The sequence below is a fragment of the Lolium rigidum genome, chromosome 7, assembly GCF_022539505.1.
Source record: "Lolium rigidum isolate FL_2022 chromosome 7, APGP_CSIRO_Lrig_0.1, whole genome shotgun sequence".
Taxonomy (NCBI): domain Eukaryota; kingdom Viridiplantae; phylum Streptophyta; class Magnoliopsida; order Poales; family Poaceae; genus Lolium; species Lolium rigidum.
Genome location: NC_061514.1, coordinates 39141204 through 39213292, shown reverse-complemented (window position 1 = coordinate 39213292; position 72089 = coordinate 39141204). Strand labels below are relative to the sequence as shown.

The 72089-nt window shown below is 43.7% G+C and overlaps 1 protein-coding gene and 1 long non-coding RNA gene across 3 annotated transcripts; one reads left to right on the top strand and one right to left on the bottom strand.

The window, feature by feature from the left end:
- Positions 1-19116: 19116 nt before the first annotated feature.
- On the bottom strand, positions 19117-37244 carry LOC124677428. The gene is made up of 4 exons (XR_006994052.1): positions 36961-37244; positions 36831-36881; positions 36318-36505; positions 19117-20073 (listed from the first exon to the last, which is right to left on the bottom strand). It is a non-coding gene; the product is annotated as an uncharacterized LOC124677428 (long non-coding RNA).
- Positions 37245-42965: 5721 nt separating this feature from the next.
- Positions 42966-45284, top strand: LOC124677188 (G-type lectin S-receptor-like serine/threonine-protein kinase SD2-5). 2 transcript variants are annotated; one of them, XM_047213187.1, is made up of 3 exons: positions 42966-43077; positions 43774-43838; positions 43939-45284. In XM_047213187.1, the coding sequence occupies exons 2-3, from the start codon at positions 43811-43813 to the stop codon at positions 45279-45281; spliced, it is 1371 nt and encodes a 456-aa protein (XP_047069143.1). In that variant the 5' UTR covers positions 42966-43077; positions 43774-43810; the 3' UTR covers positions 45282-45284. The 2 variants fall into 2 exon arrangements, with proteins under 2 accessions (XP_047069143.1, XP_047069142.1); XM_047213186.1 differs by lacking the exon at positions 42966-43077 and having other exon boundaries at positions 43620-43838.
- Positions 45285-72089: the final 26805 nt, after the last annotated feature.

Sequence of the window (72089 nt, the reverse complement as noted above, 5' to 3'; positions counted from 1 at the left end):
GCTGGATATGGAAAAGTAAGGTGGTGCTAAGGATAAAGGTTTTTGCTTGGCTACTGATAAGTGATAGATTGAATACAAGGGATATGCTGAGGAGAAGGAATTGGCATGTCACTAATGACTATACTTGTGTTCTGTGTCATGCTAATCAAACCAAAGATTGGATCCATTTGTTTTTTGATTGTAATTTCAGCAGACGTATATGGACATATCTACAAGTGGAATGGACTCAAGCAGACACCATTGAAGGCATGTTTTATCAAGCCAAGAAAGAGTTTGCCAAGCCTTTCTTTGCTGAAGTGGTTATTCTAGCTTGCTGGCATATTTGGAAGCAAAGGAACAACAAAATCTTTGAACATACTAGACCTTCTTTTGGATCATGGAAGGCATAGTTTGTACATGAAGCCTCTTTGCATGTGCATAGAGTCAAGGATAAACACTCTGATTCTTTCAAAATATGGATTGACTCTCTGATGTAATTTTTTTCTTTTCTTTTGTTGTAAATATTTCTGGGTGTACAGTTTATAAGCTTTAATAAAATACTGTGGGGGTTTTGCCCTACAGTTCTTGGTCAAAAAAAAATTATAGTATACAAAGTAACAAATGTTGATAAATGTTACAGATGCTACATCGTTGATTTTGTACCCCCTGGCTGTCTTATATTTATTTTGTAACCTGGATAGTGTAAAATGATACTGAACAAAAATTGCAGCAACAAACAGATGCAGATGCATCACTTATAGCTTGTGAAAACAACATAATAAATATGAGTTTGCAGCAACAAATTAATCCCAGTCAGGAACATACACTACTGCAGAATAGGCCTCTAGTGACAGGCATAAAAGGCATGTTAGTGACAGGCAAAGCGCCTGTCACTAATGACTAGTCACTGGTATCATGTTACTAGTGACCGGCAATGTGCCTGTCACTAGTGTGTGCATACTAATGACAGGCAAAAAGAGATGCCTGTCACTAGTGTGTGCATACTAATGGAAGGCCTCCCATGAGGTTTAGTAGTGACCGGCTCATTATCCATTATGCTGCATGTCACTGGTTCGAAATTCCATTATAAAAAAATAAATGCTTTTTCACGAATATTCCAGAAAGCAAAATAAGACATTATACAAAATAAAATGTATTTTCCACAAATATTTCAAATTGCACAACTGGCAATGATACGTTCACATCACCCAATATGACATAACATTTGCACAGAATTTGCAATCTATCTCATGAAGCTATTCATGTACATGCTCTCCATGAACTCAATCTAATCAAGCTTTGGAATGCATCCGCTGCTATCCAAGGAAGAAATAGGATTCAGAGGCTTGTCTTGGTGTTGATATCTTTTGTTCCTTGTTCATTCGATACAGATGGTTTGTTCAATATGGTAGGAGCTGGTCGAGCATAGCCTCGCACTCCCCCACAAGCTGGCAGGTCAGTGTTCAAGAAAGGTTGAAGCATAACATTTTGAATGAAGAGGAGACGGATAAGGACCCCAGTTCTCTTGTCATACTTTTTGAGAATCTTGACCAAATCTGTAATAGCAAAAGGGAACATAAGCATCGCAGATAATGAAAAAAAAAGAATTAATTGGAGCTCTATAATATCTTAGACAGGGTATAGCGACACATGAGCATACCTAACGAGAACAGTACAAGGATATAATTGGGGATCCGTAATATATGCAACAATGCACCTTTTTTCTATAAAGTGCAGCAATGCACCTACAAAAAAAGCAACCCCACAGAAGTTATGAAGTTACCACACAACACTGCCCCTCTGTATGGATTTTTTTCAAAACATCTGCCCCTCTGTATGGATAGCCCAATCCACTAGCGAACCAGCAAACACCAAGCAGACCTGATTCGGAGCGAGCGACCAACGATCGAACTGGTACTGGGTATTGAGATGAAAACCCAAGAGGCCGGACAAGATGCGCTCTGCATCCTTGATTATTTTTCTAAGAAAAATGCCGCTGGTAGCTAGGTAGCTTGGCTAGTCAGTTTTGGAGGGTCTTGTATCCTTCCTAGTTTAGCACATGTAATTTCTTTCTTTCCTCAATTCTTAGTTACCAGTTCAATAGCATGATTCTTCACTAAAATTATGTCGATATTCTAAGTTAGTCAACAAAAAGATTTGGTGCAGCTAAAAATGAAGTGCTGTTTTTAGTTTGGCCCGCCCAGATATTTTGTAGATCCACCACTGCCAGACAGTATACACTTTGGCCTATAAATTCAGAGATGTTCATTTAATTAAGTTTACTATGAAAAAAATGGCATCAACTTGGTCATATGGTTCTTTATTTACTGAGAAAGATAACTACTCTAGGCTACTACAATATAATGATTCTAGGCGACTACAGTAGATATAATAATGCAAACAAATGATATGTACACAGAAAGATAACTACTCTAGGCTACTACTCAGTGAATCCACACATATTTATATGAAGCAACAAGTCAAGGAAATAATCGATCACCTTCCCAAACTTCTCCATGTGCTTGGCCTGCAGCGAGATGGCCACCGACAGGCTGGAGAGAAGCAGGTAATATGCATCATCGGTAAAAAAAATTCAAACGCTTGCAGCACATATATAGAACCAGAAGAAAATGCCTAACCAGCAGCAGTTCGGAACAGCTGCCTCCATCGACTATTTCAGTGCTAGTCTAAACTACTTATAAAAGCAAGAACTTGGCAGAAACAAGTGATCTCAGCCGTTAATTCTTGAGCATCGATCAGTCCGCACCGCTACAGTGACGAGCACCTCAGCCTAACTCATCTTTTGTGCAGACTATTGCAGTGGGCTACTTGAAAAATGAGCAGCAAATTTGGCAGCCCATGATAGCGACATACTTTTTTTTACTGGACATGAATGAGGTATAAAAACTAGTATCAACAATGACACAAACTAATTACTGCATTCTTTTTGTATATTAAATAGTAGTGTGTTTGTGTAAAAATGTTATATACTGAAATCTAATAGTCAGTTAATCTTAATGGTGCCCATACAGTGAATGCATTGTGTCTGAATGTGGTTACATTACAGTCTGTAGTGTATGAATTAATTGCATTGCTAGCAGTATTGCATAAAAGAGCAAAATTTTGTGTAGTTGTTTTTCTGTAACCTGTAATCCATGTCTTCTTTTCTTTGCACCAAAAACTAAACAATTCCTTGTTTCTGAAATTTGCAAGAGCGCACACAGTGTACATGTGTCCTTTGTTTTTGAATCTGGGATTTGGCTGTTAATTTCGAAGAGTGTAGACGAGTAAGTCAGAAAGGTAACACCTTACAAGAAATTAGTCGTGCCTATTGGGACTTGCTCATGAGGATTACCATTTTTTACTTCGATATCAGGCTATTAGATATTATTCAGCATTTAGCTGTGTGTCTTCACTCTGAAATTTAGTAGGATGGTTAGCTTTTATCACAGCGAACTGGTGCTTCATTGGTCTCTGGTTCTTCCTTGTTTAGAGTTTTTTCAATTCATGTTAGGAGTAGAAGATAATATATTGCAGATTGGTATACAGCAGGTCCATTGACACCTACATTTTGGAAACAAGCTGAAGTAGTTCTAGTGGGAATTTAACAGAATCAAAGGCTGGCCAGCTTGCAAAGATACAGACGCAGGATAGTTTGCATGTCGAGCACGTACAGAAAATTCAGTAAGAGCACCACAATAATAAAGTTGTCCATTGGTACCTACATAGAGGAATGGAAGTGGTGCAGGGTCGGATACCTTCAGAGGTCGTCTGGCTTCGAGGAGCAGTGGTGCAGGGCGACGGCGTCCTCGATTCAGGCAGAGGCGTCCTCGCATTGGGTGAACGGGCGGCGCGACATTGCAGATGCAGGGCGGCGCGACATTGCAGATGTAGGGCGGCGTCCTAGGGCGGCGGCGTTGGGGATGCAAGGCCGCGCCTGGCTTAGGGCGCCGGTCGCGTAGGGGGAGGGCGTCCACGCATCGGGCGATGGCGCTGGAGTGGGCTGGCGGCGCGGCGGTGTTGGAGGGGGCTGGCGGCGCTGCCTTCAGACGGGGCTGGCGGATGCGGTTGGGAATTTGGAGGGCTGCGGTTGGGGATCGTACATGGAGTGCTCGTTCCACGAATCCACGATGCAGGGAAGAGGCCCAGCTAGCTAACACACGGAGAGCCATCCCATATACGACGCGCGTGGGCCGGATCGGCCCAGAAATAAGAAGCAGCGGGTGGAGTCTAAAAAGCATTTCCGCTAGATTGCTAGTGACAGGCTCTTTTGTGGGCCTGTCACTAGCAAATTTTTAGTCCCAGCCCGCCTCCAAAAAAAAACTCAGTGACATCATTTTTTATACGCCTGTCACTGGTATTTTGTACTAGTGACAGGCTTATATGTGCCTGTCACTGGTATACTTATTAGTGACATGCATAATTTTGCTTGTCACTGATCACCTGGAGGCTATAAGCCTTTCTGCAGTAGTGATACTATATTTGTCATACTGGGGACACAAAAAGGGAGCATTTGAATTGACAGGTGAATGAAAACCTCTTGATGGTTCAAGCATTGAAGCATTTTACTACATCATAGTAGAAAATGGAAAAGCTCAACCTAATTGCTTGCAGCATGCATGTTGAAAAATAAAGGTGAGGTAACATTTGGTTTGAAGCAAAACTTGTTTATTACATTGTCAGGGAGATAAACTTGTTGTGTGAAGCAACACTTAAAATGACGGAAGTGCATGTACCACAGGTAAATTGACAGCAAAAATATATGAGCATGGTAGCAAAGTGGGTTATGTATTTACAGCAAACAAAATCAACTTATGTAGCAAGTAAAAAGAAAATGATACTGGAAAAGACCATAAAACATGAGAATACTTGTCATACTTAAACCCAAAACATCATCCATATTCTAGAGCCAACATTAAACTTATGTCTGGTAGATTGTACTGAGAAAACATAAAAGAACTGATCATTCAACTAACAGGTCCAACATATAAAACCATCACCAGAAGCCTAGTTCTACTCCATGTTCCAGTACATGGTTACAGTTACAAAAGGCAGCAACACCATGTGTTTTGAACAAAAAGCTAAACTATCCCTGCTGCAAATCCTCGTTCATTATCGAGTCGACATCATCACTCACTGGTTATCCACTGTTGTCGATTAGGCTTGCTGCGAGCAACCTTCGAAAATCTGGAACTACATCATTCTCGAAATTTGGCATGACTTTCCCATTGAAGTGCTCCATGTAAAGAATGAAGTAGAATCCACAGTCATACCTGCATCAACCAAAAAATGGTGAAAACAAAGCAAAAAGAGGAAGGAAGCAGAGAAAGATTATGAAAGTATCATTTAATTGTCAAAAAACAGTGAAGCAAACTTACAAAGTGTCTTGCTGCGGATGGTCAGGTGTGATTTCCTTGAATTTCCCAAAGTCAACCCATGAAACTTTGGACTCGTTTGCAGTCCGGACGAAGTTGGAGAACTTTGGAAAAAACAAACAGCATGGGATAGTAAGGACAAAAATAGTTGAAGCAAAACATTAAGAAAAAGGTGGGAATTGCTACCAAGTTGTTTGCTGCTTTTGCTAAGGTGCTCACACCATTCTCTGGCATCATTGAATCAAAAATTTGAAATTGCTTGCACAACAAGTTGATGCAGCATACAATCCAGTGATTGGCTTGTACAATGGGCAAGTAAAGCTACATACAAACAAAGAGATAATTTAAGAACGAAGAAGTTATACAAGCATGAGAAACCTTGAAATTGCTCACAAAAACAAGAACACACACGAAAACTCACCATGTCATCTTTCAGAACTTTGAATTTGCTACATGCAATTTTGAACTCTTTCATGACAGAGGCAGGGTCAAAAGTAGAGGTTTCTACAGCAAGCTTTTCCTGTATGTTTGGAAAACAATAAAAGATGATGAAGCAAGTGATAACATGGGACAAGTTTGGAAGAGAAAAATGCAATAAATTACTCACCGCAAAGTACGGAGAGAAAGCATATCTCTTGTGATTTCGGGGATTCTTCTCAGCACTTGCTTTTGCTGCATGATTGAACTTCTCTGTCCAAACTGCCATCACAACGTTGCTCAAATATTGGCGTGGACGAAGAGCTCCAATGAAGGACTTGTATGAGCAAAAGAATCGACCAATCTTCAGAAACTCTTTGCTGCAGCAATGGAAAACCAACAAATACTTTTATTTTAAAAATGAAGGAAAAAGGGTAAGATGAAACACAAAACCCATGCAGCAAAAAAGCAAACAAAATGACACGGAGGACTCACGACACTTCATTCTTCTTCTTCCTCTTGAATTTCCGTCCATGTGAAACATATTTGTCGTACTTACGCACAACATCTTGAGAGACCTTAATCTTCTTTAGCTTCGGAGGTGAGAGTTCACCCTTGGCAGCCCTCTTGTACCTAGTTTTCTTTTCAACAGTTTTAGCACTAGTACTAGCATCTTTGGTGCCAACATCTGAAGCAGAAAAACACAGAGAAACCATTTTATGCTACGAAAAAGCAAGTGAGTACTAAGGAAACTAAGACTGAAGCAAAAAAGTAATAATAAAAAAAAGCTAATGAAAACATATAAAAGAAGGAATGTAGCAACAATTATTATGTAATGTAGCCAAAACAGTATACATAATGTAGCAGCCAAAAAATGAAAATACAGCAAATGGAGTACTAAGCTCAAGGACTACCAGAAGGAGAAGGGCTTCTTTCAGCCACAAGAACAGTTGAACTGAAATTTAAAGGAATACCAGCAATCAGACTTAGTTTGCCATCGGCAGCAACAAGTCTAGCTCTCTTAATAACTGTAACATCTGCACCTAATAAAACTTTTAAAACTTAGTAAACATGAGCAATGAAAGATGAAAAAAACTTGATCACGCAAAAATGACCTGTGTTTGTAGGATGCTGCGGTGAGACGTTCTCGCCCAAGTGATCTTCAGCATCCCTGGATGGTATGGGTGGTGTTGTAGCCTCCATAGCTTTAGGCTGCTCAGAAGCTAGTAAAAAATAAAAAAGAACAGATAGTTAGACGAAACTGAAAAAACTACAATTACAACACAAAAAATAATGAACAGAGACAACAAAAGAAGAACATGCATGTGTCGTCTAGCTTCACTACAGAAGGAACATCAGCAGGCGGAGTAATTTCTTCTGCAGGAATAGTAATTTGATGTTCAGACACAACAACTTCATCTGGATCCTGGGAGAATAGATCCATAGATGGAGGGTCAGGGGCTCTATTCCAAGCTTCTACAGATATACCCTCCGGTATACGAGCAAATGGTGAGTTTATAGGTGACCTCACAGGGCTGTCAATAGCAACCTGTTCACCAGCAACATCTCCACCCGTAGAAGAATCCAACAGAACAGCTGATTGGGGCATATCCACGACGAGTGTGCATGGGTCCATGTCAGTAGCACTTGCTTCGACAACAAAATCGTTGTTGTCTGTTTCTTCAGAATCAGCCGCCGAGATTTCTTCATCGGCATGATTGGCAGTACCTTCATCATCATGTCCGTCAGCACCGTCCATATTTTCATCTTCAACTCCACCTCCGGTTGGGAAATGCACACTAGGACCATCACCTTCTTTCTTTGCTGCATCTATGTCAATAAGCAAAGCTGCCATGCGCTGCGAATGCATTTGCTTCAAACCAACACCAAAATTCTTGAGAGTGGTGTCAACATCACGACCATAAATAGACCTGTGTTTCTCATACAGATGCTTGTACGCAGCTGGAACCTGTTGACAGATACATAACACATACATCAGGAAGAAATGGAGGTGATACAGCTAATAAAATACTAATGAAGCAGTATAAAAGAGCAATTGTTGCATTCATTATAAAAACTGGGGATTTTGAGATGAAAACATGGTAGCACATACCATTAACTGTAGTAGCAACATTGTTAAAATAAAGTAGCAAAAATATAAACCATGTTAGCAAAAAGCATTGGTTTGCTACATAAATGCTAATGAAGCTGGGGTTTTCAGATGATACCATGGTAGCACATAACAGTAACTATAGTAGCAACATTGTTAAATGTAAAGTAGCAAGACAATATAAAAAATGCAACAATTACATGAAAAATAATAGAGGAAAAAGGCTGAAAACCATGTACTATACCTCAAGATCCTGACTAGTAGGAAACACAAGCCATTCATTGAGCGACGCAGACGGGTTCACTTCGGATTCTTCAACGAGCTGCTCAACGAGCTCCTCAACATGATGACGGTTGGAAAAAGCAGCAACTCCATAAGGAGTGTTTGACAGTTCAAGAAACTACACAACAAAAAAGAGAAGAAAATAAGGATCTTATAGAAAAAACTACAAAAAAACCAAGCGGTGCATCAACCTCACGTATATGCTTATGAGTAACTCACCGGACGCCTTCCAAAAACAGTCTTATTATTCAGGATCTTCCTATCAGCATCATTTTGTACAACAAACTTGAAATCACTACTGGTCACAAAACATACTCTAGGAATTGAGTAGTTAATGACATGTTGGTTTGGTGGAAAATCCAGGTGATCCATGTAGACAACCTGTCAAAGAAAGGATGGAAGCATAAACAAATCAGTTACGGTAGCGAAGATTTAAACATGAAAAATAGCAAAAAACCAAAAAAACAAAAGAGAGCATGGGGTAAAGTTCAACAACGTACAGCTAGAAGGGCTTCCAGTGATCCAAAACTCATGTTTCCTAGCATTTCCTGGTACCACTACCTCTGTTGTCTTGCTATTATTTTTGTAACCTCCTGCATTGCTAACTCAAGCAAGTGTTCATCCCATGCAAACTCGTGAGTCCTCCGAGGGTCCAACATACAGTCCAAATAGTCAAGGCTAAGCAGATTTGCGCTAACCAGGGTCAATAAGCGTAGCCAAACATAGAAGATCCCATGTTTTGATAATGGTAGGGTCATCCGTAACATCACAAGCCTTGAGCAATTTAACAGCATGATGGATGAAAGGTCTTGATTGTCCTTCTTCTATGTACATCTGCCGCAGCTCAGGATGCTCACCTTTCTTCTGAACAACAAGTCTGTCGCCGCATCGAATTCCAAAAACTTTCCTCACCATATCTTTTGTGAAAACTATCCTCTTCTTGTGGAACTTGAACTCCCGCAAACCAGGGCTAGTATGAGAGGCAACAAAGTCTATTAGAGCATTAGGAATGTTGAATGGAGATACATTCAACAATGCTCTAAATGCACTCTGCTCTTCAATAATACGTCTCTTGGGACCATGGAGATCTGCAGCAAGAGCATGCAGACGCTTTGCAGCAAAACGATCCTTGGAAACCCAATGACCAATCCCATCTTCAAAATGAAGAACACAAAAAAAATCAAAAGAAAAACATTTAAATGATAACGCAGCAATTCATGTACATAGATGATAAACAAAACTTAAAATCACAATGGCCTATGTAGCAAACTAATAAAGCAAAAGACAAATGAAGCACAAGCATACAACAAAATCATCACCGGCGTAGCACAACCATGAACATTTGCATGCAAGCTGGATAGCAATTATCACAGAGAATGTAGCAAAAATATAAAGGATTTACAATATAATTAGAATATAGCTAATTTTATGAACCTATACATCAATAGCAAGCACACAGGGTAGCAATAGAAACGTATATCCCCCTAGAAATACACAGGGTAGCTCATAGGGTACAAAATCCACATGAAAAACGCCTAGATATCCTAGTATAAAATCCACACGACAACGAGCTCGAACTTACAGCCATGATTGCAGAGGCAGAAATTCCTCGGAACGACTCGAATCGAAGGCCGGCGACGATTCCCTTGAAGAAGTCCTAGAAAATGAAGGGGAAAAGTGAGGATTCAACGGGTACGAAACAATTACTTGGACAAAAACGTGTTTTAATCGCGCGGGAAGCAACACTGGAGGCGCACATCAAAGCAAATCATCGGCGGTGCCCGGATTTGCAACGCCACCGCGGAGTTCTAGGCGGCGGAAAAAAACCTAGGGTTGGGGGAAGAGCAGCAGAGGAGGAAGTCCTAGACGAGGAAGAGGTAGGCAATTCACCGGAGGAAGCGGAGGAGCGCGTCGTCTTCTCCGGTGGCAGGAACCGTCGGCGGCGCGCGGATTCGCTCCGCCGTCGCCAACCTCTCCACCACGAAGCCCACGAGCCCCAGACACGAACCGCCGTCTCGACCAGGTGCTGGGTGGGATGCAGCAAATGCGGGATAGGAGCAATGCCCTGTCCGCGAGTGGGTGACATGGCGCAATATCAGCTGACGATGGAAGTCCCATTGGACGACGCTCCACCAGGAGGTTACGACGCGCGCGTCCCCGGGGGAATAGGATCATTTTCCTTAACAAATAGTCATCACGTAAATAATTACATCCGAAATTAACATGCTGATCACACGTGGAAGAAAAAATATCCACAGATCAAAATCCGCGTTTGCCTGCCTAATCCGCGTTTGCCTGCCTAATCACTATGGACACCAACCAAGAGCGTAGCAACTAATATTTCAAAAGGAAAAAAAAAAAGAGCGTAGCAACTAAACATGATCACGCACATCTAACAGCCGCCGCAACCGCCCCCGCCGCCACAGCCTCCGCCGCCACCGCACCCGCCGCCGCCACCTCCGCACGCGGACGCCGCGGAGCTCATCATCATGGTCGTCGCCCCGCCGAGAACCATTCCCGTCGCCAAGTCGTTGTTGGATGCTTGGGTCGTGCTCTTCCCGGCGCTAGTCGCCGAGTACTTAGGTGCCGCCGTGTACCCCTGGCCGCCGTAGTACTGCACGCTCTTGGCGCTGCTCTTCTTCTTGCCCTTGGCCCCCTTGGCGCACCCTAACGCGGCGATGGCGGCCACGGCCACGACCGCGACGGCGAAGAGCACGATCAGAGCTGGGCTCCCCTGCAACGCGTGGACGCCGGCGGCGTGCGCGGTCTGGGCATCGAGCCTCACCATTGCTTCGAAACCTCTCTCTGTGCCGATAAGGGAATCTTGCTGGCTAAACGACGAATTCGAGTTTTCGATCGAGGGTTTTCCTGTTCGATCTCACGCAATTATGAGTTGACGAGGACGAGAGGGGAGTGTGTGTATTTGTATGCGCAAGTTTGGAATCCGGGTAGGAAACGAGAACACGACGACCTGCCTCGGCTGGATTCGATCTTGCCGTGGACTCTGGAGGTTGTTCGTCAACACAATCCAAACCGGCCTACGGAAGGTCTCTCTTCGCCCTCCGTCAACACAACGTCGTCCTGTCCACTCTGAAACTGCCATAATGTTGTTCATGGGACACTAGCTGAGATCTGAATTCGTGGCTCTTCTACTCGCACCTTGTTTTTTCAGTGGTGACTTGGAAAGACTGAACACATTCAAAACTCAAAGCCATGCTGGATTTCATGTTGGCGAACAAGTTTAGATGTACAGGCTGAACATACCGATCAATCACATGGTAGTAATAGTAGAATAAAGTGTAAAAATATAATATCCACAGCATTGATTCTTCAACTGCCTAGTTACCTACTGCGACACACCAACCCAATGAGGACAATCAGCACTATCGATGCATGGACCACGTCAACCGCCGCAGCCACCTCCGCACCCGCCGCCGCACCCACCGCCGCAACCTCCGCCGCTCAGCGCCGAGCCGACGATGACGCCTGTGGCCAGACCCGCCGCGCCACCCATCGCGAGCCCAGCACCGGCGCCAAGGCCGCTGCGCCCCTGCTTCTGCTGCTGCTGCGGCGGGTACGCGTAGCCCGGGGGCGGCGGGTAGCCGTAGCCCTGGGGCGGCTGCTGGGCCGGGTAGCCGTACGCGCCGGCGGGAGGCGGCGGTGGCTGGCCCTGGCCGTAGTAGTAGACGCCGTTGTTCTGCTGCCGGCGCTGCTTCTTCATCCCGTCGGCGCAGCCGAAGGCGGCCACGGCGGCAACCGCCACCGTGGCCACGACCGCCAAGGCCAGCAGCAAGGCGGGGCTCCCCACCACGTCGTCGACCGCCGTGGCGTGGTCGACACCCAGGACGCCTAGCCTCACCATTTCCCCTGGCTGCTCTTTACCGGAGCACGGAGCAAGAAAACGAGAATGATGAGTGAAACTGTGGGAGGAGGTTGCGAGGCGGGGAGATAAGCACCGGCCGGGGTTTTCCCAAGTCAAAGTCTTTCGCTAGGATAAAAGAATACTAGGCGTGAGAGCGATCAGGGGAAGGTATCTTGCAAACCTACGCGCAGAGCCTACAATTTCGGCGACTTTCAGGCCGCGAGGAATTTTCCTTGCGGATCGATCCTCTCGATCGCTTTCGAGAATTCGAGGGCAATTGTAACGGTGACGACGAAATTTCAGGGAAGAATTCGCATCTGATCACACCAGCGTATATATAGCCTATCGCGGATAATGATTCTAATAACCCTAATAAAATCGTTTCAGATATGGAGATAATTTATGCATCCTGATCTGGAATCTTATTTAGAATATTCCTGATTTCGTGCCGTTTCCGCAGACGGATATACTAAGTCGCCTCTGCTGTCATTGCTAATTTAAACCCTAAATCCAAATTCCTGTGCAATCTGCGACGTTATGTTCGATGTGACCACCACCGTGGACGATGTACACGACGGAATATGTTTCCACGTCTTTCCAAAAGAGAAACAGCACCGGCCGGACTATGCCCACGCGGCCTCTACGTACCTTGCAGCACTAGATTGGTGAGTAGTACGTAGCACGCTACTAGGTAGGTTCTCATCAACATTAATGGTCGACTGTAGCATGTGGTATCTGATTCCTCAAAAATGTATACATGGATGGTGACAGGAGATATTTTCGGCATGCAACCAATTGCCCTTAAATTCTTGAAAGGCAATATCGTACCATTGCAGAAGATGCCAACTTCAGAAAGAGAGTTTATGCTGAATCATATTGGGAGAGAGGCAGTTATGATTACACATGTGCATACACTGAGCGTTGCCGGAGGACGCAAATATGCAAATTGTACATATTTACAGCATCTTCACCCGGAAGCCTTATAGCACCATCAATAGTAACTTCGGGACCGGCGGTAAAATTAGGCTCACACCGGCGTGCTCAATAAAGCACCAGCGCCGTTTCGAGCCTAATAAAACCGCCAGCAACCGCATGTCAGCCCTTCGCGCGGGGTGACGAATGTGCACGTCGGCGCATCGCGCCACGTAGGAAAATGCCCACATACTAGCCATGTCAGCGACTCAAATGCGATGTCTCGTATGCTTTGCCGCCGGTTGCCGATGAAGTCAACGGTTCTCCATGCGCAGACGTCGCTGTAAATGTGATGCCTCATATGCTATGTCGCATGTTATCGACGAAGCAACCGGTTCTCCACGCGCATATGCCGCCATAAATGCGATGCCTCGGATTCTCAAAAGGCGAGTTGGCTCCGCCTATTTATGCCGCACTAGCCTCTCCTCTCCACCAACGACTAGCCCCTCCGCCGTAGTTTTCTTTTTTTTGCTAGTTTTTCCATATTTCTGGGTCAACTTTTTAAAAAAATTCAAATTTTGAACATTTTACATTTTTGAACAATTCTTAATTTTGAAATTTTTGAAGTTTGAACTTTATTCAAATTTGAACATATTTTTATTTTCATTTTTTCAAGTTTGAACTATTTTAAAACTGAACATTCTTCAGGTTTAAACAAATTTTTAATTTGAACGACTTTTTGAAATTTGAACAATTTTTATTTTGAGCATTTTTAAGTTTGAACTTGTTTCAAGTTTGAATATTTTTTATTTGAACATTTTTTAAGTTTGAATATTTTTTAGTTGAACTATTTTAAATTTGGACATTTTCAAGTTTAAATAAATATTAAAATTTAAACATTAAGAAAAAACGCAATATCTTTTTTGTTGGGCCAAGTTGGATCGGCCCATGTATCCTTCGCTTCTATCCTGCTAAAGGCCTTGAATAGCCCGTGAAGCCCAACTTCGAAAAAGAGAGATGAGCCAATACCCAACACATATTGGGAGATGCTATACACCACCCTCGTCGGTGCGGACCAGGGAAAATCCTATACACCGACCAGGTCGGTGCTTGCCAGGCACCGCACACCCTGGTTGGGTATAGGATCCGGCCCATTTTCATCTTTTTTCCTTTTTTTCGTTTTCTGCTTCTATTTCGGTTTTTCTTTTTTTTGTTTTCTTTTTTTTTTTATTTTTTGTTTCCTTTTGTTTCCTTTTGTTTTCTGTTTATTTATAATTTCTGTTCAAAAACGAAAAGTTCAAATTTGAAAATAGTTTAAATTTGAAAAACGTTCAAATTTGAAAAGTGTTCAAAATGAAAAATGTTCAAAGTTAAAAATTGTTCGTATCCAAAAAATGTTCAATTTAAAATATGTTCATTTTCGAAAAATGTTCAAATTTTGAAAAATCAAATTTTTGGAAAAAATGTTCATTCTAAAAAAGGTTTAAATTTTGAAAAATGTTCAATCAAAAAAATATTCAAATTTTGAAAAAAAAGATATTCTAAAAAAATATTTTTTTCAAAAAAATTATATTACAAAAGACAAAAAAATTAAACTACCAGATTCAAAAAATTCATATTTTTAAAAAACAAAAATATGTAAACAGAAAATAAAAAAGAAATAGAATAAGGAAAATAGAAACAACCTTACCTGATGGGCTGGCCCACTAGAAAACCGCCGGGTCGGGGGTGTGCGGCACCGTGTCCGCACCGACCTGGTCGGTGTATAGGAGGCCCCCGGACCAGGTGTCGCACCCCCACCCCCCAGGGTGCCTGTTGGGCCGGTCGAGTCACGTTTGTTTTTGTTTTTTTTTCTGTTTTTCTCCTTTTCTGCTATGAAATTTTTTCGGAAAAACAAAAAAATTATAATATAAACTTTCGAAAATCTGAATATTTTTAAATTTGTATATTTTCGGAAAAATTGAAAAACATCATTTTCGAGTCTTTTATTTTTTTATATGAAAGATTTCCGAATTTGAATAATTTTTTATTTTAAGAATTTTCGGATTTGAACATTTTTCGAATTTAAACATTTTTGGAATTTGAACAGTTTTGGGATTTGACCATTTTTTATGTTTGAATATTTTTTTCCAAAATTTGAATATTTTTTAGATTGAACATTTTTTAGATTGATTTTTTTTTCAAAAATTCGATTTTCCCAAAATTTGAACATTTTTTCGATACGAACAATTTTTAGCTTTGAACATTTTTCGTTTTGAACACTTTTCAAATTTGAATGTTCTTCGAATTTGAACTCTTTTCAATTTTGAACTTTTAAAATTTGAACTATTTTAAATTTTGAACTTTTCAATTTTGAACTTTTTCGATTTTGAACAAAAATAAAAATAAACATAAAAGAAAAGGAAACAAAAAAGAAAACAGAAAAAGAAAAGAAACCGATCTGGTCGGTGTATAGGATTTGCCACACATATTGGGAGGGAGATGTTTATGATTAGACATGTGCATAGATCAGGCCAGGCCGAGGTGCATACCGAGCTCTAAGCCGTCCATACCGATCTGGTCGGTGTATAGGATTTGCCACACATATTGGGAGGGAGATGTTTATGATTTGCCATACATATTGGGAGGGAGATGTTTAGGATTAGACATGTGCATAGATCGGGCCAGGCCGAGGTCCATACCGAGCTCTAAGCCGTCCACAAACATGTAAATCGTACATATTTACTGTAGGCGAATCCCATTCTCCGCTTATAGCGGGATGTATCTGGGGCTCCGCTTAGGGAGCAATGATTTTGGGCCCTAGTCATGATTTTTTTGCTCGTTTTTCTTGGTTTTTGCTGTCAAGTGGCTGTTTGTATGATTGTTTTTAACGGTTTTTTTCTTCGGTTTTTCAGGTTATTTCGATCGGTTTTTATGTACTTTTAAATCTGAATTTTTCGAATTTTGAACTTTTTCTAAATTCGAAATTTTTCAGATTGGAACATTTTTTTAATCTGAACATTTTTTAATTTTGAACTTTTTTCAAATTCGAACTTTTTCAGATTCAAACATTTTTTTAATCAGAACATTTTAAAATTTGAACTTTTTTTTAATTTTGAACTTTTTTAGATTCGAACTTTTTTAATCTGAACATCTTTCCAATTTGAAATTTTTTGAATTTATAATTTTTGAGATTTACACATTTTTAGATCCGAGTATTTGTTAACCTGAACATTTTGTAATTCAAACTTTTTTTGATTGAAACATTTTTTAAATTTAAACATTTTTAAAATATAAACTGAAAGGAGAAAAAGAGACAGAAACAACACCTTTTGTTGGGCCGTATTTGAAGCGGCCCAGGAGAAATCTCTTCAGGCGGAGCGTACGATCGCTCCCGCTAAAGGCAGAGAATAGGCGCTCCCTTTACTGGGCAAACCCTATACACCGACCAGGTCGGCGCGTACCGCGCACCGCACACCCCGCGCGCGGTACGGGCCGGCCCAGTTAGGTGCGGGCTTCCTCTTTTTTACGTTTTTTCTTTTCTTTTTTGTTTCTCCTTTTTCTGTTTCATTTTCCTGTTTTTGTTTTCTGTTTTATTTTTTTTGTTCTTTTTTATGTTTCGAAAATTATTAATTTGAACGAATTTTATAATTTGAACAAATTTATAATCTTGAACGAATTTTGAAATTTTACAAATTTATATTTGAACGAATTTTTGCAATTTGAACAAATTTTTAAATCTTGAACGAATTTTGAAATAAGAACAATTTTTAAAATTTTGAACAAATTTTTAAAATTTGAACAAATTTGTAATATTGAACGAATTTTGAATTTTGAACAAATTTTGAATTTCGAAGAATTTTTGAAATTAATAAAAAAATCATTTCAAAAAATTGTTCAAATTTAAAAAAACGTTCAGTTTCAAAAATCGTACGAAGTTAAAAATGTTCAGAATATGGATTTTTTTATTTTCCAAAAGTATTCACATTCTACAAAAAAACAGAAAAGGAAAAAAGAAAAAAAAGAAAAATCAGTTAACTGATGCTGTTGGGCCGCGGCCCAGCAAGCCACCTCACGCCTTAGGGGTGTGCGGTGCTGTGCGAGCACCGCACTAGTCGGTGTATAGCATCACCCCCTTTACTGTACCTATTTCAAGAGAGCTCCTATTAACCGCTCTGTGTGGCCCTCAGGCCTAGCATCGCTGATGTAAAACCAAGCCGGGCCGGCCCATTTACCAGTCGGAAGCCGCGTCGCTAGGTTCGTTCATCGTGGTTATGCTAAAAAAAAAGAAAAAAAACTTAGGACATCGTGGTATCCCTGTTTCGATTTTCTCCTGTTTTCGGTGTTTTGTGTTAAGATTAAAAAATCATTCAAATTCGAAGAATGTTGAAATTTAAAAAAATAAAATCTAAAAGGTTCAGTTTAAAAAATCAAATTTAGGAATTATTCAAATTTGAAAATATTCAAAACTAAAAAAAATCGAACTTCATAAAATTTCAAAAATGTAAAGTGAAGATCTTTCTTAATAGATAGCCCCATTTTAGTGGTTCGAGCCACATCACTAGATTAAAAGTCTCCCCAGACCGACATGCCCGGTGGACCTTCCTCTCGAGACGCCACGCTGGCTGGCAAAGTTATCTCGCTGTTCGTGCTGGACTTTCGTCCAAAAAAATTGTAACGAGGTGTTAAATCTCTGTTCGGCTTCCTCCGGCACCGCCAGCATCCCCACCCCTCCCCAGGAATTTTTAGCGGTGATTCAATACTCATGAAATCACCTCATAATCGGAGCATTCAACGAGTGAAAACTGTCGAATGGAGTTCATCCGCCACCGTTTCCTCCAGCTTAAAAGGCAAGCCATGATGCCATCCGCCTCCACACCAATCAGGGAAGCCTGCTCACGCCGCCACCACTCAAGGTACCTGGCCGCTCCCCATCCTAATTCCCCCTTCCTTTTTTACAATCCCTAAATTCCTCAGTATATCTTTCAAATCTGACGGATTCATCACCAATCCGGCAGGTTGATCTCCGGCTGAAACTGCTCGACGTTCTACACGCACAGATAAATTCAATTCGATTTCGTCTAGCTGATCCCCATCCAAATTCCTCCTTCCTTTTTTTACAATCCCTAAATCCCTCAGTATATCTTTCCAATCTGACAGGTTCATCACCAATCCGGCAGGTTGATCTCCGGCTGGAACTGCTCGACGTTCTACATGCACAGATAAATTCAATTCGATTTCGTCTGCTGTTACCTCCTGCCATCCAGATTTCTTGGCTTCTGGTGGCATTCTCGGCTAGATGTGTGGTATTGTATTGTATATTTCCATGCCCTTCCGATATCTCCCAGTCCCCTTGTTGACCCGTCCTCCTCCTCTATCTATATACACCCCTTCCCCTGTTCTGTTTATTTTTTGTTTGTTTTGTTTTTGTTACCGATTACCATGATGTGTTTACTCTCGAATTCAGGTTGATCTTCTTTCCTGAGCTGTGCTTGGAATTGGATGGCATAGTACAGATGGTGGCTGATTGTTTGGTGCATTAGTGTTGCAGCCATCGAGATGCCATGCCTGGTTATCGGAGCATGTATGCAATGGCCATCCAATCCACTTAGCAGTTAGCACTGGCTTCAATGGTTCTGCATCTCTGTAACCAGGTGAGATTTCATTTTTTGTTATCTTCTAGATGGAGTTCAGGGATATTTGGTTTGTATGCTTAATATTGGGCTCCAGGTTTTGAAGCACAAGATGGAAAGTTAATTAGTGTAGCTTTTGTTTGGCGATAAATTAGTGTACCTTTTATAGACAGATATAGGACCTTATTCACATGTGTGTCCAATTTCTAGCAGCAACGGAAATTGAATCCATACAGAGGATCACAATACTGCATGGATTACACGCCTCAGTTGTTATGTTCCAGTTTTCGGCTACAGATTTTCTTAGCTATGTGGTATGTCTGAATTGGGGCAGAGATGAAGACATTGCCAGAATTTGCATACTGTCAGGATGCATTTATAACTCAATGTATAGAGCATGGAAGTACATAGCTATATGAAATTCTGGTAATTTTTCGTAAGTATCATTTTGTAAGGATAATTACAAACCAATATCTTTACTTGGTGCTACCAACAGAAACGCCCAACTTGGTCCCTAGCGCAGGAAGTAGAAGTTTGTAATATAACTGTACAATCTCCACTACTATAAAACAAGCAAACTTGATCTTTCTTAAGTACACCCGGCTAATCGTACATGAATTAACCATAACCGTCGGATCGTTTGGACTTTGTACAACTAACGTTACAGATGTAGCCAATTAAAACTAAATGTGCATCTAGCGATTACCACGGCGGAGCGCACCCCAGCAGACGAAAACTTCCTTCCGCCAAACATCCACGCCCACCAGCAGAAAAAAAAAGAACCTAAATTAACGGTGGATTGACTGATCGCTCCAGGAAAAAAGCAACTAGCTGAATTAACGGTGGAGTATTGTTGCTCTCAGGATCGCCTACTCTAAATCGCTCCAGCAAAAAAAAGCAAGAATCTGAATTACTCTCACGATCACCTACTCCAAAGCAATACTACGATTGATCTCACGATCACCTACTCCAAAGCGCCGGTGACTGATTGCCCGTCGGCGCCATTCTCGCCCGCCGCCTCCAGGCCGCTACGATCTTTCCTGCCTGCCTGCCGCCCAGTCTGTCATACGCCGTCCTAAACCATGCGCTGCCAGGACTGCCATGCGCCGTACTGACCCACGCGCCACCTAGCCTGTACGCAAGTCGCCGTGACAATCGCCCTGAAGACCGCGACCTGCAGCCGACGACCTCGACCTTCATACAAGGTATGATATTCTGGTTCTTCAATCAATCAGAAATGTACGACGACCTCGACCATCATATCCTGGACATCTCTTTCCGTAAAGTACGTGTCAACATACATGATTCTGAAATGTAGATGCATAAACATAATGAGTTCTTACGAATTCAAGTTGGGCCTATTGTTGGTGCTTTGTAGCTACATCATAATGCATTAAAATTCCAGCCAAATGTAAATCACACTGTAATGGGTTATTCTTATACCTGTTTGGCAGGTTTTCTGCTGGACGTCAAAATAAGTGAGAGTACTGAGCCTCCTGTAATGATCCAAACTTCTCTTTTTTCCTTCAAAAATAAAAATATGATGCACTTTAGTGACAGAACGAGCAACTATCTTGCCACCTGCCAGGACATGTAAAAACAAATAAAAGGATACGAAAAGATGGCATCAAGTTGCCACTAGAAGTTATTAATAACAAATAACAGCAGGGCAAACAAATACTTTTCATATGGCAATACAGTGCCCTATCAGTTAACATATCTAAATATTTGCCTTCATGAGCCCCTGCAGGAATCAAGTTATTCATATGGCTTCTAACTCTCCCAACGGGCCACGGACCCCGTTCCAGGATATAAGCAACAACCACTCCTTTGGTAAATATAATATCAACAAACAATAGCTCATGATCCCTAACGGTGCTTAAATTCTCAGCTATGTCATGTATCTATGCAGACCCTAAAGAAATAAAGAGGCAGAGGGACAGAGAACGGTATGCACTAAATAGAGATGACATCCTAAGTAGACAGAGGCAGTCCCGTGAAAATAAAAAGGCTTCTGCCGCCCTGCAGAATGACAAGACTCTTGTACCTCATGCACCCTTGGCAATGTCCCAAGGTAATGAGGACCAGCTACCAGGTAATGGCTCAACAAAATAATGCCTATCGAATTCATGTGGATATTGTTAACATCATAACCGTGCCATCTGTGTCAATATATGCAGACCCAAAGGAAAGAAAGAGACAAAGGGCTAGAGAGCGGTACTCACAAAATAGAGAAGAGATTAACAAGAAAAGGCGTGAAGCCTACCAACAGAAAAAAACTATTGCTGCCGACAACAGTGGAACACATACACCTACTGATGTATCCCTTGGTAATAGATGATCAACTTCCGCATTAAGTATCACATTACTATTTCCATGCTAATTTTTGTGTGCATATTTGCAGACCCTAATGAGACACATAACCATAATATAAATGACTTCCTCGATTGCAATAACACAGTCTCACATACACCAGCTACCGGACAATCAGCGGTCACCCAACTGCAAAACATGCCTCTTGCAGATGGTGATGTAACAAATTCATTGCATTTACATGGAGTCATCCTCGAAGACAAGGAGAATGTTTATGATGACGATGAGTCAAATTGGTTGCGCAGAAATGATGCTTACCAGAGACAACAATTTTCAGGACGAATGAGAGTTGCTGTTATTTCATCTGGTCATAACACGCAAACAGGTTCCAGCATCATAGTAGATAATACACAAGGTAATATGTCAACTTGAGTTTTATATATATGTTTGTTTGGTGACATAATTTGGTGGTCCTTTTGCTCATTCAGACTTCGAGGCTTTTGTTGGCTCGAATATTCTTCAACTAGGTGGATGTGGGACCAATTATGATCCATCTAGCACGCCTATCAACATTACTTCTTCATGTCAAGTGCTCGGGTCTACAAATCATGTACAAGCACCTGCAGGTATTAATACTGGTATTTATTTACATGTCATGCCGCTATGTTCTTACCTTCCAACCAGTTGCTACGTCAGACTCATTGATCTTGTGATTTTAATAGTGGGCAACGACCAGACAGATGATGCTTATGGACTATTTGAGCCTGATGTTCAACAAACAGTTTTAAATGGTACATATATTCCCTAAATTTATCAATATTTTTTTACATTGACGTTCACCATCATATATTGCCTACTAGAGTGCTTGGGTGCATCGCAACATGGTGAAGCCGCATACCATGAGCCTGACGAAGAAGCAAGGATATTTACCGAGCAAGGTGAAATCATTTTGCCGATAATCTTTGCAATTGTGCACACTTTCTTGATATGGGTATTAATTTAACATATACTTTTTTGTGCTAGATGTTGCATTCCAATCGTACCAACTTGGACATGGTCTTGCACGAGCAACACCCGTAGTACATACTGATGAATCCATATTCCAAAACCTCCCTAAACAACACCATGTCCTACGAAAAGTTCCGGACTGTCCACACTGCGGAGCATTGCGATTTCCATTCGAGGGGCCTGCATTTTGTTGCAGAAAAGGAAGAGTTGAACTATTTACTCCACTTGTTCCAGATGAGTTGAAACGGTTGTTTACAAGTCAAGATGATGACGATGCTAAATATTTCAGAGAGAACATACGATATTTCAACTCCCACTTCTCATTCACAACTCTAGGAGTCACCCTAGATCGCCAAGTCAGCACCGCCGCACGAACTGGCGTGTATACATTTCGTGCATGTGGGGGTTTGTACCATGCTGCTGATAATCTGGTGCCATCTGATAATGGCCCTCGCCATTTGCAGCTCTATATTTATGATACAGATGAAAACTTGATTCACAGAGCTAATAGGTCTCCAGATCTTAATATAGATCTCATACGGAAGATTCTGGGAATACTAGAACATAACCCTTATGCCCAAGTTTTCAAGAGCCTTGGGTCTGTTCCGAATCTAGATGAGTATAAGATCTTACTAAACACAGATATCAACCTGGATCAGCGAAGGTACAATGCCCCAACGACATCTCAGGTGGCAGCGATATGGGTTGAAGGGACCGACCCACAAAATACTTTTGACAGGAGTGTTATCGTGCATGCAAAAGGAGACCGGACCCTCTATATTAGAGCATATTATGGGTGCTATGACCCACTGTCATATCCGCTATTCTTCCCACGTGGCGAGACTGGTTGGAATCGTTGGATGCCATATGTTGCCCTATCCGGTGAGACGAGCCAATATTCGGTGGATAATACTACACCACAAGTATACCAAGCCCCTGATTTGCTTATAGGTATGATGTTCATTTTTTTGGTTATATGCTTATATTTATGAATGCAAATTCATGTTTACATCCTTGTTACAGATAATGACTTGATTATAGAACAAGCTGGTAATTTGGCACCACGTGAAAACCATGCAACTGATTTACCTGCAGGTAATGATCAACATTGCTTATTATTAGCTTCTTATGAGTCTATCTTCCAACTATTTATGTTGTTTAACAATCTTTCTTCAAGATAAAAACACGACGCGAGAACCAATTAGTAATTCTGCACCACATGAAGATCCTGCTACTGATAATTTACCCACAGGTATTCGCCATCTATGCTTTCTGAAAATTATTATGAGTTCAGCCAATTATGCACCGAATATTTAAGATTTCTGTTGCCAAGTAACTTGCAGATGACGAAGACGATAACCCAGATGAGGATTTTGGTGACAATGAGGTGAATGCAAAACAATCTAGGAAATATGTTAGTGCGAGAGAGTACTACTGCTTCAAGCTACAGGTCAGGAAGAAGCTTTTCAACATCATCTTGTTCGGGGGGCGCCTTTTCCAACAGTGGGATGTTGACATGTATATCAAGATCGAAACTATGAGGCTTGACTGGTACTCAAAGCCGGAAAATCAGAAGGTTATCCGCGCTGACCTCTACCAGGTAAATATGCTATGTTTATTCTAAGACATCAGCATAGAATGGCACTATAGATGTTGCATAATTTTCTATAACCTTGTATATTTTTATAATAGGGACTTGTTGACACTGTTGTTGCTGGTGAGTCACGCGGTGATCGGATTGGCAAAAGAATTGTGCTACCACGTACATTTCCGGGTGGTGACCGCGACATGCAACGCAGGTTCCTGGATGCAATGGCAATAGTTCAGCGGTGGGGTAAACCCGACTATTTTATCACAATGACTTGCAATCCCTATTGGCAGGAGATAACTGAGAAATTGGAGCCTGGACAGCTGCCACAAGACCGTCCGGACTTGGTGGCAAGAGTATACAAAGCTAAACAGCGAGATATGATGGACTTACTAACTAAGGGTAAGCATTTTGGAGAAGTCGCAGCTTATGTCCATGTGACAGAGTTTCAGAAACGAGGTCTACCGCATGAGCATATACTTCTAATCATGAAAGCAAAAAACAAGTTAGCGACCCCAGATGACTATGATCGGGTGATATCTGCAGAGATACCTGACAAAGAGAAACACCCTGTTCTACATGATCTGGTCGTCAAGCACATGTTGCACGGTCCTTGTGGTGAGATGAAGAAAAGTTGTCCTTGCATGATTGACGGACAGTGCAGGTTCCATTATCCGAGAGATTTTTGCAATGCCACACAACAAGGGAAAGACTCATATCCCATCTATAAAAGGAGGGACGATGGGCGTGTAGTCAGGATCAGAGGTGCAGATTTGGATAATAGATGGGTGGTTCCTTACAACCCCAGCCTACTTATGCGATACAACTGCCACATTAATGTTGAAGCATGCTCGAGCATCAAGGCAGTCAAATACTTGTTCAAATACATCTACAAAGGGCATGATCAGGCTTCCTTTGCATTCGAGCAGGATATCATCAATGATGGTGGAATCATCAATGAAATTCGACAATACAGGGATGCACGCTATGTATCTCCTCCGGAGGCTATTTACAGGATTTTCGGTTTTAAAATGTTTGGTGTCAGTCCATCTGTGCTGCAGCTCCAACTTCATTTGGAAAACATGCATACAGTTGCATTTAAAGCTTATGAAAATCTAGAAGATGTTGTCGCTCGACCAAACTCTTCCAAATCCATGCTAACCGAGTATTTTGAAATGAACCGGAAGTTTCCGGGGGCACGGAAATGGTTGTACAGAGAGTTTCCAGAACATTATAGATGGATTGCCAGAAATAAAAAGTGGCAGAACAGAAAAAATAGGAGATCGCAAATTGGTAGACTTGTGTATGCACACCCTGCTGAAGGAGAGAGGTACTATTTGCGTGTGCTCCTAAGTCATGTCCGAGGTGCAACATCATTTGATGATTTAAAAACAGTAAATGGCAAGTTATGTGGTTCCTTCAGGGAGGCATGTGAGCACTTAGGCCTCATTGACCACGACAAGACCCTTGATGATTGCATGACAGAAGCCGCCACATTTCAGATGCCTTGTGCCCTAAGACGGTTGTTTGCGACTATACTGGTATTTTGTGAGGCAACAGAAATCCGAAAGATGTGGGACAAACATCTAGCTTCAATGTCAGAGGATTACCGTCGTGATCAATCCAATGAGGCGGAACTTGAGCAGATGGTCCTTAGAGATATCAGGGATATGTTGCAATCCATGGGAAAGGATATTACAACCTATGGACTTCCGGATCTGGTTGAGATCAATGGTTCCTACGACACTGAGTATAGAGAGGTTATAGAGGAGAGGCAAGTCACCGTGGACAAAGAACATTTGGATTTATTCAGCAGTTTGAATAGTGAGCAGCTTGCTGGTTTCAATGACATAATGGATCATGTGGTCAACCAAAAAAGCCAGATATTCTTTGTTGATGGTCCAGGAGGCACTGGGAAGACGTACTTGTACAAGGCATTGCTTGCAAAGGTGCGTTCCATGGGACTAATAGCAATTGCAACTGCTACATCCGGTATAGCTACATCGATAATGCCTGGAGGCCGGACTGCGCATTCCAGGTTCAAAATTCCAATCAAACTTACTGACAACAGCATGTGTAGTTTCACAAAGCAGAGTGGCACGGCAGAGTTGCTTAAACAGGCATCCTTGATAATCTGGGATGAAGTTGCTATGACAAAACGTCAAGCCGTTGAGACGCTTGATAGATCATTACAGGATATAATGGAATGTCCCTTGCCGTTTGGGGGAAAGGTTGTTGTCTTTGGTGGGGATTTCAGGCAGGTCCTTCCCGTTGTGACACGTGGGACAAGAGCACAGATAACGGTTGCTACACTTCTCAGATCCTATCTGTGGGAGAAGACCCGAAAGATACGCCTCACGCGCAATATGCGGGCACATGATGATCCTTGGTTTTCCGAATACCTCCTAAGGATCGGCAATGGAACAGAAGAGACTATTGGCAACGACTATGTGCGTCTCCCTGATGAAATTGTGATTGGCTATACCGAGAATAAAAAAGCTATTAACAGGCTCATCGAAGATGTCTTCCCTGCGCTGCATGCCAATGCTAGATCGAGAGAGTACATGAGTGCACGTGCAATTCTTTCGACCAAGAACGAGCATGTGGATGATCTAAATGACAAGATGATCTCCAGGTTTCCAGGCGAAGAAAAGTTATACCATAGCTTCGACTCAATCGAAGATGACTTGCAGAATAATTACACAATTGATTTTTTGAACTCGGTCACACCAAATGGATTGCCACCGCATGTTTTGAGATTAAAGGTCAACTGCCCTGTCATTCTACAACGGAACCTTGACCCTCATAATGGCCTATGCAATGGAACACGACTTTGTAGGATAACGTAGCATAGAAAACAAAAATTTTCCTACGGCGAACACGCAATCCAAGCCAAGATGCAATCTAGAAGACGGTAGCAACGAGGGGATTGTCGAGACTCACCCTTGAAGAGATTCCAAAGCCTACAAGAGGAGGCTCTTGTTGCTCGCGGTAGACGTTCACTTGCCGCTTGCAAAAGCGCGTAGAAGATCTTGATCACGATCGGTTCCGGCGCCACGAACGGGTAGCACCTCCGTACTCGGTCACACGTTCGCGTTGTTGATGAAGACGACGTCCACCTCCCCGTTCCAGCGGGCAGCGGAAGTAGTAGCTCCTCTTGAATCCGACAACGCATGACGGCGTGGTGTCGGTGGCGGTGGAGAAATCCGGCGGAGCTTCGCTAAGCGTGTGGGATATGGTGGAGGAGCGGGGCGCTAGGGTTTGGGGAGAGGGGGTGGCCGGCCACTATAGGGGTGCGGCCAAGCTATGGCTTTGGTGTGTCCGGCCCCCTCCCCTTGGCCCTCTATATATAGGTGGAAGCCCCAAGTGTTGGACTACAAGTCTTCGAATAAGACCCGAACCCAAAACCTTCCATATGGTGGGAAACCTTCCCAAGCTAGGATTCCCACTCAGAGGTGGGAATTCCACCTTCCATAGGGGGGTGGCCGGCCCCCTAGCGGGAGTCCACTTGGGACTCCTCCCCACTAGGGTTGGCTGGCCATGGAGGTGGAGTCCCAAGTGGACTCCACCTTCCTTGGTGGTTTCTTCCGGACTTTTCTAGAACCTTCTAGAACCTTCCATAGAACCTTCCGCATCATTTTATTCACATAAAATGACATCCTATATATGAATCTTATTCTCCGACCATTCCGAAACTCCTCGTGATGTCCGGATCACATCCGGGACTCCGAACAAATATTCGAACTCCATTCCATATTCAAGTTCTACCATTTCAACATCCAACTTTAAGTGTGTCACCCTACTGTTCGCGAACTATGCGGACATGGTTGAGTACTCACTCCGACCAATAACCAATAGCGGGATCTGGAGATCCATAATGGCTCCCACATATTCAACGATGACTTTAGTGATCGAATGAACCATTCACATACGATACCAATTCCCTTTGTCACGCGATATTTTACTTGTCCGAGGTTTGATCATCGGTATCACACTATACCTTGTTCAACCTCGTCTCCCGACAAGTACTCTTTACTCGTACCGTGGTATGTGGTCTCTTATGAACTTATTCATATGCTTGCAAGACATTAGACGACATTCCACCGAGAGGGCCCAGAGTATATCTATCCGTCATCGGGATGGACAAATCCCACTATTGATCCATATGCCTCAACTCATACTTTCCGGATACTTAATCCCACCTTTATAACCACCCATTTACGCAAGTGGCGTTTGATGTAATCAAAGTACCTTTCCGGTATAAGTGATTTACATGATCTCATGGTCATAAGGACTAGGTAACTATGTATCGAAAGCTTATAGCAAATAACTTAATGACGTGATCTTATGCTACGCTTAATTGGGTGTGTCCATTACATCATTCATACAATGATATAACCTTGTTATTAATAACATCCAATGTTCATGATTATGAAACTAATCATCTATTAATCAACAAGCTAGTTAAGAGGCTTACTAGGGACTCTTTGTTTGTTTACATATCACACATGTATCAATGTTTCAGTTAATACAATTATAGCATGGTATATAAACTTTTATCATAAACATAAAGATATATAATAACCACTTTTATTATTGCCTCTTGGGCATATCTCCAACAGTCTCCCACTTGCACTAGAGTCAATAATCTAGATTACATTGTAAGGTACCTAACACCCATGGCATTCCTGGTGTTGGTCATGCTTTGCCCTAGGGAGAGCTTTAGTCAACGGATCCGCTACATTCGGATCGCTGTGTACTTTGCAAATTTTTACTTCTCCATCTTCGATGTACTCGCGAATCAAGTGGTAACGTAGCTTGATATGCTTCAGCCTCTTGTGTGACCTTGGTTCTTGTGCATTGGCGATGGCACCCATGTTGTCACAGTAGATGACTAGTGGGTCCAATGCACTAGGAACCACACCGAGCTCTACAATTAACCTCTTCATCCATACCGCTTCGATGAAGCCTCCGAAGCCGCTATGTACTCCGATTCCGTTGAGGATTTCGCCACCGTGCATCGCTTCGAGCTTGCCCAGACTTATCGCAAAGCACCATTCAATATAAACACGTACCCGTATTGTGACTTAGAGTCATCGGGATCGTTGTTCCAACTTGCATCGGTGTAACTTGTTACAACGAGCTCTTGGTCACCTCCATAACAAAGAAACATATCCTTAGTTCTTTTCAAGTACTTCAGATATTCTTGACCGCTGTCCAGTTGTTCTATTCCCGGATCACTTTGATATCTCGCTAGTCAAACTAACAAGCATGTGCTATATCCGGTCTTGTACATAGCATGGCATACATGATAGAGCCTACCGCCGAGGCATAGGGGATCCGACTCATCCTTTCTCTTTCTTCGCCGTAGCCGGTCCTTGAGTCTTACTCAAGACCTTGCTCCGGTAACATAGGTAAGAATCCTTTCTTACTTTCGTCCATTCTAAACTTCTTCAGAATCTTGTCCAGGTATGTACTCGTGATAGCCCTATTAGACGTCTTGATCTATCTCTATAAATCTTGATGCCTAATATGTATGATGCTTCACCAAGGTCTTTCATTGAAAACTATTATTCAAATAACCCTTTACATCGCTTAATAGTTCTATATCATTCCCAATCAATAATATGTCATCTACATATAATATCGTGAATGCTACGTGAGCTCCCACTCACTTTCTTGTAAATACAGGCCTCTCCATGACACTCGTATAAACCCGAAGTCTTTGATCACCTTATCAAAACGCTCGGCTCCAACTTCTCGATGCTTGCTTCAGTCCATAGATTGAACGCTGAAGTTTGCATACTTTGTCAAGCATTTTTAGGATCGACAAAACCTTTGGGTTGTACCATATACAACTCTTCCTCAATGTCTCCATTAAGGAACGCCGTTTTGACATCCATCCGCCAAATCTCATAATCGAAAAATGCAGCTATTGCTAACAAAATCCTCACAGATTTTAGCTTCGCTACAGGTGAGAAAGTCTCATCGTAGTCAACACCTTGAATTTGTCTGAAACCCTTTGCGACAAGTCGAGCTTTATAGACAGTAATATTACCATCAGCATCTGTTTTTCTCTTGAAGATCCATTTATTCTCGATAGCCTTTGCGGCTATCGTGTAATTCTACCAAAGTCCATACTTTGTTATCATACATGGATCCCATTTCGGATTTCATGGCTTCTTGCCATTTGTTGGAATCTGGGCTCATCATCGCTTCTTCATACGTCGCAGGGTCCTCATCATTGTTATCCACAATCATGACATTTAGACAAGGATCATACCAATCTGGAGTGGCACGATCCCTTGTCGATCTGCGAGGTTCAGTAGCTGTCTCATTTGAAGTTTCATGATCATTATCATTAGCTTCCTCTGTTGTCGGTGTAGGTGGTACAGAACATTTTCCGGCATCGCGCTACTCGATCAACGAGTAGAGATTCTTCAATCTCATCGAGTTCTACTTTTCTTCCAAATACTTCTTTAGTGAGAAATTCTTTCTCAAGAAAGGTTCCGTTCTTAGCAACAAAGATCTTGCCTTCGGATCTCGTGATAGAAAGTGTACCCTATAGTTTCCTTAGGGTATCCTATGAAGACGCATTTCTCCGCTTTGGGTTCTAGCTTGTCCGGTTGTAACTTTTTTACATAGGCTTCGCAACCCCAAACTTTTAGGAACGATAACTTAGGTTTCTTATTAAACCATAATTCATACGGCGTCGTTTCAACGGATTTTGATGGTGCTCTATTTAAAGTGAATGCGGCTGTCTCTAATGCATAACTCCAAAATGATAACGGCAAATCGCAAGAGACATCATAGAACGAACCATATCTAAGAGAGTTCGATTACGACGCTCGGACACACCGCTTCGCTGTGGTGTTCCCGCGGTGTCAATTGTGAAAGTATTCCGCATTTCTTTAAATGCATGCCAAACTCATAACTCGGATATTCACCTCCGCGATCAGATCGTAGAAATTTAATCTTCTTGTTACGTTGATTTTCTACTTCACTTTGGAATTCCTTAAACTTCTCGAAAGTTTCGGATTTATGTTTCATTAAATAGATATACCCATATCTACTCAAATCATCTCGTGAAGGTTAGAACATAACGATAACCACCGCACGATGCTACACTCATTGGTCCACATACATCTGTATGTATGATTTCCAATAAGTCAGTAGCTCGCTCCATCATACCCGAGAATGGAGTCTTAGTCATTTTTCCCATCAGACATGCTTCGCATCTATCAAGTGACTCAAAGTCAAGTGATTCAAGTAATCCATCAGTATGGAGTTTCTTCATGCGTTTCACTCCAATATGACCAAGACGACAGTTCCACATATAAGTAGAATTATCATTCAATTTAATTCGCTTAGCATCAATGTTATGTATATGCGTATTACTACTATCGAGATCTAACAGAAATAAGCCATTCTTTTGTGGTGCTCGACCATAAAAGATATTATTCATAAAAATAGAACAACCATTATTCTCGCACTTGAATGAATAACCTGTCTTGCATTAAACAAGATCCAGATATAATGTTCATGCTCAACGCAGTACATAATAACAATTATTTAGGCTTAAAACTAATCCCGAAGGTAGATGTAGAGGAAGTGTCCCGACCGCGATCACATTGACCTTGGATCCGTTTCCAACGCGCATCGTCACTTCATCTTTCAGCAGCTTGTCGTTTATTCTTTAGTTCCTGTTTCGAGTTACAAATATGAGCAACCGAACCAAGATCAAATACCCAGTACTAGAACGAGAACTAGTGAGATAAACATCTATAACATGTATATCGATATACCTTCTTTCTTCTTCTTGACAAGGCCGCTCTTCGGATCCGCCAAATACTTGGAGCAATTACGCTTCCAGAGGTCCCTTCTCCTTGCGTAATAGCACTCAAGCATCGTGCTTAGGGCCGTTCTTAGGTTTCATAGGAGGCGTGGCAGCTTTCTTGCCACCCTTCTTGAATTTTCCTTAGACTTGCCCTGTTTCTTGAAACCGGTGGTCTTGTTGACCATCAACACTTGGTGCTCTTTCTTGATTTCAATCTCAGCAGCTTTTAGCATGCCAAAGAGTTCGTGAAACTCCTTGTTCATGTTCGCATATTGTAGTTCATCACAAAGTTCTTGTAACTTGGTGGCAATGATTGAAGGACACGATTAATCCTCGATCCGTTAGGAATCACTATTCCCAAGTCACCGAGTTTCTTCGCATGCCCGGTCATAACGAGCATGTGCTCACTAATGGAGTCGCCTTCTTCCATCATACAACTGAAAAAGTGTTTCGATGCTTCATAGCATTCCATCGGCCGCATGAGTCTCAAAAATAGTCTTCAACTCTTTCATCAACTCATGAGGATCGTGGTGCTCAAAACGCTTTTTGAAGATCGGATTCCAGATCGCATAAGATGGCACACTCGAACTTGAGAGTACCGAGTTTTCCGAGTCGCGTAAACATTCTTTACTTCATCGGTTTCGGTTTCAGTAGAGGGTCACCTAGCGGTGCATCAAGCACATATTGCGATTTCCGCCATTGAGGAAGATCCTCACATGACGAACCAGCTCAGTGAAGTTGCTACCGTTGCTCTTAAGCTTTTCTTTCTCTAGGAACTCGGTTAAAATTGATTGGGGACGCCATATCTACAACATATTTGCAATAGTTTAGACTAAGTTTATGACAAATTGAGTTCAAATTTTAATTCTACATAATTAAAAATCTAGGTGAACTCCCACTCAAAACAATATCCCTCGCATTGTCTTAGTGATCACACGAACCAAATCCATCACACCTATGCCCGATCATCACGAGACAAGATGTAATTTCAATGGCGAACACTCAAAGTGTTCATCATATCAATCATATGATTCATGCTCTACCTTTCTGCATCACGTGTTCCGAGACCATGTCTTTACATGCTAGGCTCGCCAAGGCCACCTTAGTATCCGCATGTGCAAAATCAGTCTTGCACCCGTTATATGTACTTATCGAATCTATCACACCCGATCATCACGAGATGCTTCAAACGATAAGACTTGATAACGGTGCTACTAAGGATGAACACTTTATTATCTTGAGATTTTAGTGAGAGGGATCATCTTATAATGCTACCGTCGCGATCTAAGCAAAATAAGATGCATAAAAGGATTAACATCACATGCAGCTCATATGTGATATGATATGGCCCTTTTGTCTTTGCGCTTTGATCTTCATCTCCAAAGCACTGGACATGATCTCCATCATCAACGGGCATGATCTCCATCATCGTCTGCGAAGCACCAAGGTCAATGGCGCCGTCTTCATGATCATCCTCCATGTAGCAACTATTACAACTACTTTGAAATACTACTCAACATGAAATTTAAAGACAACCATAAGGCTCTCGCCGGCTGCCACAATACAATAATGATCATCTCATACATATTCATCATCACATTATGGCCATATCACATCACCAAACCCCGCAAAAACAAGTTAGACGTTCTCTAATTTGGTTTGCATATTTTACGTGGTTTAGGGTTTTCGAGCAAGATCCAATCTACCTACGAACATGAACCACAACGGTGATACTAGTGTTGTCAATAGAAGAGTAAATTGAATCTTCACTATAGTAGGAGAGACAGACACCCGCAAAGCCACTTATGCAATACAAGTTGCATGTCAAGCGTGGAGCAAATCTCATGAACGCTGGTCATGTAAAGTTAGCTCCGAGCCGCTCATCCCACTATGCCACAAAGATGCAAAGTACTCAACTAAAGATAACAAGAGCATCAACGCCCACAAACCATTGTGTTCTACTCGTGCAACCATCTATGCATAGACACGGCTCGATACCACCGTAGGATAACGTAGCATAGAAAACAAAAATTTTCCTACGGCGAACACGCAATCCAAGCCAAGATGCAATCTAGAAGACTGGTAGCAACGAGGGATTGTCGAGACTCACCCTTGAAGAGATTCCAAAGCCTACAAGAGGAGGCTCTTGTTGCCGCGTAGACGTTCACTTGCCGCTTGCAAAAGCGCGTAGAAGATCTTGATCACGATCGGTTCCGCGCCACGAACCGGCAGCACCTCCGTACTCCTGGCCACACGTTCAGTTGTTGATGAAGACGACGTCCACCTCCCTGCTCCAGCGGGCAGCTGAAGTAGTAGCTCCTCTTGAATCCGACAGAGATGACGGCGTGAGTGCTCATGGCGGTGGAGAAATCCGCGTGAGCTTCGCTAAGCGTGCGGGATATAGCGGAGGAGCGGGCGCTAGGGTTTGGGGAGCAGAGGTGGCCGGCCACTATAGGAGCGCGCTAAGCTATGGCTTTGGTGTGTCCGGCCCCTCCCCTTGGCCCTCTATATAGGTGGAAGCCCCAAGTGTTGGACTACAAGTCTTCGAATAAGACCCGAACCCAAAATCTTCCATATGGCGGGAAACCTTCCCAAGCTAGGATTCCCACTAGAGGTGGGAATTCCACCTTCCATAAGTGTGGTCGGCCTCACATGGTGAGTCCACTTGGGACTCCTCCCCCACTAGGGTTGGCCGGCCATGGAGGTGGAGTCCCAAGTGGACTCCACCTTCCTTGGCGGTTTCTTCCGACTTTTCTAGAACCTTCTAGAACCTTCCATAGAACCTTCCGCATCATTTTATTCACATAAAATGACATCCTATATATGAATCTTATTCTCCGACCATTCCGAACTCCTCGTGATGTCCGGATCACATCCGGACTCGAACAAATATTCGAACTCCATTCCATATTCAAGTTCTACCATTTCAACATCCAACTTTAAGTGTGTCACCCTACGGTTCGCGAACTATGCGGACATGGTTGAGTACTCACTCCGACCAATAACCAATAGCGGGATCCGGAGATCCATAATGGCTCCCACATATTCAACGATGACTTTAGTGATCGAATGAACCATTCACATACGATACCAATTCCCTTTGTCACGCGATATTTTACTTGTCCGAGGTTTGATCATCGGTATCACACTATACCTTGTTCAACCTCGTCTCCCGACAAGTACTCTTTACTCGTACCGTGGTATGTGGTCTCTTATGAACTTATTCATATGCTTGCAAGACATTAGACGACATTCCACCGAGAGGGCCCGTAGTATATCTATCCGTCATCGGGATGGACAAATCCCACTATTGATCCATATGCCTCAACTCATACTTTCCCGGATACTTAATCCCACCTTTATAACCACCCATTTACGCAGAGTGGCGTTTGATGTAATCAAAGTACCTTTTCGGTATAAGTGATTTACATGATCTCATGGTCATAAGGACTAGGTAACTATGTATCGAAAGCTTATAGCAAATAACTTAATGACGTGATCTTATGCTACGCTTAATTGGGTGTGTCCATTACATCATTCATACAATGATATAACCTTGTTATTAATAACATCCAATGTTCATGATTATGAAACTAATCATCTATTAATCAACAAGCTAGTTAAGAGGCTTACTAGGGACTCTTTGTTTGTTTACATATCACACATGTATCAATGTTTCAGTTAATACAATTATAGCATGGTATATAAACTTTTATCATAAACATAAAGATATATAATAACCACTTTTATTATTGCCTCTTGGGCATATCCCCAACAGACTTATGATCAGAGCCTTCCAGGATAATGCAATCGACGCGGAGATAGTTGGTGGTCAGCATGCTGGAAAGAGGGTGTTCATACCTAGGATCCCTATGTCGCCTTCGGAGGACATCTCACTTCCCTTCAAACTCAAGAGAAAACAGTTTCCCATCCGTCTAAGTTTTGCGATGACAATTAACAAGGCAAAGGGTCAGACCATACCGCATGTCGGTATTTACCTTCCCGAACCTGTATTCTCGCATGGCCAACTATATGTTGCACTGTCAAGGGGAGTGTCAAGAAAGACTACACGGATTTTGGCCAAGCCCAACAATGAAGTTGATAAATCTGGGAAAAGCACCAAAAACATTGTCTATCGAGATGTTTTAGAGGAGTGAAGAAGGTGCGTTAGGTTTATTTGCATCTATGTTGTTGGATCTACATAACTATATTTGCTGCTAACCATGTTTCTTGTTCATTTGCAGGTTTTGTTCAGACAAAACTATATATAAGCATGAAAGAGGACGGACGTCGATGCTGGATATAAACGAGTCACTGATTTGTACAAGTCACCAGATCTGTATCTATAATACCCCCACTCTGTAATAAAGCATGGGATGCTTTGCTATTCAGTGACTATACAGTGTTTCTTTTTTGCATTTTATCAACAATAAAGGTCATTTTCAGGAAGTTCTTGTCCAATTTTACATTCAGAGCACGGTGCTTAACAGTTTTGGTGCCGCTGATGATAAACATAAAGCATGTGTGATTGTTATTTGTCATTTCTATGTTTATGCGGAATCTCTCAGAACTTGGTACTGTGTCTTATCTTATCTATCACCTACTTGCAGAGTCACTATTTTTTTAAGCTTGCCACATCCATGGCTATAATTACCCCACTCTGTAATAAAATAAAGCATGGGATGGCTCACCTATGTTTTCAATATGCCTTCTTCGCTTTGCTATTCAGAGTTGAATGTATTACACGATGGTTTTTAAACAACTACATATTCACTTTATTATTGTCCATTTGGCAGTATTTCCATTTTATGTTTGAAATGTTTGAATATTCAGATCCATGAATCGAAGCTGAATTCAGGGTAACTTTTCATGTTCAACAATATGGTACAAGGCAAACAGTTTTCGGGTATCTTTGATTTTCAAGTGACATATGTAGTAGTAGTAGTAGTAGTAGTAGTCAACCTCCAGCCGCAACAAGTAATTCACCAAGCTAGCGATTGAGGAATTCAAGCAAGCACATACCTTCTTTATCATTCTTGCTGTAGGACGCCATATTTGGGGCTTCAAGCGCATGTATTGGATCCGAGGCTTGTTTTCTTTTGTTATCCACATCTTACTTCCTTAGAACATGGCTGTATGAAACCATGACCCACTTACATGAGTACTGACTCTTTGTAGCAGCCCAGACAATAATGACTCATTATATAAACCTGAATTTTAGACATTTAAATGACACAATCAGCATCTTTCACAACAGAACAATACCGGCATACTTTAGATTTCTAGATTCTAGACACAGCACAATGCCTTCTCTTTTGGCACTGACATTCAAAGTTACCCATGCTTCTGTAGTAGGTTTCTTTTCATGTTTTAGTGTCACTGAACATTGCTGCAACCCTCCAATTGCAAAAAAGGGTGCTTCAAACCGTGACTAACATCTCAAGTGGAATTTCAATACCGAAATAGAGCTAGAAATCTGAATTCTATATAAAATCACCTAACTTGCTAGAACTGCAAAACAATAAAATCACCTACCCTTTAGAATAATGCGTTCACGCCATGTTAGATGGCTCATAGTACAACTTCCTGCAACCAAAATACGAACTTAAAAAGTGCTGACTGTCACACACACTGGAACCTGGAAAAGATGAAATAATCAATTTACCCATGGAAGAAACCAGCAAGTTTGCTGTTCGGGTTGAGAGCTTTCAATCTGCACCAAATTTCTGTTCTAAGAATCACTGGGAGGGGCGTCAACCATCCATTACCGGAGGACCGCGACACCGCCAAACTTCCAGAGCAGGGCGTACTCGCCGGCGTCCGTCGGTGCGGCGCTTGCTCCGATTCATATGCGTTTCCCGCGGGAGGAGGAGGCCGGCGCTGTGGAGCCCTCCGACGCGCGATGCCCCGCGGCCATCTTTGTTGCCGGATAGCCCGTGGGGCAGCAGCATCTCAATCCTTCCGCATCAAGCTCGAGGAGGCCCAGGCCAGCGCGGGTGGACTGGGACGGCGCCCACTCGAGGGGCATCGGCCATCCACTGCGGAGACCGCCGCGAATCTCTCCAAGGCGCGTGAACTGACAGCTGCTGAGGATCTGGTGGAGACGACTTCATCCGCTTGGACCGCTTCCATCAACGGGGAGGCAAAGGAGGGGTCTGAGGGGCCGGTTGTCGCGCCAGCGGTGGGAAGGGGGAGGTTCAAGCAGCAGCAAATCGTAGGCGGGGGAACGGGAGGGTCTTTTCGTCGCCGGCAAGGAGGCAGTGGACTGAGGGGTGGTCATGGCGTCGTGTGCCTTGTGGGAGAGAGAAGCTGAGAGTTATGTGACAGTAACGGAGACGTTGTGGCCTCCTCTGCAATTATCCAAATCATTTTTTTTCCACGGAGTACTATTAGATCGAGCGTGTCCGTAGACGTCACTGGGTTACTAGCTTTTTTAAGGTCTGTCCCGTGTCACGTTTTAAATAAAATATTCTGCCACGATCATCTCAGGATTATAAAGATTTTACAAAATAAATACTCATTCCGTTCTACAAAACTTGTTTTGTTTTAAAAAGACACATCTAAATTTAAACGAAGATAAAACAAGTTTTATGAAACGGTTTGGATCTCTTGTCGTGCAAGTTTATGAGACGTGCGTTGCACGTGCACGCTTACTAGTATAGATATAGCACCAATATGTTGTAATAGTAGTTAATTTGAAGTTCTCAGAATTATTATCCATCTCAAATACGTTGTGTTCAACTTTATGTCCTTCATATTTCTTCTCACAAAACACCATGCTTGATGACCTCAATTCTTAGTGACAATTATTTTCGTTTTGTTCCTGATTGTGGGCATAACATGGCTATGTATGTTTGTAAGATGAAAAAAAATCATTGGCTATAAATACAATTTTCTTCCCAAGAACTATTTCCTTTGAGCTAAATGTCCACTACCAATTTCCGCAAAGAACGCGCGGGGTATCATCTAGTTTTTAAAAAGTTCAAAACCAACCGTAATCCAACAGAAAACCAGAAAAGATCAGGTAGAAAACCACCAGAAGTAGGAAAAAAACGAAACCGGAAATCCTCTCCCACCAATGGGCCTCGACCATCGGGTCCACATTGAGTTGCGAATAGGTTTCAGTGTATTTTGACCTTTTATGAGTTTTTCTGGATGAGCTTTGGGCCATAAACTGGAGCATGAGCTTAACTTGACCATCGGAACCTCAAAGTAGACTGCCTAAGAGGATATATAGTCGCGTCTCATCAAAAGCGCCGAATCGGTCATTTGGGGGACGCCGCACCATGGTGCCGCGCTTGAAGAGCATTCCTCTCCAGCCACGTCCCCCAAACATGACCCCTAAACATTTTTATTTAAAATTAACGCTTTATTCATAATTCTGGAGATGCTTCATCTTTTTTACATGGGAAAAACATTAGAACATCCAAAAACCTTGGAATACAGGGCATGGAAACCTAGCCTAGAGGTACTGGCCCTCCTCTTGTTCATTGTCATCGCCATTGTAGTGTTTACGGCAAGAGTTGTTGAACACCTTGACACTCATATCGTCGTCGCCTTCGTAGAAGAAGGTCACCAAGCAGCCAACCTCGACGTCGTGGGTGCGGGTGAACTTTTTCCAGACGGTGTGGATGTACATCTTGCCTTCCCCGTCGAACAAGACGTCCAAGATCCACCGGCAGAATCCGTCGCTTGCTTCCCGCTGGGTCACCTCGGTCAGCTCCCGTCCAGCGAGAAATTCGGTGAACTTGTCCGGGAGCTTCTTCTTGCCGAAAGGGTCGTCGTTGATGAGGACGACAAACTCGAAGTACTTGTCATATGGGTAAGCGTGCAGCATGACCGTCCCTGCCCCTGCCACGGCCGAGTCAGCCGTGGCAGCTTCTTCGACCGCAGCCAGTTGAACCCGCCATGGAGCGTGTGCGGAGAAATGTGGGTGATGGCGTCTAGGGTTGTGGATGTGTGGCGGTAGGGTTGTGTGAGGGCGACGGGCGAGCACCCCCATTTTATATGCCGGAGGCAGGCGAGTGGGAGATGGCACGCATTAACAACGGCACGAAGGACAAGGCGCGACGAGAAGTCACCCTGCGCGTCTCCGGAAAAAATGCAACATCGATGAGTGGAAATTAATTTCCGTTGGCCAGAGGTAGGCGACGGGTGTGCGGCAACCCTGTGTGGCTGACGAGGATGGCCTGCCACTCGTGACATAGCTTTTGGTTGCGTCTGGCGCCCCGGCAGCGTCCCTGTCTATCGCTGATGGGCTCGGGGCGTTGGACACCGTATTAGACCGCGCCGGATGGAAAGTGCTTTCGGGCGCGCGGCTAGGAGTGGTCAAATGTTCCGCGTGCCCCAAATCCCTTTGGGTGACACGACTGAACATGCTCTAAGCGTTGGTTTAGCTGCAGTATAGTGAGGGGACAAAGATTTTTTATTTATTTATTTCATACATTGTAGTGATGGGACAACTTCCAACAAAGTAAGTGGGCCCTCTTTTGAAAAATCATCCTCCCTCCGTTCCTTTCTATAGTGCCTATAGATTTTTGACATTTGTTTCAGAATATAAGGTTGTAGTTCGGCTTTTTTTCAATTACCCCCTCCCCGTTCAGCTCCCACACAATATGCGTGAGAAAAAATCCATACAAAATTGGAAATAATTAATTGAGAATCCTAATGCATGGCCCAACGATTTTTTAAAATTAGGCAGCAATGTTTTACTTTCCTTAATTGAACTTGGCTGCACATATATGGAGAATCAACAAGAGATATTTGTGGGATTTTTGTTATGGTAAGTTAGGAAGATATGGATTTCTCAAATTTTACGTTGATCTCAAATCGTTCAGCTAGGGGATCTTGTGTAAAATATACTATTGCCCTAATTTCTGTGCCAAAAAACTATAGGCACTATAGCATGGAACAGAGGGAGTATGACGCTAAATTCTAAATTAAGCAGTTTTCTTTCATTGTTTACATTTTATTTCTATTAATTTATTTATATTCAAAAAATACTGACTAGATGTCACGTATGTGAACCCCGCCGCCATGTCTTCATGCAACATTGCTTTCAAAGAGGCTAGAGACAAAATATGTACCATTTTGGCGGGCACGGCTCGTCTACAGTACCGTTGTTACTGTACCGATACAGTAATGACCTTGATCTCCGTCCAATTGCATCCAACGACGTACGTGTGTTCTTCTTCCGCGGTCCGCGCGTTATAATGAGCATTGACGCGTTTAACTCCATACATCAGCACGCAATGGCTTGATCGGTGAGTCTTCAGTTCCCATGAACAGAGAAATGAGAGATCCTAGTAAGGAGAGCTAGACAGTGATCGGCTTGTCCGCTTCCATTCCATGGACGATCACAGTGGACTTGATGAAAACGTACCGATTGTGGGCGTGATGTCGTCGTTGAGGTTAGAAGCGGCGACGAAGCTGACAAGGAGTCTGCTCTTGCCAACGCCCGAATCCCCGATCAGCAAGATCTTGAAGGAGCACTCTCCGGCAACGATGCATGTGTCAGCCGCGGCCTCGGGACGCCGACAAGCAACCTAACAGGTTAACAACAGACGATGCAAGCTTAAGGCCTGGCATGGTCATGGTGCTAGCCATGCTCGGTCCTCTACGAGCAGAACGGCCCGTCATCTAGCTGGTGCGGCCGTTGACTACTCCCACAAGCCATGCAGCTCCGGAGTGCCACTTCCACGCACTCTATTCCTTGTGGAGCTTCTAGCCGTCCAACAACAATTACTGCCAGCAGTACGAGGCCGTGTACGGAGACCAGTCATAGGCCGATGGTCACGAGGTGTTTCACACTGACTCTGACGACGTTGGTGAACACTGCCAGGATCCATCTTCGAGTGCATGTGGTGGCGAGAACACATGACACTGGGATGTTCGGCAAGAAACGGGCTTATTGGTGTTGGCCGGAGAAGGTGCCGCTGGCTTTGCACAAACGCAGTCGGTGGAAACTACGGCGAAAGGGGTTTCCGACCACCTCACGTCGTCGCCGAGCACGGCCGGATGCCTATCCCTCCTTGAAACGTCTGAGACGCAGTTCACTGCCATGGTGGTTCAGGGCGATGGCATCCGTTTCTTGCGCACGGTGATATGCAAGAACTGCTAAAAAACCGAAGAAGAAACATCAAAGCGATTGTTTCAGGCTGCCGTTGGATGTAGTTGGACGGCAGATCGAGGTCATTACTGTACCGGTACAGTAACAACTGTACTGTAGACGATCCATTTTGGCACTTGGAATTTTACAATGGATGGTAGACACAATTAATATTTTATGAATATTTGAGAGGGAAAAGTATACTTACCTTAGGTGTATTAACATATTACACCATACTAAGCAATGGTGAAAAGAAAAACTGCATTACACCATTCAAATAAGGATTGCAACCATTTCATCTAGTGAGGCATTTTGAAACTTTACATATTGTTTAAGTTGTAGTTTGAAACTAAAATCCATTGAAAGTTCATTCAAACACATAAATTATAGGGTTTATGATGAGTTGCATACAAAATACAACCAATTTACTGACTGAAAACTATATCATTTAACTTAAATATAAAAGTGCACTCACACTCGTGATGTTCCGTTTCTCCCCTTTTTGAGGCAATGTCTTACTCTTTTCTTAGAGAGAGAATTCTTCTCTTTTAGAGCAAGAAAAGCCAACGCCCACAATGAAAGACAATAGATTGTTCAACAAAAAATTTCTGAACCAGACTGTCTAAATTATCATTTCATGGCATAGCTTTTAAGGGGAACCTCATGAAATCATATCTTGATTTGGAGAGATTAACTCTCCAAAACAAGAATAGTAATTGTTTACTTTCCCATTATATCCTATTAAATTGATATGTTTTGGTTATTTTTAAATCCATGGTCTCCTCATGTTGCTCCCTATGGAATCCTTTAGAAATGATGGTAATCATGTCTTTAGTAGCAGCCCTCGCCTCCCTATATCGTGCCCTCATTGTGATCTTCGACGCATTATCTTTGTCCTCATCGCTCGCCACATGGTCACCCATCTTCACTTTTTTGAACTTTACTTCATATTTTCAATTCTTGATATATCACTTATCTAATGTAGCGATAAATATTTTTTAACAAAACACGGGTTTCCGTTGCATTTTAGGAACATGTGGTAGCGAATTACTGCATTAGAATTTTCAAACTTTATTTTGATGGAGGATATCAGAATATTTTAGATCACATTCAAATTTAATCCTCAATTGAGAACTCTGTCAAACTGTAGAATCACATGGGCCCGGGCTGATAGCACATCGGCCTACACTACACAACTGGGCTTCCTATGGCTCCTTCCAAAGCAGTATGAGCAGCAGAACCGGACCAGGTCATGTCTTGGGCCAGGCCAACAGAACAGATCACACGTCTCCTTCCTTAACAAGGAATGTGAAGCTCCCCAGCATCCGCAGGCATCGCCATCGGAACCTGCAGATGATCGAGACGACACATGCCACAAGGAGCGAACACCTGCAGGCATCTGACGGGAGAGCTCAGACTCATTCCGTCATTCGCCTTGTACAGTCAAGAACGGCTGCGTGCTCGCTCTTACTGAATACTAATCCAGTCCCAGCACCTGCGTACACACCTTCTACTCTGCTTCCCCCGGCCAGAGACGCCAGAGTCCAGACACACAACAGAGGCCTCCCTGACCATTTTATATATAAGAGGGGGATGCTTTAGCTCCGTGGAGGTTCGTCAGCAATAAGCATAGGGTGCTCGAAGAAGTTCAGTTATAAGAAAGATATCGCCGCGGGTAAGTTACTCTTCCTTCGTAAGATTTCCTGTCATTGCAACTGCGGTTCTTCAGTCAGTTTACCTTTTGTTGCTGTGGGTTGTTGCTTCGAGAAGAGGGTTCTGGTGCTTGATCGTGTTTTATCATATGGTTTTCTGAATTTGCAAATTATTGTTTCGTGTCTGGACTCTGGAGTCTTTCAGATTGAGCGGTTGATGGAGTGGGTACTAGATTTTTTGGTTGAATGATGTACGGAGTAGGTAGTAGTTTTGAGCAATTCATGATATCCTGTGAAATGAGATTGTATCTCTCTCCCAGTTTATTTTTTGGGCATAAGATGTGAAAAGTAGTCACAGTTTACAAGTCCACGCTGAAGCAAGCAAACTCTCTAGTCAAACATTTTTTCGGCCGAAATTGTCAAACCAACTACGCAAGCGGAGATCAGTGGCTGTGTATGTAAACATCAGTCATGGCCCAGCCTTCTTAATCGTCTGACATGTGCCATGACGTGGACACCGTTTACAAGTCGAAGCCTTAACAGCCACGCTCTGCAGACATCGATTTCGTGAACGTACCTGTCGAAGAATATTGTTCAGTCACCCTGAGAGAAATAATTTTGTTCAGTGCATGTTTTTTGCTGCCTACATTATGACTTGCTTTCCACTGAGCTTGTGTTTGCTAGCACTAAGACCAGACCAATCTCACACACACTGCAGAAAGTAAGAAGGCTCCGAGGGCGTGGGCGTTGCGGAGATGTCGAGTGGTACTGCCAAAGCAGTCAGTAAGTTCCGCTTTCCCCTGACAGCATAGGCACAAACTAATTGTTTCATCCCTTAGATTTGGATTCTCAGAAGCTAACTCTTTTGCCTCGAATTATACAGTCTCGTCAGTCTGCGCAGTCGTGGCGGTCGTAATAGCAATCGCCGTGATCAGACGATGCCGCCACGCGAGGAAGAAGATGCACAAGAAGATCGTAGCCAAGATCATGGAGGAGATCAGCAAAAAACACCGCCAGAAGCGAGGAGCTCCTGACGATGACGGCGCAGCCTTCGACGACGTGGTGATCGAGATCGGCCCCGTAGAGAAGTTCCTCCACGAGATCCTGAACGAGAAGCCGATGCGGTTCAGCTCGGACCAGCTGGCCTGTTACACGTCGGACTACTCGACGGAGCTGGGCTCCGGCGGCTTCGGGGTGGTCTACAAGGGGGAGCTCCCCAACGGGCTGCAGGTGGCGGTGAAGGTGCTTAAGGTGTCCATGAACAAGAAGGTGCAGGAGGGGTTCATGGCGGAGATCGGCACCATCGGCAGGACGTACCACGTGCACCTCGTCAGGCTATACGGCTTCTGCTTCGACAGGGACGGCACCAGGGCGCTGGTGTACGAGTTCCTCGAGAACGGCTCGCTGGAGAAGTACCTCTACCGCTCCGTCGACGGCGAGGACGAGAGGCAGAGGGAGAGGCTGGAGTGGCGGACGCTGCACAGCATCGCCGTGGGCACGGCGAAGGGGATCCGGTACCTGCACGAGGAGTGCCAGCAGAGGATCGTGCACTACGACATCAAGCCTCCCAACATCCTCCTCACGTCCGACTTCGTGCCGAAGGTGGCCGACTTCGGGCTGGCCAGGCTCGGGGAGCGAGAGAACACGCACATGTCGTCGCTGACGGGCGGCGGGCGCGGGACGCCCGGGTACGCGGCGCCGGAGCTGTGGATGGCGCTGCCGACGACGGAGAAGTGCGACGTGTACAGCTTCGGCATGGTGCTGTTCGAGATCCTGGGGCGGCGCCGGAACTACGACGCCGGGCTGATGGACGAGAGCCGCGAGTGGTTCCCCAAGTGGGTGTGGGACAAGTACGAGCAGGGGGACATGGGCTGCATCGTCGCCGGCGTCAGGGAGGAGGACCGGGAGAAGGCGGAGACCATGTGCAAGGTGGCGCTCTGGTGCGTGCAGTTCCAGCCGTCGGCACGGCCGACGATGAGCAGCGTGGTGAGGATGCTGGAGGGGGAGATGGCCATCGTGCCGCCCGTGAACCCGTTCCACTACGTCTCGAGCGGCGGCAGCTCCAGCGGCTGGGCGCTGTCGACCGGCACCGGCACCGGCACGTATACGACCAGCCGGGACACGGTAAGAGACAGTGAGGTGTCGGGATTCTCGCCAAGCCCTCCTGCTAAACCAACCGATGCAATGGTGAAAGGTGCCAAGTCCACTGATGCAGTGACGACATAGAGTTTGTACGTTTGTTGTCACGTGTAGAACTCCTCATGAAGGCTTGTAAATTAGCAGCAATTTAGCATCAATCGAGTTATCTTTTGGCGGGATTTTATATTGTCATGCCATGTAATCAGGAATGTCAAACGTAGCATTATTGTTCATTGTTCGTCCTGGTAACTGATCGGAATTTTGGCTATCAAAACAAGGTGGAACATTCCTAATTGCTGGATATGGCAATGCAACCATCGAGGACAATTTCATCCACGCATGCAAGTGACTAGCTCGTGAGTCATTGACTCCCCATGCGTTTATGCTCACAACATGTGTCGCTCAAAGAAGTCTGGCAAACCGCATCGTCGCCCAAAGAAGTCCAGCAAGCAACCTCGCCGGCAGCAGGTTGACTCTCGGTTGGCAGCACCACCACCCCTCCTTGCACCACCGTCTCCCAGCAATGGAAGCACCAGCGCCCACCAATGGCAACATCACCAACATACGAACAAAAAGTCCAGCGAGGTCGTGTCAACTCATGTTGGAAGCACTACCTCCCCTCCTTGCGCATCGACGTGTCCTCCTTGCAGCACCGGCTCCCATCGATGGAAGCGCTGTTGTCCTCCTATGACAGCACCGCCGCCCCGACTAGCCGCACCACCATTCGTACCAGCATCACCGTCGCCCCACCGGCAGCATCAATGTCGCTCGCTTACAGCAGCCGCTACCGGCCTTTGCAGCTCCGGTGGCGAGCCTTTGCAACACCAACAATGGGATTTGAGCTCCAACTCCCACCCTTTGCGGCTTCGGTGACGGGGGAGGGGGGTTTCATCTCCATCGCATGTCATATGCAGCTCCACTAACAACTGCTCGCAGCACCTCAGCACTGAGCTCCACCGCCACCACTCGGGCGCGTGGTTCGCATCAGTGTCGCCTCCCCTTGCAGCATCTATGACCGCCGCTCGAAGCAACGCTGACCTCCTGTACCAGCATCGGCGGTCTGGCCTTGTAACACCGTTGTGGCGCGGCCTCCCCTTGTTGTAGCAACGACAACCACCATGGAGCCGCCTCCCTCTTCCTTCAGCATCAACATCACAGAGTTTGTGTAGCGGAGCCTAGGCTGAAGAAGAAAATCCACGACAACTCGTGGTTGGGTGGGAGAGGTATTGTGGTGGCATGGTTGGGTAGGAGAGGAATCCATGCGGCGAGCTCGACTATCATGAGGAAGGAGAAGACTAAAGAGTGGAGGAGTAAATTCTGGGAAGGAGATAAGGTAGAGGTGGGACATGTGTCTGTTTCTCCTATCAATATAGAGGATGGGCGGTGTGGCTCGACCTGGTCGAGGCGATCAAACTGCATCTACGACTAGCGGCGTAGAGGATGCGAGAGTCGTAGCCTCCGAAGGATTAGAGTCCTTTTGCTTATTGGTTTAGACTCTATGGAGTGTTGTCACCGTGGAAGTGAAGAGGTTGATGATGCTTCTTCACTGGTCAGGAATAGGGACAATGGGTCACAAGAGCTTCCTACTCCGAAATCACCACTGGCAGATTTTACAGAATTTTGTGAGTAATGAGGGGAGAAGGAAGGGTAAAACATGCCCAAAAAAATCTAATGAGACAATTGTTATTGGAGGTGGGAAAGGGAGAGAGAAAATTAAAATTAAATATGGCTTGACTTTTCAATAATACTAGAGGTTTTAGGGCACCTGGTAAGGACTAGGCAAGGACTAGGCAGTTAACTGCTCAAGGAGCATAAAGTTAATGTTGTCTCCTTTCTCATAGGTAAACCATTAAACGGATTTTTTTAGCCTTTTAGCTGAATAATTTAACTAGTGGTGTTTCTTTTATTTGGCATATGGTGCCTCCAAGAGGACATTTTGGTGTAATGCTGATACGGGTCGTAAGGATGAATTTGATTGTATTTCAAAGGACCAGGGTAGTTTTTTTTAGCTTGGTAGTTGTGCAAAAAAGCACTAGGCCATTAGTGAAAAGTGATTAATGTTTATGGTCCAGCCCAACATGAGTTTTCTCACGATTTTTCATGGAAACTTACTAAGAAACTCATGTTGTGTGATTTTCATGTTATGTTGGGACTCGTGACTTTAACCTGATTAGATGTTGAGATATCTTCAGGTTTGGCTAATAGAATTCTTGTGGACATGTTCAATCGTTTCATTGCTAATATGAGTTTGATTAAGTTTCACTAGTAGAAAAAGGCTCATCTATACCGGTTCCAGAGGGCCATTTGCACCGGTTTAGCAACCGGTATAAAACATCCGGTGCAAAAGGCCCCCACCCTTTCGTACCGGTCCCTTACGAACCGGTATAGATGGGCCTCCACGTGGGCGCCCAGGAGAGCGCACGGCGATGGACCTTTGGTACCGGTTTGTATTACAAACCGGTACCAAAGGTTGGCTACCGCGGCAGGAAATATGCATGAATCTCTGCCGCGGCAGAGAATTCAGGGTTTAGGGTTTTTGCAGGGGTTTAGGGGTATCGGAGCGTTTCATATCGCGTCGATGCACCGGAAACGCGTTTGGGTTTACGTAGTACATGAAGATCAAGGTGATGCATATCAAGTTGGTGCATATAATATAACACACATGTAATTGCATAAGTAGTACTCTCTGATGCAAATCAAGTCGATGCACCATAGTACATGCATGAAGATCGATCTATTACACATGTACCATAGTGGTACACTCCGAGTCAAACTATATATACACACAAAGCAGTCGAGGAGCTGGAGAAGATATTTATGCATAGTGGTACTCTCCGGATGGTGATATGACTTCCCGAAGGAAAAATCCCGCCAATTCCTCGCCGATTGCTTTGAAGCGCTCCTCGATTCCGATCTTCTCCCGCTTTCTTCTCAACTGTAAAAGAATAAGATGAATACATGAGCTATGTGTGTTATATCAAATCACAAATCAAACAATTATTACTGAAACTCAGCACAACTTATGGTAAGAAAATAAATTTGTGAATATTGTTTTCGTACCTCTCTATTTCTTTCATTATTCGCTCTCTCGCTGACAATTCTGTGGATGTACTCGCAAACGTAGTATCCACATAGATCAGTCCTCGGTGGTTGTTTTGCGCATTTCTGTACAAGAATATAATTCAGTCAAACAATAATGAAGTATGATAAAGGTGTGTGGACCTAGGTAGTACTACTTACTTTGTTCGCACGCCATACCGAGCTTCGGTTTCCAATCATGGGACCGATCTTCCTTGATGAAAGTTTCCCATACGCTGCCCGACAAAAGAAAATGCACAAAAGAGTTATCAATCAGCTTGATATCGTGAAACTAACAAAAAAACCGATAAGAATTTGAATTACCTTTTGAGCATAAGAAAACAAGACTTGTATAGTATAGCCTCTTTGGTTAGTGAGTCAAAGACTTCAACTTCTCCTTCGTACATTTTAATGATGATAAGAATAAAGTGAAACATGCGCACGTTTAAATATGTAGTGTCATATATATAAGTGAGCAAAATAGAATGTGTTATAAGAGAGTAACACTCACTGGAAGTTGTAAGGCCAAAGTATTGTCTTTTTGTCACGTTGTCGCTTCAAAAACCTTAGCAAAGTCTCCGGTGTATCCTTGTTATAGAGGAGTTCTTCTATGGTCCTGACATGCATTGTGTTCGGGTCAATGAACCCAATGTCCGTGATTTCATCCCTTTTGCATTCGAGCATCTTTGATCTGCATAACATAGCGCACAAAAGATTATAATTTGCAGATAATCAAGGAGCTGAGCTAAAGACTTCTCAAATTATATAAATAAATCACTTACAGACAATAGCAACTGATGATAGATTTGTCGAGGGCCCGAAGATTGTATAATTGGAAAAGCTCGGAGAAGTCAACGCTCACAGAGTATTCTTGGAAGTCGTGCTCTTCCTTAACTCGCACCATGATAGTCTCCATCCCTCCCTTTGCGGCAACACCGTACCACGTATGCAAGTTACGCATACTTGTTGGTAGCTTGCTGAGATTCTCGACCAAATCTTTCCCTTGAACATATTGATATACTACCTTAGCCATGGCGTAATCGGTTGAGATTTGTCGAGAACTTTGAACGGCCTTCTCGTCAAACACCTTGAGAGGGGGGACCGATTTAACGGGTTGTTGTCCGAGCTGGTAGACTTGGTGTATCCCTTTTATCTCCTTGATACCCGAGCTGGTAGTGGGGTTTTTCGCCTCCATCATATCGTCGTACGACCTTTCAATAGAACGCCTATAGTCAGATGGCGGCGATGGTTCAGGGTTATACAGATTCTCGACTGTACGACAAACCTTCACCGGATCTAGTGTCTTCTCAAAAGGTATCTCTGGCTCTTTCTTAGCAAAAAAAGGCCCTCAGCTGGGACTCAACGGCTTCCTGGTTTTCTTCGGGAGTTTTTTGCCAAGGTAACTTCTCAATAGGCGGCAGTGGTTTCTCCTTTCTAGATCTCTTCTTAGGCGGCGTACCGTTCCGCTTACCGGGCGCTGTCTTACGCGGAGGATCTCGAGGTGGTGGACTCACGCTGGGGTCCTTCTCAGGTAGGTTTGGGCTTTGTTGCTCATGTGGACTGCTAGGAGGAGGAGTCGAAGGCCTTTGATGCTCATGTGGACTGCTATGAGGAGTCGGTGGCCTTTGCAGAAGGACGATGTGTTTCTTGGGCCATAGAGCGAAACCGTGCTTGACATCGGCAAGTGTCTTCTCATCGTCACCTCGGCCGGAACAACTTCATCCACCCCGACACGAACACAGCCAGGTGGAATGGGCATATGGTGGTGCGTTGCTCCTTCTTCACTTGGGTAAACATAACCGACCGCCACCTTAACGGACGCGTTCCTGAATAACATATAGAGCTCACAATCTGTCTTCTCCGTGACATAATCCACGGGGTAGCTTCCTCCACATCCGTCAAGATGCGTGGAACCCACACTGCTTCTTCGCTGAGATGGGGCGTGATGTCTACGGGTGCTTCTATTCTTGTAGACAGTGTTGGGCCTCCAAGAGCAGAGGTTTGTAGAACAGCAGCAAGTTTCCCTTAAGTGGATTACCCAAGGTTTATCGAACTCGGGGAGGAAGAGGTCAAAGATATCCCTCTCAAGCAACCCTGCAACCACAAAGCAAGAAGTCTCTTGTGTCCCCAACACACCTAATAGGTGCACTAGTTCGGCGAAGAGATAGTGAAATACAAGTGGTATGAATGAATATGAGCAGTAGTACGGCGCCAGAAAATAGCTCGCTGGCGTGCAGTTGATGGTAGTAATATTGCAGGAAGTAAACAAGCAGTAATAACGCAGCAGTAGTAACGCAGTAAAACAGTAAACAAGCAGCAATAGCAGTATTTAGGAACAAGGCCTAGGGATTAGACTTTCACTAGTGGACACTCTCAACTTTGATCACATAACAGAATAGATAAATGCATACTCTACACTCTCTTGTTGGATGATGAACACATTGCGTAGGATTACACGAACCCTCAATGCCGGAGTTAACAAGCTCCACAATTAAATGTTCATATTTAAATAACCTTAGAGTGCATGAAAGATCGACACGACTAAACCAAGTACTAGCATAGCATGCACACTGTCACCTTCACGCCAGTTAGGAGGAATAGATCACATCAATACCATCATAGTAATAGTTAACTTCATAATCTACAAGAGATCATAATCATAGCCTACGCCAAGTACTAACACGAGTGCACACACTATCACCATTACACCGTGTAGGAGGAATAAAACTACTTTAATAACATCACTAGAGTAGCACATAGATAAATTGTGATACAAAACACATTGCAATCATAAAGAGATATAAATAAGCACTTCACTACGCCATTCATAACAGTGAATAAGTATTCTGTGAAATATAGCCTAAGAGACCCACACGGTGCACACACTCGTCACCTTTACACACGTGGGACAAGGAGTCTCCGGAGATCACATAAGTAAAACTCACTTGACTAGCATAATGACATCTAGATTACAAGCATCATCATATGAATCTCAATCATGTAAGGCAGCTCATGAGATTATTGTATTGAAGTACATAGGAGAGAGATGAACCACATAGCTACCGGTACAGCCCCGAGCCTCAATGGAGAACTACTCCTCCTCATGGGAGCAGCAGCGGTGATGAAGATGGCGGTGGAGATGGCAGCGGTGTCGATGGAGAAGCCTTCCGGAGGCACTTCCCCGCTCCGGCAGGGTGCCGGAACAGAGACTCCTGTCCCCCAGATCTTGGCTTCGCGATGGCGGCGGCTCTGGAAGGTTTCTGTGGGTTTCGTCCAACGTAATAGGGTTTTCGCGACGGAGGCTTTAAATAGGCGGAAGGGCAGCCTCGGAGGGGGCTCGGGGCCACCACACCATAGGGCGGCGCGGCCCCCCTCCGGCCGCGCCGGGGTGTGGTGTGGGGCCCCCGGGGCTTCCCTCCGGCGGCTCTCGGGTGTTCGGATGGTTCCGGGAAAAATAGGAACCTGGGCGTTGATTTCGTCCGATTCCGAGAATATTTCGTTACTAGGATTTCTGAAACCAAAAACAGCAGAAAACAGGAACTGGCACTTCGGCATCTTGTTAATAGGTTAGTTCCAGAAAATGCATAATAATGACATATAATGTGTATAAATCATGTAGATATCATCAATAAAGTAGCATGGAACATAAGAAATTATCGATACGTCGGAGACGTATCAGCATCCCCAAGCTTAGTTCTGCTCGTCCCGAGCAGGTAAAACGATAACAAAGATAATTTCTTAAGTGACATGCCATCATAATCTTGATCATATTGTAAACATATGTAATGAATGCAGCGATCAAAACAATGGTAATGACATGAGTAAACAAATGAATCATAAAGCAAAGACTTTTCATGAATAGTACTTCAAGACAAGTGATACGCGTAGATGCACACGTCCGTTGGGAACCCCAAGTGGAAGGTATGATGCGTATAGAAGCAAGTTTCCCTCAGTATGAAACCAAGGTTTAATCGAACCAGTAGGAGCCAAGAAGCACGTTGAAGGTTGATGGTCGCGAAATGTGATGCGTCGCAACACCAGGGATTCCGGCGCCAACGTGGAATCTGCACAACAAAACCAAAGTACTTTGCCCCAACGAAACAGTGAGGTTGTCAATCTCACCGGCTTGCTGTAACAAAGGATTAAACGTATCGAGTGGAAGATGTTTGCAAAGAAAACAGTAAGAGCAGTAGTAACGCAGTAAAACAGTAACAAGCAGCGATAGCAGTGTTTAGGAACAAGGCCTAGGGATTAGACTTTCACTAGTGGACACTCTCAACATTGATCACATAACAGAATAGATAAATGCATACTCTACACTCTCTTGTTGGATGATGAACACATTGCGTAGGATTACACGAACCCTCAATGCCGGAGTTAACAAGCTCCACAATTCAATGTTCATATTTAAATAACCTTAGAGTGCATGAAAGATCGAAACGACTAAACCAAGTACTAACATAGCATGCACACTCGTCACCTTCATGCTTATGTAGGAGGAATAATACACATCAATACTATCATAGCAATAGTTAACTTCGCAATCTACAAGAGATCATGATCATAGCATAAACCAAGTACTGACACGAGTGCACACACTGTCACCATTACACCGTGTAGGAGGAATAAAACTACTTTAATAACATCACTAGAGTAGCGCATAGATAAATTGTGATACAAAACACATTGCAATCATAAAGAGATATAAATAAGCACTTCACTATGCCATTCATAACAAGTGAATAAGTATTCTGTGAAATATAGCCTAAGAGACCCACACGGTGCACACACTCGTCACCTTTACACACGTGGGACAAGGAGTCTCCGGAGATCACATAAGTAAAACTCACTTGACTAGCATAATGACATCTAGATTACAAGCATCATCATATGAATCTCAATCATGTAAGGCAGCTCATGAGATTATTGTATTGAAGTACATAGGAGAGAGATGAACCACATAGCTACCGGTACAGCCCCGAGCCTCGATGGAGAACTACTCCCTCCTCATGGGAGCAGCAGCGGTGATGAAGATGGCGGTGGAGATGGCAGCGGTGTCGATGGAGAAGCCTTCCGGGGGCACTTCCCCGTCCGGCAGGGTGCCGGAACAGAGACTCCTGTCCCCCAGATCTTGGCTTCGCGATGGCGGCGGCTCTGGAAGGTTTCGCGTACCGTGGCTTCCTCCGTAAGGGTTTTCGATGCAGGGGCTTTAAATAGGCGAAGAGGCGGCGCAGGAGGGTCAAAGGGGCGACCACACCATAGGGTGGCGCGGGCCCAGCCCTGGCCGCGCCACCATGTCATCCGGGCCCACAGGGCCCCCTCCGGCGGCTCTCGGGTGTTCTGGATGCTTCCGGGCAAAATAGGAACCCGGGCGTTGATTTCGTCCAATTCCGAGAATATTTCGTTACTAGGATTTCTGAAACCAAAAACAGCGAGAAACGAGAACCGGCACTTCGGCATCTTGTTAATAGGTTAGTTCCGTAAAATGCACGAATATGACATAAAGTGTGCATAAAACATGTAGGTATCATCAATAAAGTAGCATGGAACATAAGAAATTATCGATACGTTGGAGACGTATCAGCATCCCCAAGCTTAGTTCGCTCGTCCCGAGCAGGTAAAACGATAACAAAGATAATTTCTGAAGTGACATGCCATCATAACCTTGATCATACTATTTGTAAACATATGTAATGAATGCAGCGATCAAAACAATGGTAATGACATGAGTAAACAAGTGAATCATAAAGCAAAGACTTTTCATGAATAGCACTTTCAAGACAGGCATCAATAAGTCTTGCATAAGAGTTAACTCATAAAGCAATAATTTAAAGTATAGACATTGAAGCAACACAATGGAAGATTAAGTTTCAGCGGTTGCTTTCAACTTGTAACATGTATATCTTATGGATAATTGTCAACATAGAGTAATATAACAAATGCAATAAGCAAGTATGTAAGAATCAATGCACAGTTCACACAAGTGTTTGCTTCTTAAGGTGGAGGGAGATAGGTAAACTGACTCAACAATAAAAGTAAAAGAATGGTCCTTCAAAGAGGAAAGCATCGATTGCTGTATTTGTGCTAGAGCTTTTATTTTGAAAACATCAAGAGAGTATAAAAGTAAAGTTTTGAGAGGTGTTTGTTGTTGTCAACGAATGGTAGCGGGTACTCTAACCCCCTTGCCAGTGCAAACCTTCAAAGAGCGGCTCCCATTTTATTTTGTTTTTGGGTGGCACTCCTTCCAACCTTTCTTTCACAAACCATGGCTAACCGAATCCTCGGGTGCCCGCCAACAATCTCATACCATGAAGGAGTGCCTTTTTATTTTAGTTTTATTATGATGACACTCCTCCCCACCTTTGCTTTCTCAAGCCATGGCTAACCGAATCCTTCGGGTGCCGTCCAACAATCACATACCATGGAGGAGTGTCTATTTTTGTTAATTAATTTGGGACTGGGAATCCCATTGCCAACTCTTTCTGCAAAATTATTGGATAAGCGGATGAAGCCACTAGTCCATTGGTGAAAGTTGCCCAACAAGATTGAAAGATAAACACCACATACTTCCTCATGAGCTATAAAACATTGACACAAATCAGAGGTGATAAATTTTGAATGGTTTAAAGGTAGCACTCAAGCAATTTACTTTGGAATGGCAGAGAAATACCATGTAGTAGGTAGGTATGGTGGACACAAATGGCATGAATATTGGCTCAAGGATTTTGGATGCATGAGAAGTATTTCCTCTCGATACAAGGTTTAGGCTAGCAAGGTTATTTGAAACAAACACAAGGATGAACCGGTGCAGCAAAACTCACATAAAAGACATATTGTAAACATTATAAGACTCTACACCGTCTTCCTTGTTGTTCAAACTCTTTACTAGAAATTATCTAGACCTTAGAGAGACCAATTATGCAAACCAAATTTTAGCATGCTCTATGTATTTCTTCACTAATAGGTGCAAAGCATATGATGCAAGAGCTTAAACATGAGCACAACAATTGCCAAGTATCACATTATCCAAGACATTTTACCAATTACTACATGTAGCATTTTTCCAATTCCAACCATATAACAATTTAACGAAGAGGAAACTTCGCCATGAATATTATGAGCTAAGAACACATGTGTTCATACGAACCAGCGGAGCGTGTCTCTCTCCCACACAAGGATGAACTTATTCAGAGAACTAAGATAACAAAACAAAAACAAAAATAAAAGCACACAGACGCTCCAAGTAAAATACATAAGATGTGACCGAATAAAAATATAGTTTCAAGAGAAGGAACCTGATACTTTGTCGATGAAGAAGGGGATGCCTTGGGCATCCCCAAGCTTAGACGCTTGAGTCTTCTTAAAATATGCAGGGGTGAACCACGGGGGCATCCCCAAGCTTAGAGCTTTCACTCCTCTTGATCATAGTATATCATACTCCTCTCTTGACCCTTGAAAACTTCCTTCACACCAAACTTCAAACAAACTCATTAGAGGGTTAGTGCACAATTAATAATTCACACATTCAGAGGTGACACAAACATTCTTTACATTTCTGGACATTGCATAAAGCTACTGGACATTAATGGATCAAAGAAATAAATCCAACATAGCAAAAGAGGCAATGCGAAATAAAAGGCAGAATCTGTCAAAAACAGAACAGTCCGTAAAGACGAATTTAAAGCTGGCACCAGACTTGCTCAAATGGAAAAACTCAAAACTAATGAAAGTTGCGTACATATCTGAGGATCACGCTCGTAAATTGGCAGATTTTTTCGAATTTTCTACAGAGAACTGTGCCCAGATTCGTGACAGACAGCAATGCTGTTTCTGCGCAGCGATCCCAAATATAACATCAACTTTAACATAGAAACTTTACTTGGCACAAAAACATGATAATGAGAGGTTGCTACAGTAGTAAACAACTTCCAAGACACAAATATAAAACAAAGTACTGTAGTAAAAAAACACATGGGTTATCTCCCAAGAAGTTCTTTCTTTATAGCCATTAAGATGGGCTCAGCAGTTTTAATGATGCACTCGCAAGAAATAGTATTTGAAGCAAAAGAGAGCATCAAGAGGCAAATTCAAAACACATTTAAGTCTAACATGCTTCCTATGCATAGGAATCTTGTAAATAAACAAGTTCATGAAGAGCAAAGTAACAAGCATAGGAAGATAAAACAAGTGTAGCTTCAAAAATTTCAGCATATAGAAAGGTGTTTTAGTAACATGAAAATTTTTACAACCATATTTTCCTCTCTCATAATAACTTTCAGTAGCAACATGAGCAAACTCAACAATATAACTATCACATAAAGCATTCTTATCATGAGTCTCATGCATAAAATTATTACTCTCCACATAGGCATAATCAATTTTATTAGTTGTAGTGGGAGCAAATTCAACAAAGTAGCTATCATTATTATTCTCATCATCAAATATAGGAGGCATAGTATCATAAAAGTAAATTTTCTCCTCAATGCTTGGGGGACTAAAAATATCATGCTCATCAAAACCAGCTTCCCCAAGCTTAGAATTTTCCATAGCATTAGCAACAATGGTGTTCAAAGCATTCATAGTAATAACATTCCCATTAGCATGCATATAAAGTTCCATGGGTTTCTTAATTCTTTCTTCAAACACATCATGTCCTAATTCAAGATAAAGTTCATAAAGATCTCTCATATTTTTGTTGTTTTCCATTATGCCTAACTAGTGAAAATAAAAACAAGTACAGGACTAGACATGATAACAAAATAAATTAAATGCAAGTAACTAATTTTTTTGTGTTTTTGATATAGAGAGCAAGACAAGTAAATAAAGTAAAACTAGCAACTAATTTTTTTTGTGTTTTGTTTAGGTGCAGCAAACAAAGTAGTAAATAAAATAAAGCAAGACAAAAACAAAGTAAAGAGATTGAGAAGTGGAGACTCCCCTTGCAGCGTGTCTTGATCTCCCCGGCAACGGCGCCATAAATTTAGCTTGATACGCGTAGATGCACACGTCCGTTGGGAACCCCAAGTGGAAGGTATGATGCGTATAGAAGCAAGTTTCCCTCAGTATGAAACCAAGGTTTAATCGAACCAGTAGGAGCCAAGAAGCACGTTGAAGGTTGATGGTCGCGAAATGTGATGCGGCGCAACACCAGGGATTCCGGCGCCAACGTGGAATCTGCACAACAAAACCAAAGTACTTTGCCCCAACGAAACAGTGAGGTTGTCAATCTCACCGGCTTGCTGTAACAAAGGATTAAACGTATCGAGTGGAAGATGTTTGCAAAGAAAACAGTAAGAGCAGTAGTAACGCAAAGAAACAAGTAACAAGCAGACGATAGCAGTGTTTAGGAACAAGGCCTAGGGATTAGACTTTCACTAGTGGACACTCTCAACATTGATCACATAACAGAATAGATAAATGCATACTCTACACTCTCTTGTTGGATGATGAACACATTGCGTAGGATTACACGAACCCTCAATGCCGGAGTTAACAAGCTCCACAATTCAATGTTCATATTTAAATAACCTTAGAGTGCATGAAAGATCGAAACGACTAAACCAAGTACTAACATAGCATGCACACTGTCACCTTCATGCTTATGTAGGAGGAATAATACACATCAATACTATCATAGCAATAGTTAATTTCGCAATCTACAAGAGATCATGATCATAGCATAAACCAAGTACTGACACGAGTGCACACACTGTCACCATTACACCGTGTAGGAGGAATAAAACTACTTTAATAACATCACTAGAGTAGCGCATAGATAAATTGTGATACAAAACACATTGCAATCATAAAGAGATATAAATAAGCACTTCACTATGCCATTCATAACAGTGAATAAGTATTCTGTGAAATATAGCCTAAGAGACCCACACGGTGCACACACTGTCACCTTTACACACGTGGGACAAGGAGTCTCCGGAGATCACATAAGTAAAACTCACTTGACTAGCATAATGACATCTAGATTACAAGCATCATCATATGAATCTCAATCATGTAAGGCAGCTCATGAGATTATTGTATTGAAGTACATAGGAGAGAGATGAACCACATAGCTACCGGTACAGCCCCGAGCCTCGATGGAGAACTACTCCTCCTCATGGGAGCAGCAGCGGTGATGAAGATGGCGGTGGAGATGGCAGCGGTGTCGATGGAGAAGCCTCCCGGGGCACTTCCCCGTCCGGCAGGGTGCCGGAACAGAGACTCCTGTCCCCCAGATCTTGGCTTCGCGATGGCGGCGGCTCTGGAAGGTTTCGCGTACCGTGGCTTCCTCCGTAAGGGTTTTCGATGCAGGGGCTTTAAATAGGCGAAGAGGCGGCGCAGAGGGTCAAAGGGGCGACCACACCATAGGGTGGCGCGGGCCCAGCCCTGGCCGCGCCACCATGTCATCTGGGGCCCACAGGGCCCCCTCCGGCGGCTCTCGGGTGTTCTGGATGCTTCCGGGCAAAATAGGAACCCGGGCGTTGATTTCGTCCAATCCGAGAATATTTCGTTACTAGGATTTCGAAACCAAAAACAGCAGAAAACAGGAACCGGCACTTCGGCATCTTGTTAATAGGTTAGTTCCAGAAAATGCACGAATATGACATAAAGTGTGCATAAAACATGTAGGTATCATCAATAAAGTAGCATGGAACATAAGAAATTATCGATACGTTGGAGACGTATCAACAAGCATCAATAAGTCTTGCATAAGAGTTAACTCATAAAGCAATAAATCAAAGTAAAGGTATTGAAGCAACACAAAGGAAGATTAAGTTTCAGCGGTTGCTTTCAACTTATAACATGTATATCTCATGGATATTGTCAATGTAAAGTAATATAACAAGTGCAATATGCAAGTATGTAGGAATCAATGCACAGTTCACACAAGTGTTTGCTTCTTAAGGTGGAGAGAGATAGGTAAACCGACTCAACAATAAAAGTAAAAGAAAGGTCCTTCAAAGAGGAAAGCATCGATTGCTATATTTGTGCTAGAGCTTTTATTTTGAAAACATCAAGAGAGTATAAAAGTAAAGTTTTGAGAGGTGTTTGTTGTTGTCAACGAATGGTAGCGGGTACTCTAACCCCCTTGCCGCGACAAACCTTCAAAGAGCGGCTCCCATTTTATTTTATTTTTGGGTGGCACTCCTTCCAACCTTTCTTTCACAAACCATGGCTAACCGAATCCTCGGTGCCTGCCAACAATCTCATACCATGAAGGAGTGCCTTTTTATTTTAGTTTTATTATGATGACACTCCTCCCCACCTTTGCTTTCTCAAGCCATGGCTAACCGAATCCTCGGGTGCCGACCAACAATCACATACCATGGAGGAGTGTCTATTTTTGTTAATTAATTCGGGACTGGGAATCCCATTGCCAGCTCTTTTTGCAAAATTATTGGATAAGCGGATGAAGCCACTAGTCCATTAGTGAAAGTTTCCCAACAAGATTGAAAGATAAACACCACATACTTCCTCATGAGCTATAAAACATTGACACAAATAAGAGGTAATAACTTTTGAATTGTTTAAAGGTAGCACTCAAGCAATTTACTTTGGAATGGCGGAGAAATACCATGTAGTAGGTAGGTATGGTGGACACAAATGGCATAGTGGTTGGCTCAAGGAATTTGGATGCATGAGAAGTATTCCCTCTCGATACAAGGCTTAGGCTAGCAAGGTTATTTGAAACAAACGCAAGGATGAACCGGTGCAGCAAAACTCACATAAAAGACATATTGTAAACATTATAAGACTCTACACCGTCTTCCTTGTTGTTCAAAACTCAATACTAGATATTATCTAGACCTTAGAGAGACCAAATATGCAAATCAAATTTTAGCAAGCTCTATGTATTTCTTCATTAATGGGTGCAAAGTATATGATGCAAGAGCTTAATCATGAGCACAACAATTGCCAAGTATCACATTATCCAAGACATTTTACCAATTACTACATGTAGCATTTTCTGTTTCCAACCATATAACAATTAACGAAGCAGTTTCAACCTTCGCCATGAACATTAAAAGCTAAGAACACATGTGTTCATATGAACCAGCGGAGCGTGTCTCTCTCCCACACAAGGATGAACTTATTCAGAGAATGAAAATAACAAAACAAAAACAAAAATAAAAGCACACAGACGCTCCAAGTAAAATACATAAGATGTGACCGAATAAAAATATAGTTTCAAGAGAAGGAACCTGATACTTTGTCGATGAAGAAGGGGATGCCTTGGGCATCCCCAAGCTTAGACGCTTGAGTCTTCTTGAAATATGCAGGGATGAACCACGGGGGCATCCCCAAGCTTAGAGCTTTCACTCCTCTTGATCATAGTATATCATACTCCTCTCTTGACCCTTGAAAACTTCCTTCACACAAAACTTCAAGCAAACTCATTAGAGGGTTAGTGCATAATCAAAAATTCACATGTTCAGAGGTGACACAATCATTCTTAACACTTCTGGACATTGCACAAAACTTCTGAAAGTTAATGGAACAAAGAAACTCATTCAACTTAACAAAAGCGGCAATGCGAAATAAAAGGCAGAATCTGTCAAAAACAGAACAGTCCGTAAAGACGAATTTTAAAATGGCACCAGACTTGCTCAAATGGAAAAACTCAAAACTAATGAAAGTTGCGTACATATCTGAGAATCACGCTCGTAAATTGGCAGATTTTTTAGAATTTTCTACAGAGACTTGTGCCAGAATTCGTGACGAACAGCAATGCTTGTTTCCGCGCAGCGATCCCAAATATAACATCAACTTTAACATAGAAATTTTACTTGGCACAAAAACATGATAAGGAGAGGTTGCTACAGTATTAAACAACTTCCAAGACTCAAATATAAAACAAAGTACTGTAGTAAAAAAAAACATGGGTTATCTCCCAAGAAGTTCTTTCTTTATAGCCATTAAGATGGGCTTAGTAGTTTTAATGATACACTCGCAAGAAATAGAAGTTGAAGCAAAAGAGAGCATCAAGAGGAAAATTCAAAACATATTTAAGTCTAACATGCTTCCTATGCATAGGAATCGTGTAAATAAACAAGTTCATGAAGAGCAAAGTAACAAGCATAGGAAGATAAAACAAGTGTAGCTTCAAAAATTTCAGCACATAGAGAGGTGTTTTAGTAACATGAAAATTTTTACAACCATATTTTCCTCTCTCATAATAACTTTCAGTAGCAACATGAGCAAACTCAACAATATAACTATCACATAAAGCATTCTTATCATGAGTCTCATGCATAAAATTATTACTCCCCACATAGGCATAATCAATTTTATTAGTTGTAGTGGGAGCAAATTCAACAAAGTAGCTATCATTATTATTCTCATCATCAAATATAGGAGGCATAGTATCATCAAAGTAAATTTTCTCCTCAATGCTTGGGGGACTAAAAATATCATGCTCATCAAAGCCAGCTTCCCCAAGCTTAGAATTTTCCATAGCATTAGCAACAATAGTGTTCAAAGCATTCATATTAATATGTTCCATGGGTTTTTTAATTTTCGCATCAAACCATCCATATCTTAAATCAGGAAATAGAATAAGAAGGTCATTGTTGTCCATTATGCCTAACTAGTGTAAACAAGAAACCAAATGTCGCAATTGCAGAGTCTAAAGGAAATAGCTTCGAGTACTTACAATGGCGCCGGAAAATAGCTTAGTAGCCGAGATCCGGAGTGTGAGTACCTTTTACCTTTCCTCCCCGCAACGGCGCCATAAAAGTGCTTGATGTCTACGGGTGCTTCTATTCTTGTAGACAGTGTTGGGCCTCCAAGAGCAGAGGTTTGTAGAACAGCAGCAAGTTTCCCTTAAGTGGATTACCCAAGGTTTATCGAACTCAGGGAGGAAGAGGTCAAAGATATCCCTCTCAAGCAACCCCTGCAACCACAAAGCAAGAAGTCTCTTGTGTCCCCAACACACCTAATAGGTGCACTAGTTCGGCGAAGAGATAGTGAAATACAAGTGGTATGAATGAATATGAGCAGTAGTACGGCGCCGGAAAATAGCTCGGCTGGCGTGCGGTTGATGGTAGTAATATTGCAGGAAGTAAACAAGCAAGTAATAACGCAGCAGTAGTAACGCAAAGAAACAGTAAACAAGCAGCAATAGCAGTATTTAGGAACAAGGCCTAGGGATTAGACTTTCACTAGTGGACACTCTCAACTTTGATCACATAACAGAATAGATAAATGCATACTCTACACTCTCTTGTTGGATGATGAACACATTGCGTAGGATTACACGAACCCTCAATACCGGAGTGAACAAGCTCCACAATTAAATGTTCATATTTAAATAACCTTAGAGTGCATGAAAGATCGACACGACTAAACCAAGTACTAGCATAGCATGCACACTGTCACCTTCACGCCAGTTAGGAGGAATAGATCACATCAATACCATCATAGTAATAGTTAACTTCATAATCTACAAGAGATCATAATCATAGCCTACGCCAAGTACTAACACGAGTGCACACACTATCACCATTACACCGTGTAGGAGGAATAAAACTACTTTAATAACATCACTAGAGTAGCACATAGATAAATTGTGATACAAAACACATTGCAATCATAAAGAGATATAAATAAGCACTTCACTACGCCATTCATAACGGTGAATAAGTATTCCGTGAAATATAGCCTAAGAGACCCACACGGTGCACACACTGTCACCTTTACACACGTGGGACAAGGAGTCTCCGGAGATCACATAAGTAAAACTCACTTGACTAGCATAATGACATCTAGATTACAAGCATCATCATATGAATCTCAATCATGTAAGGCAGCTCATGAGATTATTGTATTGAAGTACATAGGAGAGAGATGAACCACATAGCTACCGGTACAGCCCCGAGCCTCAATGGAGAACTACTCCCTCTTCATGGGAGCAGCAGCGGTGATGAAGATGGCGGTGGAGATGGCAGCGGTGTCGATGGAGAAGCCTTCCGGGGCACTTCCCCGCTCCGGCAGGGTGCCAGAACAGAGACTCCTGTCCCCCAGATCTTGGCTTCGCGATGGCGGTGGCTCTGGAAGGTTTCTGTGGGTTTCGTCCAACGTAATAGGGTTTTCGCGACGGAGGCTTTAAATAGGCGGAAGGGCAGCCTCGGAGGGGGCTCGGGGCCACCACACCATAGGGCGGCGCGCCCCCTCTCGGCCGCGCCGTGGTGTGGTGTGGGGCCCCCGGGGCTTCCCTCCGGCGGCTCTCGGGTGTTCTGGATGGTTCCGGGAAAAATAGGAACCCGGGCGTTGATTTCGTCCGATTCCGAGAATATTTCGTTACTAGGATTTCCGAAACCAAAAACAGCAGAAAACGAGAACTGGCACTTCGGCATCTTGTTAATAGGTTAGTTCCAGAAAATGCATAATAATGACATATAATGTGTATAAAACATGTAGATATCATCAATAAAGTAGCATGGAACATAAGAAATTATCGATACGTCGGAGACGTATCAGGCGGCATCGGCTTGAGGATCCTGTAGGAACATCGGCTGATCAGGTGGCCTCTGATTTTTCTCAAGCGCCGACACCCTATTTAACAATTCCTTTAATTTGTCGGCGTCCTTCTTCTTCTTCCGCGAACGGCTTCTATAAGTGTCAGCGGACTCCGGGAACGCTTCCTTCATGGTAAGACCTGGGCGAGCTCGTACCCGTCCAACGTGTTCAGGATTCCCCAGAGCGAGTGTCAGCTCGTCATTCTCTCTATCGGGAATGTACTCTCCCTTTCGAACCTCGTTCAATTGCAGCTACAAGCTTCGGTACGATTTGCTCAATCTTTTCCTTCCATTTTCCCTCCGCAACGATCAGCCCTGTCTTTGGGTCCAACCCTGCCCCATGCGCGAACAACCAGAACTTGGACCGTTCGGGCAAGTCCCATGTCTGTGGAGTGATTCCTGCAGCCATCAGTTCATTTTCATACGCTATCCACCTCGGAATGGCATTCTTGTAGCCACCTGACCCCATATGATGCCAAATTGTCTTCTTTGCAGCATTTTTCTTATTTGTGATCGATCGGGACACAAAAGTAGACGATTGCTTATACCTCTTAAATTCTTGCCAGTGATCCTTTATCTTCACTAGATTATCATCGAATACTGGATCTTCATTCTTATATTTATCCCATAAATTTTTCTTCCAGTGTCCGGAATTGTATGGCCATCTTCTTGAGAGTCCATTCCTTGACTTTATTCTTCTGGCCTTCCGTCATGTCTTCCGGTAGGCTGAAGCGTGTCAGCAGAGTTTCCCAAAGAAACTTTTTCATCGCGTCGTTGACATAACTAGATTCATTTTCCACTTTCTTCGGCTTATGCCACTCTCGAATGCTGATCGGTACATGGTCCCTAACAAGAACTCCAGCTTGACTTGTAAATTTGGTGCAGTGATCTTTGGGATGCACCGGTTCACCATTATCCTTAAATGCCGTGAGGGCTAACCTACCCTCGCCCTTTAGAACTCGCGTCGGGCCTCGTTTTGTTTTAACAGACTTGCTCGATGATCCAGAAGGCTAATAGAAAAATTATTCGTTAATAAGTGCAATACAAAAAAATGAATGCATCTAGTGATGAACATAGACTTGATACATAAATATACACCTCGGCGGAGTTTGTTATGGACACTTCGTTGTCTCTTCTAACTTGTTCAGACTCAAGTCCCTCGCCGAAATCATTCAGAAAGTCGGGGAACTCATAGTCGTCTCCATCAGGCCCACGGGCACTCTCAAATATCATTTTCTGCACCGCTTCTTCCCCCTCCTCATCTCGGACGAAGGTGCCGTCCGCCATACCTCAATGTCACTACAAAACGAAGAAATCAATTATATTTCATTCATCATGTCATGATCATATAACAGATTGCTAGATGGGTAACAATTGAAATGAACAAAGCAAAAACCCTAACACTCGGCGCTCCTCCTCTCGCTCTTCTCTCTATGTCGCGGCGACACCGCCATGGACTCGGCACCGCTACGGACCCTAACCCTAACACTCGGTGTTCCTCCTCTCGCTCTTCTCTCTATGTCGCGGCGGCACCGCCACGGACTCGGCGCTCCTCCTCTCGCTCTTCTCTCTTTTTCTGGACCCACCCGGAAGCCTCCTCTCCCCCGACGTACGTTCCACACCACACCACACACAAACACCGGTGCCAGGAACTGTGAGGCGCCACCGACCACACACAAACACCGCCCCACCGCCAACTCCGCTCCACTCCCGGCACAGCATCACCGCCCCACTTCACAGTTCACACCCCCTCACATGCTCATGCATGACGCCCCCACCCACTTCTCCGAACTCCCCACGCTCTCGCTCCCCTCCAACCGCCTCTCTGCTCTGCTAGCTTCTCGCCGTCACCAAATTAGGAGCCTGCGCACGCTCTTCCTCTCCCACAACTCCCTCTCCGGTGAGATCCCGAGGACCGTACGTCAGTGCGCCGCTCGTCCACCTCGACCTCAAAAACAACCGCCTGTCCGGCGGCGTGCCGGCGCTCCTGGAGACGGTCGTCTACCTCAGCCTCGCGGCCAACAGGCTCTCCGGCCGCGTCGGCGGCGTGCTCCGGAGGCTCTCCTTCCTCGACCTCCCTGGCGCACGGCCTCCACCACCGCGCGGTCACCACCACCGAGGGGCTCGGGAGCAGCCTGGACGGCCTCCACGCCGTGCACGCGCGCCTCGGCATTGGGTCGAACACCCTGCGGCGGTGACCTGGCCGGCGCCGAGGCGGAGGGAGCGCACCAGCGAGACGGCGACGTCCGAGACGGCGCACCAGCGAGGCAGCGTGGAGCGTGCGGGCGAGGGCAGGACAAGGGGAGAGGGACGCCGACGGCGCCATGGTGCGGCGGCCGGCGTGGAGGACGTACCTGCCGGCGCGCGCGGAGAGAGAGGAGAGGCAGGCCTGCAGGTGCTGCGCAAGGACGACGGCAACAGCGACGGCGTGGTGCAGCGTGGTGCTGACGGACGGCGGCGACGGCGTGGTGCTCGACGGCGTGGACGACGGCGACGGCGAGCGCGCGCGGTCTGTGCGTCTGTACTGTGAAGGATTTGGGGGAATTTGGGGGATTTGCCCGCGCTGCTAAGTGAAAACGGAGGGGAACGACCTTTGGCACCGGTTGGTGCCACCAACCGGTACGAAAGGCCTTCCGTACCGGTTGGTGGCACCAACCGGTGCCAAAGGCTTTTTTTTTGTTTTTCTTTTTTCTTTTTCTGTTTTCTTTTCTTTTGCTGTTTCTTTTTCTTTTCTTTTTCTTTTCTGTTTATTTTTTCTTTTCTGTTTCTTTTCTTTTCTTTTTCTTTTCTGTTTATTTTCTATTGCTTTTCTTTATCTTTTCTTTTCTATTTATTATTTTCTATTGCTTTTCTTTTTCTTTTCTGTTTCTTTTCTTTTATTTTCCTGTTTCTTTTTCTTTTATTTTTTATTTCTTTTCTATTTATTTTTTCTATTTATTTTATTTTATATTTCTTTTTTCTATTGCTTTTCTATTTATTTTTTCTATTGCTTTTCTTTTTCTTTTCTTTTCTTTTCTTTTCTATTTATTTTCTATTTATTTTTCTATTGCTTTTCTTTTTCTTTTCTTTTTCTTTTCTTTTCTTTTCCTGTTTCCTTTTCTTTTATTTTCTATTTATTTTTTCTATTGCTTTTCTTTTTCTTTTCTGTTTCTTTTCTTTTCCTTTTTCCTTTTCTTATATTTTCTATTTCTTTTCTATTTATTTTTCTATTGCTTTTCTTTTTCTTTTCTTTTCTATTTTTTCTATTTCTTTTCCTTTTCTTTTCTGTTTCTTTTCTATTTCTTATCTTTACTCCCGCCACAACGCCGTCCGCGCGGGAAAGCTTCCCGCCCCGACGTCGCGCGGGAAACTTTCCCACCACGACGCCGCGCGTGGGAGAAAAAAGGCGAGAAAGAAAGGGCGGGAATAAATTTTTATTACGATTGAACTCGAATTAAAAGTACATAGCTCAACCGAAAATTAAGATACATGGCCAGATTTGATCGTTGGAGTCATTCGGTCATACTCGTGCCTAGTCCTATAGTACTCGCCACCGTAGTCGTCGTAGTCGCCGTCATCATCGTCGGCGGCATCGGGGTCGCGCTAGTCGAACCTCGGCGGGAGAGCACGCGTGGGCTGGGACCGAGGGTAGCGCGAGCGGGGGCCACGGTAGGCCATGACGCCCTGGAGAGTCCGGCCGCGCCACCACAGCCGACGGCCGGCCTCGTTGAAGTTCGAAGGAGGCGGGCCGCCCTCCTCGTGTCTGGGAAGCGCCCTCTCACGCCGATTGATGAAGAAGCTTTCCCAAGTCGGGCTGTAGTCGGGATGCCACTGGGGATTCCTCCGCTGCTCTGGCGTGAGCTCGAAGTAGTAGTGGTTCGTGATGGCCATCTCGCGCGCCACACCTAGAGGGACTGGAGGGACCGGTACGCCTCCGACGCTTAGCAACCATCCGGTCGGGACGCGGTAGCCCGGCGGGCAGGGGTAGTTCGAGGCGCAAAGCGCCTCCGCCTCCCGGGGGGTTAGATATACGATGGAAGCCATGGGAGAGAATGATGAGGTTTGCAAGATATGAGTCTAGATGTGATATGTAAATGGAGGCCAAGCCTACATATATATAGTGAAAAAATGGCGGGATGACGGAGGCGGGAACCGGTGAAAAAATAGGCGGGAAACCCTTTAGTACCGGCTGGTGGGTGCAACCGGTACTAAAGGTGGTTTTTCTGTCATGTAACAAAGCTGTCGGTGGTATAAGGACGCGTGGGTAACCTTTAGTACCGGCTGGTGGGTGCAACCGGTACTAAAGGTAGTTTTCTGTCATGTAACAAAGCTGTCGGTGGGATAAGGACGCGTGGGTAACCTTTAGTACCGGCTGGTGGGTGCAACCGGTACTAAAGCTGTCGGCATGATAAGGACGCCCTGCTCGATGAGATAAAGCATGTAGCGCACGACACCCTGTCGGAGGAAGAAGACAAAGTAGAAGCGGCGCCATGCCTATAAAAGGAGCATCGCCATGGCAAGCAGCTCAACAAGCCAACATGGATGGAGAGTTTCATCCCCATGGATGGAGGAAAGGGTTGGGAAATCTCCCGTGGCGGAACTTCTCGAAGATTCCCTTGGTGCACACGCCCTATGGCATCTTCGGAAGTTCCGCCTCGGAAAAATTTCCCTGCAAGCCCGTGAAAGACTCCATCTCCTCTAACAATGTTGTGGAAGGATAGGGAAATCTCCCGTGGCGGAACTTCTCGAATATGCCCTTGGTGCACATGCCCTATATATGGCATATTCGGAAGTTCCGCCTTGGAAAAATTTCCCTGCAAGCCCGTGAAAGCTCCATTGTTAACATCATTACACAAAAGTGATTTCCATATTGAGATACACAAGTTATGATCCCTATCTAGCTAGTTTTCCGAGTTTTCTTCGCATGTTTCCCTTTCTTCTGACTGCGACGCAACCATGGACAATCTTCATTATTTAAGATGATGCTTGGGTCAGTTTTCACCTTGAAGGGTGGAATATCATCAAACTTATTATAATCTTCTGACATGTCTGTCTTGTCCTCTACTCCCACGATGTTTCTTTTTCCGAAAGAACTATGTGCCGCTTTGGCTCATCGTATGATGTGTCCTCTTGCCTTTCTTTTCTTTTCTTCGGTTTGCTAGACATGTCCTTCACATAAAAAACCTGAGCCACTTCACTGGCTAGGACGAATGGTTCGGTGTCGTACCCTAGATTCTTGAGATCCACTATAGTCATTCCGTACTGCGGGTCTACCTGTACCCCGTCTTTCAGGTTGAACCATTTGCACCGGAACAAAGGGACCTTGAAATTAGGTCCATATTCAAGTTCCCATATCTCCTCTATGTACCCATAATATGTGACCTTCTTCCCATTGTCATCTGTCTGCATCAAAGCGGACACCACTGTTTTGGTTGGTGCTCTTTTTATCTTGGGAGAACGTGTAAAATGTGTTCCCATTAATCTCGTACCCTTGAAAAGTCGATATAGTCGAAGATGGTTGCTTGGCCAACAAGTATAGCTGCTCGTCATCAGTGGCATTCATGAGACGTGTTTGCAACCAACCGCCGAAAGTCTTCATGTGTTCTCCATCAATCCAATCTTCACGTTCCTCCGGGTATTTAGAGCGTAAGATATCCTTGTGTTCCTCTTTGTACGGAGCTACCAAGATGGAATTATGTAGAACTGTGTAGTGTGCTTGAGTGAAAGAATGTCCGTCCATACACGTTATTGCTTTCTTTCCTAGCGTGCCTTTTCCACGCAGTCTCCCCTCATAGCGCGATTCAGGAACACCGATCGGCTTAAGGTCAGGAATAAAGTCAACACAAAACTCAATGTCCTCCTCTGTTCCATAGCCCTTGGAGATGCTTCCTTCTGGCCTAGCACGGTTATGAACGTACTTCTTTAAGACTCCCATGAATCTCTCAAAGGGGAACATGTTGTGTAGAAATACAGGACCGAGAACGCCAATCTCTTCGACCGGGTGAACTAGGAGATGTGTCATAATATTGAAGAAGGATGGTGGGAACACCAACTCGAAGCCGACTAGACATTCGACCACATCCTTCGTAAATTTTGTAGAGTAAGTGGATTGATCACCTTCCGAGAAATTGCATTGAGGAACGCACATAGCTTCACAATGGGTACTCGAACATTTTCCGCGAAGCCCCTCAATGCAACCGGAAGTAATTGTGTCATAATCACGTGGCAGTCATGAGACTTTAGGTTTTGAAACTTTTTCTCGGACATGTTTATTATTCCTTTTATATTCGACGAGAGCCGGACGGGACCTTGATGCTACTCGGGACTTCAAAAAAGATCTCCTTCTCTTCTTTGGTAAGAGCGTAGTCGCGGGACCTTGATACTTCTCTGGATTCAGGTTGCTTCCTTCGTGGATACTTTGCTGGTCCTGCCGTGCATCCGGTGTATCTTTTGTCTTCCCATACACGCCCAAGAAGTTTAGCAGGTTCACGCAAAGATTTTTCGTCACGTGCATCACGTCGATTGCAGAGTGAACCTCTAAGAATTTCCGATAGGGTAGCTCCCAAAATATCGACTTCTTCTTCCACATGGGTACATGTCCGTCAACATTCGGAACAGATTGTCCGTCGGGACCCTTTCCAAAGATCACTTTTAAATCCTTGACCATATCATATATAACTTCCCCGATGAGGGTGGGTAGGCTTCGTCCGGTTATCCGCCTCACCTCCGAAATGCTTTCCTCTCTTTCTTACGTGATGTTGTTTTGGAAGAAATCGACGATGCCCTAGGTACACATTCTTGTTTCCTAAATATATAGTGTCAGTCTCACCTAAACAGTGTGTGCATGCGTTGTATCCCTTGTTTGACTGCCCTGAAATGTTACTAAGAGCAGGCCAATCATTGATGGTTACAAACAACAACGCCCGTAGGTTAAATTCCTTTTGTTCGTGCTCATCCCACACAGGTACACCTTCGTCACGCCACAACTGTAAAAGTTCTTCAACCAATGGCCTCAGGTACACATCAATGTCGTTGCCGGGTTGCCTCGGGCCCTGGATGAGCACTGGCATCATAATGAACTTCCGCTTCATGCACAACCAAGGAGGAAGGTTATAGATACATAGAGTCACTGGCCAGGTGCTATGACTCGGAGCTCTGCTCACCGAAAGGATTAAAGTCATCTGTACTTAGACCAAATCTTAAGTTCCTTGCGTCATCTGAAAATGACTTGAACTCTCTGTCGATTTTTCTCCACTCGCGACCCATCGGCGGGGTGTCTCGAGCATCAAATCTTTCTTACGGTCCTCTTTGTGCCATCGCAACAACTTGGCATGCTCTTTATTTTGGAACAAACGTTTCAACCGTGGTATTATAGGAGCATACCACATCACCTTCGCGAGAACCCTCTTCCCGGGGGTGGACTCGCCCTCAACATCGCCGGGGTCATCTCGCCTCGATCTTATACCTCAATGCACTACATACCGGGCATGCATTCAAATTCTCGTACTCCCGCGGTAGAGGATGCGGTCATTGATGCATGCATGTATCTTCCGCACCTCTAATCCTAGAGGGCAGACAACCTTCTTTGCTTCGTACGTACTAGAGGGCAATACGTTCTCCCCTGGAAGCATCTTCTTTATTATTTTCAGCAACTTTTCAAATCCCTTGTCAGAAGTACCATTCTCTTCCTTCCATTGCAGAAATTCCAGCGTGGTACCCAGCTTTTTCTGGCCATCTCCGTAATTTGGGTACAACAGTGTCTTGTGATCCTCTAACATTTTATCCAACTTCAACCTCTCCTTTTCACTTCCGCAGATTATCTTCGCATCAAGAATGGCCCGACCCAAATCGTCATCGGGGTCATCAAAAATCGGCTCATCAAAAATGGGCTCTTCTTCAGCTTCGTCTTCCCCCATTCTACTATCACCGTCTTCAGTGAACATAGGATAGTTGTCACTATCCTCTTCTTCTTCGTTGTCTTCCAATATAATCCATCTTTCTCCGTGCTTGGTCCAACAATTATAGCTGGGCATGAAACCGTTCGCAGCGAGGTGGACGTGAATGGTCTTTGAAGTAGAGTAATCCGTCATATTCTTACGGGAACTACATGGACAATAGATGAAACCATTCGACTGCCTGTTTGCCTCAGCCACGTTGAGAAAATAATGCATGCCATTAATGAAGTCGGGATGGCACCGGTCACCGTACATCCATTGTCGATTCATCTGCATTTTATATGTATATCAAATATCATTAATTACACAACATCGTGGATATATGAGTGACCAACTAAATTAATATTCAAGTTCATCAGATAAAA

Bases quoted from the DNA above. Each gene is read 5' to 3' on its own strand.
- LOC124677188 (XM_047213187.1), top strand. From the start codon at position 43,811: ATGTCGAGTGGTACTGCCAAAGCAGTCA. The intron at 43,839-43,938 runs GTAAGTTCCGCT...CGAATTATACAG, and splicing joins TGGTACTGCCAAAGCAGTCA to TCTCGTCAGTCTGCGCAGTC.